Consider the following 72,089-nt stretch of genomic DNA (forward strand, 5'->3'; position numbering starts at 1 on the left):
TCTGGCTTGCAGTCATTGTCATGTATCCCCTTTTCTTATTTCTGTCTGCTTCAAACACAATTGGGAATGACATCTGAATGAATTGTGCGCCCCCTCCTACACTGCGCCCTGAGGCTGGAGCCTCTCCAGCCTCTGCCTCGGCCCGGCCCTGATTGCTACCATGTGAGATTTCACTGTGTGGCGTTCTCGTACTTTGGCCTAAAGCCCGTGGCGGACCCAAAATCCGTAAAACACCAGCTTGAGTGTGAGCAGCTTGACAGCAGAGTATGAATTGTTGTAGTGTCTAGCCAGTAACGTCCCAAACGACTGCTAGTGGTGGCTAAGTCTTGCAGAGTGTTGTTGAGGGGCAACGGCTTTGTGTTAGTTGGAAAAAGGTTGCTTCACCTCTCAATTTTGTTCACAACCCCCGGTTAGGAGCCATCTCTGCAGGCTTGCCATGGGGCCGGTTCCTGACACATAACATATCAGCCACCTTAAAAAGGAACTTTACTGAATATACCTCAATTGATAAAATTGCTTATTTTTTACAATATTACTTTAACCACTTGACCACTACAGGGTGTGCTCCTTTTATGGACCAGAGCACTTTTCACATTTCTGCGCGATTCCCATTCATTCTCCAATAACTGTATCACTACTTATCACACCTAAATGATTGTTTTGCTTGGTTGGTTTTTTGTCATTACCACCTCTCTTTGGTTGGTGCTTTTTACCAAGAATTATTGTATTTTATATGCATTTAAAGGGAATAAGAAGAAAAAAATGAAAAAATAATAATTTCGGTTTTCAGCCATTATAGTTTTAAAATAATACATGCTACTATAATTAAAACCCACACATTTTATTTGCCCATTTGTTCCAGTTATTACGTTTAAATTGTGTCCCTAGTGCAAAGTATGGTGATAATATTTTATTTGGCAATAAATGTGTATTTTTTTCCATTTTGTGTTTTTTTGGTTTTCTTATTGTACTCTACAATTACAAGCCTAATCTGCAAAAATAACAATAATATACCCTTATTGCATACCTATATAAAAAGCTGAGTCCCTAAAATATTTTATGTATTCCCTTTAAAATTCTGTCACTTTTTTGTTTATAAGTTTATTTTCTTTTATTTTGGTAACTATGGGGGTTAGGGTGGTATACAATGGGTTAGGTGGCTTTTAACGTTTAGGTGTATGACTTTTTTTATACTGCTTAGGAAGCTGAATCAAATGGTTTTCAACCAAGTATTATGAACATTTAATTTCCAGTTATTTGATCAATGAGATGCAAATATTTGTATTTTCATGCAACTAAAGCATTTTCTTAACACAACCCCTTCATTTCACGGGCTCTAAAGTAGGGATCCTACTTTGTACAGCGCCATGGAATATGTTGGCGTTTTATAAATCAATAAAAAGAATAATAATGATCAATGACAGCAACTATTTCCACGCTCATGCAGTATTATTTAAATGTTATATGCAAACATATGCAGCTTGAAAGTGGACCAAGCTGCATACATTTCCATACAAATGTCAGTAAGAACAGAGAAAAGTAAAGTTCCGGCACTCAGCTGAGGTTGCAACAGGAGGCCAGGCTGGGCTATGCAAGATAATACACTGTAAGGATGTGGGTCCCTCTGAACTGCGTGCTCCAGCAGGAATGAAGTGGCAGGTACGTGTATATGGAGAGAGGAGGCAAGGCCAGCACTGCAGTTAGGGTTCTTTATTTGTGAAAGAAAAGGCACTTACAGTTAGGTTGCAGCCAGGTGTCAAGGCAGGTTAAGTGGGCGCCAGGTCTGTGTCCCCCTGCGGACGTCCGTTTCGCGCTAACAGCGCTTGTTCACCGCAATGGGGAAAGTTGGGGGCGGGCTGCATCGGCGTGGGTTACATACCCACGTCACGGCGGCACTTCCGCCTACATTAGCTAGTCGCGCCTCCAGTTTCTATGTCAACCCATGGCGCCCACTCGCCCTGCAGGAAGGACGGAGAGCGTCCGTGTAGCCTGGCAACAGAAGGATACACCCACCGGCACGCCCCGCCACGCAGTCCGATGCCCAGCCTCCCAGCAGAGGGATACACAGCGAGGGCTGTTATTAGTAAACAGCAGCACGCGTATATATAAAAGGACACTTACTATATTAGAGGTCAAATGGTAAAGATAACCCAATGCAAGGGGGGATGCCGGCAGCGGAGTCCGAGGCAGGCGCGTACGTGGGTGCAGCTCAGGGTGCCAGATCGATTGAGCATAAAAGCAAATACCGAAAGGTATATACATTAAAAACTTGCGGAGGGAGGAGAGAGGGAGGCGGAAAACAAGTAGCAATTGGTAAATAGGACGAATGCAGCCAGACCCAGAAAGGAAGGAAGAACGTTCAGTATAGTGAGGTTATGCATGCACGCGCGGCGCCAGCCAATGCATATCGCCGCACGGGCATGCGGATAGGGTGGAAGATTCTAAGGGGGATGGGGAGAGGTCAGAGTCTGCCCCAAGAAGTGGAGTTCCACAGGTGTGGCAAGGCCAGGAGGTTTAAGAGGGATCAATCATATTAGAATATTATCTTAAGTTCATTTTTCTAAGAAGCAGGCTCGTTCATTTTTATCGTTCAGTCCGAGCGGACCAAGTGCTGCTGTTTACTAATAACAGCCCTCGCTGTGTATCCCTATGCTGGGAGGCTGGGCATCGGACTGCGTGGTGGGGCGTGCCGGTGGGTGTATCCTTCTGTTGCCAGGCTACATGGACGCTCTCCGTCCTTCCTGCAGGGCGAGTGGGCGCCATGGGTTGACATAGCAACTGGAGGCGCGGCTAGCTAATGTAGGCGGAAGTGCCGCCGTGACGTGGGTATGTAACCCACGCCGATGCAGCCCGCCCCCAACTTTCCCCATTGCGGTGAACAAGCGCTGTTAGCGCGAAACAGACGTCCGCAGGGGGATACAGACCTGGCGCCCACTTAACCTGCCTTGACACCTGGCTGCAACCTAACTGTAAGTGCCTTTTCTTTCACAAATAAAGAACCCTAACTGCAGTGCTGGCCTTGCCTCCTCTCTTCATATACACATTTCCATACAAAACTTACATAACCTTTAGCTTTAGTTGCCTCAGATTTGTATACAAATTTTGTTCACTCCACTGAATTAAAGCTGAGAGTCTACGCTTTAACTGAGTTGTTGTTTCATTTAAAATTAATTGTAGTAATGCACAGAATCAAAATTAGAAAAAAGATGTCTGCCAAAATATTTAACCACTTGAGGACCACAGTCTTTCTACCCCTTAAGGATCAGACACTTTTTTTCCATTCAGAACACTGCAGCTTTAACGGTTTATTGCTCGGTCATACAACCTACCACCTTAATGAATTTTATCTCCTTTTCTTGTCACTAATACAGTTTTCTTTTGGTGCTATTTGATTGCTGCTGCGATTTTTAGTTTTTATTATAATCATCAAAAAAGACATGAATTTTGTCCAAAAAAAATGATTTTTTTAACTTTCTGTGCTGACATTTTTCAAATAAAGTAAAATTTCTGTATACATTTTTGTCCAAATTTATTATGCTACATGTCTTTGATAAAAAACAACAACATTCAGTGTATATTTATTGGTTTGGGTAAAAGTTATAGCGTTTACAACCTATGGTGCAAAAAGTGAATTTTCCCATTTTGAAGCATCTCTGACTTTTCTGAGCACCTGTCATGTTTCATGAGGTGCTAAAATTCCAGGATAGTGAAAATACCCCCCAAATGACCCCATTTTGGAAAGAAGACATCCCAAAGTATTCACTAAGAGGCATGGTGAGTTCATAGAAGATTTTATTTTTTGTCACAAGTTAGCGGAAAATTACACTTTGTGACAAAAAAATAAATAAAAAAAGTATCCATTTCTGCTAACTTGTGACAAAAAAAATGAAATCTTACACAAACTCACCATGCCCCTCTCTGAATACTTTGGGGTGTCTATTATCCAAAATGGGGTCATTTGTGGGGTGTGTTTACTGTCCTGGCATTTTTTTGGGGGGGGCTAAATTGTAAGAACCCCTGTAAAGCCTAAAGGTGCTCGTAGGACTTTGGGCCCCTTAGCGCACCTAGGCTGCAAAAAAGTGTTACACATGTGATATCGCCGTGCTCAGGAGAAATAGTATAATGTGTTTTGGGGTGTATTTTTACACATACCCATGCTGGGTGGGAGAAATATCTCTGTAAAAGTATTCCATTAGAAGTATGGTGAGTTCGTAGAAGAAGTTAGCGGAAATTGAATTTATTGTGTTTTTTTTTCACAAAGTGTCATTTTCCACTAACTTGTGACAAAAAAAAAATCTTCTGTGAACTCACCATACACCTAACGGAATACCTTGGAGTGTCTTCTTTCTAAAATAGGGTCACTTGTGGGGTTCCTATACTGCCCTGGCATTTTAGGGGCCCTAAACCGTGAGGAGTAGTCTAAAAACCAAATGCCTCAAAATGACCTGTGAAATCCTAAAGGTGCTCATAGGATTTTGGGCCCCTTAGCGCACCTAGGCTGCAAAAAAAGTGTCACACATGTGGTATCGCCGTACTCAGGAGAAATAGTATAATGTGTTTTGGGGTGTATTTTTGCACATACCCATGCTGGGTGGGAGAAATATCTCTGTAAATGAGATTTTTTTGTTTTTTTCACACACAATTGTCCATTTACAGAGATATTTCTACTTCTACTTCTCCTGAGTACTGCGATACCACATGCGTGACACTTTTTTGCAGCCTAGGTGTGCTAAGGGGTCAACGTCCTATGAGTATCTTTAGGATTTCACAGGCCATTTTGAGGCATTTAGTTTCTAGACTACTCCTCATGGTTTAGGGCCCCTAAAATGCCAGGGCAGTATAGGAACCCCACAAGTGACCCCATTTTAGAAAGAAGACACCCCAAGGTATTAAGTTAGGAGTATGGTGAGTTCATAGAAGATTTTATTTTTTGTCACAAGTTAGCGGAAATTGATTTTTATTGTTTTTTTTTCACAAAGTGTCATTTTCCACTAACTTGTAACAAAAAACAAAATCTTCTATGAACTCATCATACACCTAATGGGATACCTTGGGGTGTCTTCTTTCTAAAATGGGGTCACTTGTGGGGTTTCTATACTGCCCTGGCATTTTAGGAGCCCAAAACCGTGAGGAGTAGTCTGGAAACCAAATGCCTCAAAATGACTGTTCAGGGGTACAAGCAGGGTGGCCTCTTAAATGACAGGTTGTATTGGCACTGAAATGCAGGAAGTGCAGGATGTTCTCTAATCGTGACCTGGACATGGCAGCAGAGAACATGGGCATGTGATATATTGGGTGCGTAGACCAATAAGACCGCAATACTATCTTTTTGACTAGACCCATGTTAAGGAGAAGGCCCCAAAAAATGGTAAGTTCGGAAACTTGGAGTGGTTTCCTCATAAAAGGCTGGGCATGGTAGCTTTTTGGATTGGCGGTTGCGTATTGTGTGGCATAACGGTTGGTCTCAGCCACAATTCAGTTGTAGAGACCAGCAGTGACCAGAAAAAAAAAAGTTCTTTCACTGCGGTGGGGCAGGTGAGGGTTTGTTCTGGTGATCAGAAGCCAGCAGGGGGCAGATTAGGGCCTGATCTGATGAATAGGAGTGCTAGAGGGTGACAGGTGGTGACAGGAAGTGATTGATGGGTGTCTCAGTGGGTGATTAGAGTGGAGAATAGATGCCATCAATGCACTGGGGAGGTGATCAGAAGGGGGTTTGAGGGGGATCTGAGGGTTTGGTCGAGTGATCAGGAGCCCACACGGGGCAGATTAGGGCCTGATCTGATGGGTAGGTGTGCTAGGGGGTGACAGGAGGTGATTGATGGGTGTCTCAGGGTGTGATTAGAGGGGGGAATAGATGCAAGCAATGCACTGGGGAGGTGATCAGGGGGGGTCTGAGGGCTATCTGAGGGTGTGGGCGGGTGATTGGGTGCTCACAAGGGGCAGATGAGGGTCTGATCTGATGGGTAGCAGTGACAGGGGGTGATTGATGGGTGATCGACAGGTGATCAGTGGGTGATTACAGGGGAGGATAGATGTAAACAGTACACAGGGGGGTGGGGTCTGGGGAGGATCTGAGGTTGTGGGAGGGGGGGTGATGAGGAGCCCCCATGGGACAGTTTAGGACCTAATCGATAAAATAGCGTTGACAGATAGTGACGGGGTGATTGATGGGTGATTAAAGGGGAGAACAGATGTAAACAATGCACTTGGGAGTGGCAGTGACAGGTGGTGACATGGGGTGATTGATGGGTGATTGACAGGTGATTGACAGGTGATCTGTGGGTGATTACAGAATAGATGTATACAGTACACGGGGTGGAGGTCTGGGGGGGGGGGTCTGGGGAGGATATGACGGGTGGGGGGTGATCAGGAGCCCCCATGGGGCAGTTTAGGACCTAATCGAAAAAATAGCGTTGACAGATGGTGACGGGGTGATTGATGGGTGATTAGAGGGGAGAACAGATGTAAACAATGCACTTGGGAGGTGATCTGAGGGCGAGTTTGCGGGCGATCTGAGGGTGCGGGCGGGTGATCAGGTGCCTGCAAGGGGCAGATGAGGGTCTGATCTGATGGGTATTCCTATGGGTGCCAATGTGATCTTTCACTATGATTCAAAAATTTCTCAAGAAAACCTTTAATTGATCAGCCACATTTGGGCACCTGATTAAAAGAAATATATTGTAGTGCCACCAAATGATCACAAAACCACTTAAAATGATCATGTGCAGTGAATTTGTGAAAACACTGTACAAGTTGCCAGGGCTGGATTTGTACTCTTTACCGCCCAAGGCCATTGTCACCAGCCATCCCCCTTCAGTATAAGCATCAAAATGACCCAACCTCCAGTATAATTAGCCAGATGACCCCCCCCCCCCCCCCCTCCAGTATAGGTAGTCAGATGCCCCCCCCCCACAGTATAAGTAGCCAGATGACTCCCTTTATCTCTCCCTTTTTCACTCCCCCCTTTCAGTATAGGTAGCCAGCTCACCTCCACACCGCACCAGCCATCAGTGTCACCCACATCTCCATGCATCTCCAGCACAGAAGCTTCCTCTTCCCCTCCATTTCCATCAGCCGCTCCATCTGTCCCTCCAATCGGCGTCTCTCACATTTGACTCATCGGCATGTTACAAGCGAGTCAGAAGGGAAGCACTGGCGTAACAATAGGGGCCCGCTCGGGGTCGTTTTGTGGGAGCTAGAGGGGTGGCAGCATGAGAGGAAAGCCGTGGCCACAGTCGGAGGGGAGAAGGGAATTCCCCCCCCCCCTCCATCAGCTCGGGGCTCTCCCCTCTGCGCTCCCCTCCAGCTTAAATGTGTGTCCGTGGGCAGCGGCGAGCAGCGGTGGGTAGCAGATACATAGCTTCCGTGCGCTCCAGCCTGCGTTCCTCTCGCTAGCCTCTGATGCGACTTCCACAGACACACATTTAAGCTGGTGGGGAGAGCTCCGAGGTGAGGGAGGGGGGGGGGAATTCCCTTCTCCCCGTCGACTGTGGCCACGGCTTTCCCCTCATGCTGCCACCCCTCCAGCCCCCACAAAAGTGCCCCGAGCGGGGGGCCCGCTCTGAAGTTCTGCAGGGGGGCCCAGTGGGGCCTAGTAACGCCCCTGAAGGGAAGACGAAGCTTCTGCGTTGGACACGAGCGGAAATGTGAGTGACTGGCAGCTGCTATTCCACTTCCTCCACTTGCTACTTTGCAATGTTGCCCAAGTCTGTAGCTGCCTGCCACAATGCCAACATGCACAGATAGCAGAGCGGCCACTGCACAGGGGGCTGGCAGCAGAGTACCGCGGTCTTGCCTGATCTCCCTGCACTGCAGCATTTGCAAGCTAGCAAATGCTGCACCAGTTTAGCCTGCTGCTTTGGTGCCCTTTCTCCTGTGGTGCCCTAGGCCATGGCCAAGGCAGCCTTGGCCTAAGTCTGGCCCTGCAAGTTGCCATCTTATGATTGCTGCGAGACTAACTTCAATGTAACATTTCTTTACTCTGAAACTGCTTTTTTTTTTCTTAATTGTATCAAGTGAGACTTGGGTCCCAAACCTGCCTCATTGCTTTCATCAGAAACCAGTCACCACCTCAGTGAGGTAATATTCGTCAAAGGATTAGCAGGCAACTGTCTTCAGTCAATCCATTGCAGCCTTTTTTCCTTTTTTGAGTTGTATTTGTTAAAGCGGCAAAAGCAAGAGGGCATGGTGGAGGAGGCACCTCACTTGTAAAGAAGCTAGGGTTTTATTTTACTTTTTTTATATCCATATGCTCAGGCGTCTTTAAAGGATAACTGAAGCAAGAGGGATATGGAGGCTGCCATATTTATTTCCTTTTAAGCAATGACAGTTGCCTGGCAGCCCTGCTGATCCTCTGCCCTTTAATGCTTTTGGCCACAGACCTTGAAAAAGCATACAGCAGATCAGGTGTTTTTGCCATTATTGTCAGATCTGAAAAGATTAGCTGTATGCTTGTTTCTGGTGTGATTCAGTTACTATTGCAGCCAAAGAGATGAGCAGGGCTGCCAGGCAACTTGTATTGTTTAAAAGGAAATAAATATGGCAGCCTCCATATACCTCTCACTTCAGTTGCCCTTTAAAGTTTGAAACCAGTACACCAAGCACGTTCCATTCAAAATAGAGTCTATCAAATAAGTAAATGCTTGTTAAACAACAGCAATTTCATCTTTAAAGTGGATTTAAGCAATGCTTACTTTCACGCTCCAATACATCAGTCAGCTATATATGGAAATGGAGAGATGGCAATAAAGAGAAAACGTATACATACCTAGTGCTTCCTCCAGCCCCCTCGCCGCCATCTGCCGCCTCCTGTATCTTCAGCAATTGGCTTTGGTAAGTCCGCCAGTCTTGAGCCAACTGTGTATTTACTGCCTGGCTGTGCGCGCACCCCCATTGTTGGGAGCGTTCTGTGCGCCTGGCCAGTACTTTTGTGCAGGTGAAGAGCTCTCCTGGTGATGGAAGCGCAAAGGGAGAGCATGCCCTGACAGCTCAGTTCGCTGACGCCGGCCTGGGGTCCCTGCACGGTGCAGAGGACATCCTGGAGGTCGTCTTTACTGCGCCTGCATTAAGCGCCACTGTCAATCAAGCCCACGTTGTCCGTGGCGTACTGCTGGGCTATACTCTTCTATCTATATTGCAAGCAAGCCAGCACACTGTCTATCATTAGAGATGGGCCGAACGGTTCGCCGGCGAACGGTTCCAGGCGAACATCGGGTGGTTCGCCTTCGCCGGTGAACTTTCCCGGAAGTTTGATTCGCCCCATAATGCTCTATGAGGGTCAACTTTGACCCTCTGCATCACAGTCAGCAGGCGCATTGTAGCCAATCCGGCTATACTAAGCCCTGGAGCCCCACCCCCCCTTATATAAGGCAGGCTCCGGCGGCCATTAGCCTCACTCGTGTGCCTGCTAGAGACAGAATAGGGACAGCTGCTGCAGACTTGTTCTCCTAGGGACAGATTAGTTAGGCTCTTGCCTTCTTAGCTTGCTTAGCTGAATCTTATTGCTATAATAGCGCCCCAGAAAAGCTCTTTTCAGAGCTCATCCTGCTGGTTTGATCATTTTTTTTTCTGTGTTTGAAACTGACACTTGTGTTTTTTAGACAGCATTGCTAATTCATTCTGTATATCCCACTGCCAGCAGCAGCACATTCAGTGACTACCTGTGTGTGTGAGACACTTGTGTTTTTAGACAGCATTGCTAATTCATACTGTGTGTCCCACTGCCAGCAGTAGCAGCACATTCAGTGACTACTACCTGTGTGTGTGAGACACTTGTGTTGCTTAGACAGCATTGCTAATTCATAATGTGTGTGTCCCACTGCCAGCAGCCCACCAGCATTCAGCAGCACATTCAGTGACACCTGTGTGTGTGACAGGGAGCTGCACATTGTACTACCTACCCAGTACTGCATTTACCTACTACTAGTACCTGTTGTGTTTTGTTAACCCACCTCATCACTGCATACACCTACGTTTGTGTTGAGTGAACCCACCTCGCTGCACATAACTACCTTTTGTGTTGAGTGAACTTGCGTCACTGCATATAACTATCTTTTAAGTTGAGTGAACTCACCTCACTGCATATCTACCTTTTCTGTAGAGTGAACTCACCTCACTGCATATAACTACCTTTGTGTTGAGTGAACTCAGCTGACTGCATCTAACTACCTGTTGTGTTCAGTGAACTCACCTCACTGCATATAGCTACCTTTTGCATTCAGTGAACTCACCTCACTGCATATCTACCTTTTCTGTTGAGTGAACTCACCTCACTGCATATAACTACGTTTGTGTTGAGTGAACTCAGCTGACTGCATCTAACTACCTGTTGTGTTCAGTGAACTCACCTCACTGCATATATAACTACCTTTGAGTTGAGTGAACTCACCTCACTGCACATAGCTACCTGTTGTGTTCAGTGAACTTACCTCACTGCATATATAACTACCTTTGGGTTGAGTGAACTCACCTCACTGCACATAGCTACCTGTTGTGTTCAGTGAACTCACCTCACTGCATATATAACTACCTTTGGACATTCGGACATTCAGCGGAAAAACAACTTGCCGGTGAGACGCTTGATATGCAATAGCCTGACTCGCTGGAATTCCACCCTGCTCATGTTCTCTCGCCTGCTAGACCAGGAGAAAGCCGTCACCCAGTACCTGTACAACTACAGTAGAAGGACACAATCTGGGAAGATGGGGATGTTGTGGCCCAACAGCTGGACACTGATGTGAAATGCATTCAGGACCATGCGGCCGTTTGAGGAGGTGACCAACCTGGTGAGTCGCGCTGAAGGCACCATCAGCGACTTGATCCCCTGCGCTTACTTCCTGGAGCGTGCCGTGCGTAGAGTGGTGGATGAAGCTGTGGAGGAGCGGGAACAGGAACAGCTACGGCAGGAGGAGTCGTGGGACCAATTTTCAGCCGAACCACAGGTTTCCTCAACACCTGCGGCACCACAGAGGGGGGAGGAGGAGGAAGAAGAGGAGTCGTATGGGGAAGGATAGGAGTCAGACTCGGATGATTATGAGGAAGGTGTTTCTGTGGAGGAGGAAGAGGCGGCAGCGGCAGAAGAACAACTGCAGCAGCCGTCACAGGGGGCTTCTGCTGCTCCACGTTCCCGTGGTATTGTTCGTGGCTGGGGGGAGGAAGAGGGGTTGTGTGACGTCACTGTGGAAGAGCAAGAGGAGATGGAGAGTACGTCTGGATCCGACTTTGTGCAGATGGCCTCTTTCATGTTGTCCAGCCTGTTGAGGGACCCCCGTATCAAAAAACTCAAGGCGAATGACCTGTACCGGGTGGCCACGCTACTAGACCCTCGGTACAGGCACAAAGTGGCAGACCTGTTAGCAACTCAACACAAGGCGGAAAGGATGCAGCACTTGCAGAACAAGCTTTACAATGCATTTAAGGGTGATGTGACAGTACAACGCAATAAAGGTACCACTGGCAGTATTCCTCCTCCTCCTCACCAGTCCACGCAGGCAAGGACAGGACGCTCCAGCGATCTCGGGGTGATGTCGGACATGCGGACGTTCTTTAGTCCAACGCCTCGCAGTAGCCCTTCGGGATCCACCCTCCACCAACGCCTGGACCGGCAGGTAGCCGACTACTTGGTCTTAAGTGTGGATGTACACACTGCGACTGCGAGCAGCGACGATGAACCCTTGCTCTACTAGTTGCGCATGCTTGACCTGTGGCCAGAGCTGTCCCAATTTTCCATACAACTTCTCTCTTGTCCTGCCGCAAGCGTCCTGTCAGAAAGGACCTTCAGTGCAGCTGGAGGCATTGTCACTGAGAAGAGAAGTCGCCTAAGTCATGACAGTGTTCAGTACCTGACCTTTATCAAAATGAACGAGGCATGGATCCCTGAGGGCTATTGCACGACCGAAGACTAAGTCAGTCCCCACACACAGCATCTCTGCCTGCAGGCCGCTTGACTGCCTTCTCCGCCACCACCACCAGGGTCCAGGACTCTAGGCGGATTCCAGAATTTTTAAGGCCGCTGCTAGCAGCGGCCGCTATACTAATTTTTCTGGGGCGTGCACATGCCTGCCTAATTTTTCTGGCTCAACTGCAGGCGGCTGCAACAAAAAAACAAAAGGCATGTACATGTGCCCATCCCCCTTCATGATCATTACCTTGCCGCGGTGAAGGGGCTTGCGTATCACAATGAAGCAATGACCGCCAGCTATATGAGTGTCTCGGGTGGGGGTGGCACACCAAAGATAATAAGGTTGTTGTTTCATTGTGGTGAGACCAAATTTGATCAGCTGGACAGTCACTGTTCTGTCATTTAGCTACATCAGTCGGGCGACCATATGGGCTGAAAAGCCACCATCACCTGCACTCTCGTCATGGTGCGCACCAGTCCAGCACGCCCGTCACTACACAAACGGCTGTTTGCAGTCACTGCATACCTTTCACTGCATCTGTGACTGCACATGATACCTGGCAGTCAGTGCATAACTTGCACTTGAATGGATACAGTCTTAAACAATTGAAAAATACAACCATCTACATTTTTAAACAATTTAAAAATACAACCATCTACATTTTCAAACAATTTAAAAATACAACCATCTACATTTTAAAACAATTTAAAAATACAACCATCTACAGTTTCAAACAATTGAAAAAAAAGGCAAAAAACTTGCCCTCCGTAAAACATTCTTGGCAAATGCTTTCGACTTGGTTTGTCTTCCGCTGGGTCAAGGGTCCATCTGATCACAGATGCCTGGTCTGCAAAGCATGGTCAGGGCAGCTACAGCATGGGTCTCAGCAGGCTCCCACTTCGGGCCGGAATCCAACCTTCATTCCCCGCCCATTACCCGTGGTGACAATGTCAGACTTGCCCGCCTCCATATGATTCTCGTGAAAGGAATGTGGTGTCATCTTTGCCCGCCATAACTGGTTCTCGTTAAAGGATTTAAAGTACATTCATTTCAAATACAGCAAGCCCCCGATAGTCCTCCTGTATCGTTATTTTTGGTCACTACCTCGGGGCGGGCGTGCATGCCTGCCTGCTGCCTCCTTGCCTGTGTAGTGGTAGCCGTTGCTCAGACTCCACACCGGATTTTATCCCTCATTCCCCGGGGTCACAAATGGCAGACTTGCCCGCCTCCATATGATTCTCGTGAAAGGAATGTGGTTTCATCTTTGCCCGCCATAACTGGTTCTCGTTAAAGGATTTAAAGTACATTCATTTCAAATACAGCAAGCCCTCGATAGTCCTCTTGTATTGTTATTTTTGGTCACTACCTCGGGGCAGGCGTGCATGCCTGACTGCTGCCCTCCTTGGATGTGTAGTGGTAGCCGTTGCTCAGGCTCCACACCGGATTCCATCCCTCATTCCCCAGCCATTACCCGGGGTCACAATGCCAGACTTGCCCGCCTCCATAGGATTCTCATTGTAGCGGTACTGAACAAGTACCGCTACAAGTAGAAAATGTAATTTAAAAACAAAACGTAAGCTTTTTAACAATGCCATGGAAAGTTGAGAAGGCAGTCACACATTACCTGACATCACTGAGTGAGGAAGAGCAATCTCACCATGTTGCGCAGTAGTCCAGCATGGCCGTCACTACACAAACAGTTGGTAACTTGCGGTGCGTTACACAGTTAGTTTGGTGCGTCAGTGTGAAGCAGTACTCTAATTACACTACCTGATTGATGTATACACATGCAAGATGTTTCAAAGCACGTTAGGCCTGCAATTTAGCATTCAATGTGATTTCTGCCCTTAAAACGCTGTTTTGCTTCACATCCAGATTTTTCCCCGGGACTTTTGGCGTGTATCCCACTCCGCCATGCCCCCCTCCAGGTGTTAGACCCCTTGAAACATCTTTTCCATCACTTTTGGGGCCAGCATAATTTTTTCTATTTTTCAAAGTTCGCCTCCCCATTGAAGTCTATTGCGGCTCGCGAACTTTTCCGCGAACCGAACCTTCCGCGGAAGTTCGCGACGCTAAAATCGGAGGTTCGGCCCATCACTATCTATCATAAGCCGTGCTTAGCTTGCTACTGTATCTGTTATTGATATGTTTGTCTGGGTTACACACACTGCATATAGTCCACAGTCAGTTGCTGGGTTTTGTAGTTCTACTATACTCTTCTAACTATTGCAAGCAAGCCAGCACACTGTCCATCATAAGCTGTGCTTAGCTTCCAACTGTATCTGTTATTGATATCTGTGTGGGTTACACTTACACTGCATACAGGACACAGTCAGTTGCTGGACCTTGTAGTTCTACTGTACTCTTCTAACTATTGCAAGCAAGCCAGAACACTGTCTATCATCAGCTGTGCTTAGTTTGCAACTGTATCTGTTATTGATATCTGTCTGTGTGGGTTACACTTACAATGCATACAGTCCACAGTCAGTTGCTGGGCTTTGTAGTTCTCCTATACTCTTCTATCTTTTGCAAGCAAGCCAGCACACTGTCTATCATAAGCTGTGCTTTGCTTCCAATTGTATCTGTTATTGATATCTGTGTGGGTTACACTTACACTGCATACATGCCACAGTCAGATGCTGGGCTTTGTAGTTCTACTATACTCTTCTATCTATATTGCAAGCAAGCCAGCACACTGTCTATCATAAGCTGTGCTTAGCTCGCAACTGTATCTGTTATTAATATCTGTCTGTGTTACACACTGCATACGGGCCAGGATACAGTCGCTGCTGGGCCTTGAAGTTCTACCATCCTCTTCTATCTATTACAAGCCAGCACACTGTGTATCATAAGCAGTGCTTAACTTGCAACTGTATTTGTGATTGAACGTACTATAGCATATCTCTCTGTGTGTGTTAAAGTACACAGCCCTGTGATACACACACACAGTGCTGCTGTGTGTTTGACACTGATTGTAGGAAGAGAAGAAGCGGGCACTGCTGCGTAAAATCCCTTTATTGTGGCCGGGTTACAGAATGGTTGCAGTGGGGGGAGAGGGTTGCCTGACAGCTGTTTCGCAGGTATGCAACCTGCTTCTCCTCTTCCTTCAAGACGTTTCTGTAATCGGTGCACGTTGCAGGTAAACCCATCTGAGGCCGTTCCATCCCTGCCGCATACTGGTGCCAGTTTTTTCTGTTTTCTTTCCTTAAGTTTGACACTGATTGTGTGCCTCTTTGTGATTACACACATGGTCTACCACTATTGAATATTGTTAGTACTACTGCTCATACCCCCATATAGAAAAAATGACAGGCAGAGGCAGGCCACCCCGCAGGTCTTTCCGAGGTCATTCTGGCGTGATTTTGTGTGGCCCTCGACCAATGCACAGTGTTCAGAGGGCATATACCCTGAACCTCAAAAATTCTGAGGACGTAGTTGACTGGTTAACACAGAACACCTCATCTTTCTCATGACATATCTTCCTCCTCCTGTTCTGATTCGGGCACCCCACTACTACTTACCGCTCCACTTCAGATGTCGCAGGAGTTATTCACACGTTTGTGGTGAATTTACTGATCCACAACCATTATTGTTACAAGATGAAGGCACTAAAGATGTTACACCACCTCATATGTCTCAGTTAGGCGTCACTACACACATGGACGTGTGTACATTTTTTTGGTAAATGACAATGGGCTTGATTCACAAAGCCGTGCAAACTGTTTAGCACGGGTGTGCTAAACAGTTAGCACGTGAAGTGCCGTTCGCGGACTTTTTCATGTGCAAAGTGGCGCGATTTGCGCGATCGCAGACTTTTGCGCGTGCAATTTGCCACGATTCGCGCAAATCGTGCGCGCAAAACTCCACGATCGCGCAAATCGGGGCACTTTGCGCGCGCAAAAGTCCACAAACGGCACTTCACGTGCTAGCTGTTTAGCACACCCGTGCTAAACAGTTTGCACGGCTTTGTGAATCAAGCCCATTGTCATTTAAAAAAGCAACACATACTTTTTTTTAATAAATAACAACGCACAAGCTGGTCTGCACATGCACGGTTAAGGGCCTTACAGACCTGTTACCGTCTAATCTCGCGTGGCTGCATGGTCACATAACTAGTTAGCATAGTACAGCTCCAGGGCCTCTGTTATCAATGTATTGTGTTTGCACTATTTCATAGCTCTGTGTCTGTTTGATACTCCACAGACAGAACACTGCCACTGAGGGGCTGGGGGGAAGAGGAGACCTTTTGTAACCTCAGTCAGAAAGAGAAGCTGGCTATCTCGGCATCCATCTTTGTTCAAATGGTGTCTTTCATGCTGTCCTGCCTGTTGAGGGCAGGACCCCCGTATAAAAATGTTTAAAGGAGAACGACCTGTACTGGGTGGCAACGCTACTGGACCCTCGCTGTAAGCACAAAGTGCTGGTCCTTTTAGCGGAGGTCTCACCACTTTTAAACCCTTAGCTCCTCTTGATGTTGGTATGCCCCTCTTAGCAAGCATATTGTGACGCCCAAGCCCAGTCGAGTGGGATACTCCCACTCAACACATTAACTGTTGTTTGGTTTATTTTGTATTGTTATACCACCACCCTCTCCCCCCCCCCCCCCCTAAAAAAAAATAGGTTCTAAAATAAAGTTTATTTCAATGGAAGAGATCTAGGGCATGATCCCTGGGCAGAACAATAAAAACACAAGGGAAGGCAATTCAAAGCAAGGTAATTGTGTGGGCAATGGGCAAAAAATGATGCCGTTTTTTTCCCAACACTTAAAGAAGGATGATCTTATCACACAGCTGAATGGAAGGCTCATGGTGAAGGAACAGCCTGGACAGGCAAGCCAACTTGTAGGCATATTTGTAGGGTGCTGAACCTCGGATGGTCCCAGGCCAGCTCCAGTACATGTGGCACAATTTGAAAGTCAACCTTTGTAAATGGTCAGGGCTGAGGTTTGCAGTATTTATCATTACATACAGTATATAGTGAGTGGGAATGGCACATCCTTGCCTGACATGGTGGGAGAGCAGGAAGAAATTCACCCAGTCGCGTTACCAGGAGTAGGGGTGACAAATGCTCCGGCTGCGGAGCAGTACAGTTTGGTGCTGATCCTTTTTGCACTATGATGACAATTATGCGAGGGGAATAATTTTCAAAAGTACCAAAGCAGGTCTGTAACTGCAGGATCTCATAATTCTGCACTGTGCTGAGATGTCCATCTGGGTACACCACAATTTTCTCTGGCAGTGCATGATTTATCTTGTAGTATTTCTGGAGAGCGGCCACAAGGTACAGCTTCTAGTTATCAATAATAACCTGATGTGGTCGCTGAAAGATTACACAGAAGTATGAGCGGGTCAGGAAAGAAATTATGCTGGCCACACGACAAAGCCTGTCACTGAACGGGAACGCTGGCCGGCATCACGGTAGATCCATTCTGATCACCATCAGATTTTTCAGGGGAATGTCCACTCCCCACAGCTCTCCTTCAAGCCTGCAATTTAACTTTAGCTACATTTTCTGTGCAATACTTCTCAGTTTTGTAGGATTATTAGAGATTGCGTTCACATTCACAATTTGAGAAGGCACAGGTGTTTGTACACAGCAGAAGTTCGTTATGGCAACGTAGAGGTCAGCGCTCGTTGGCATATTAGCTCTGGAATTACCCCAAAGTAACATATCAGGGGAAAAAAAAAACGTAGAATTTTATAAATACCTTTTCAATTTTCAATAAAAAAAAAATGTATTTTTCAATTTTCATCATCATCACCTGCACTCTCGCCAACGTGCGCACAAACACAGCCATCACTACAGAAACATTGCCGCCAAGAGGACTGACATTTTATGTCCTGAGCGTGTCAACTAATGACAACCCTTTGCGGCATTGCGTTAAGCAGTGAGTTTGGTCGGTTAGTGTGAAGCAGTACACTACTTACACTACCTGATCGATGTACACACACACACAAGATGTTTTAAAGCACTTTATGCCTCCAATTTAGCAATGCAATGTGATTTCTGCCCTTTAGGGATTGTAACCCTACTCTGAATGAAATACGTAATTTTCCAAGGGACTTTTGGCATGTAGCCCACTCCAACATGCTCCCCTGCAGGTGTTAGATCCTACCCTTGAAACAACTTTTCCATCACTTTTGTGGCCAAAAATAGTCCCTGTATGTTTTAAAATTTGTCTGCTCATTGAAGTCTATGGCAGTTCGAGCGAATACAAACTTGACCAAAATCTGAAGTTCAATCCATCTCTAGTCCTGGGTCATCTGGTCAGTCTACCACTCGCTCTACTCAACCTTTTACATCTGTTCTATTCTTTATTATCTACTTTTTACCATGTTCTTTTCCACTCAATTCTTCTCCTCAGTCTCTATATTCTCTATCTCAAAACCATGGTAAAACACAAAAATGTTTTAACTATAATTTAGTATTGCAGAAGTTTGGCGGAGCCAAGCGGCAGACCCAGTGGCATAACTAAATACTGTGTTTCCCCGAAAATAAGAGTGTCTTATATTAATGTTTGCACCAAAAGATGTGCTGGGGCTTATTTTCAGGGGATGTCTTATACTTCTATGAACACACAAGTTCCTGTGATGTGTGTTCTCCTGCCTACCCCACTGTGCCGCCCCTTCCTCTGCTGGATCCTCCTCTTTTGTGCCCCAGTGTCCAACTTGTAACTTTAGTGTCTTCCTGGTGCCCCCTCTGTACCTGTGTCCTCCTCTATCCCACTATGTCCTCCTGCATCCTTCTCATACCCCCAGCACCATGCCGCACTGTCCCCCGTGTCCTATGATGTTCCCCTGTATCCTCTTCTTCCCCCAGCTCCATGTCGCTGTTTACCCAAGCTTCAGCCTATGAGGAAGAAGTACAGCAACTTGTGTTTCTACTGGAGCCAATGGTCTTGCAAACGAGGCAATTGCTCTGTTATTGGGGCCAATCACTGCACTCACTGATTAGCAGCGAGTGCAGGGATTGGCCCAATGATGGAGCCATGGTCCTGTCTGCAAGACCATCGGCTCCAGTAGAAACACAAGTTGACATGCGATTTCCCCTTACTGCCACTACGGCTTACTTTCGGGTTAGGGCTGATATTTCGAGCATGCTCAAAATTCCTGATAGGGCTTACTTTCAGGGGATGTCTTAATTTCAGGGAAAGAGTAGCTATGGGCCCCGGTGTGAGTTTTGCATTCGGCGCCCCAAACACTCCATACATAACAATTGATATGGCGCACTAAAACCTGCCAAGGTCAAACACAGTGTCAAGTGCAAGAAGGGGGTGGGGAACAGCTTGTTAGCAATTAATATTCAAAACATCTATATAAGTGATCAATTTCAAGCACAGGACCAATAAATAGCTAATACTGTGATTGAGGGAGAGCCCTACAGAGCTCCTCTGGCCCAAGGGCCCGATGCGATTGAGACCTCTGCAACCCCTACTGTATGCCTCTGGGCAGCCCCACAGCCAAGCATTCACAATTGTTGGTTAACAATTTGCAATTTTTCGGTATAGACTGTCAGAAGACTACTTACGAAAGACAGAGTAGGATATAAAATGTCTCCTTCAACCAGAATGCAACCCATTTGCATTTAGATATTGGGGGAGGTTACTTTAAATAGGTCTGTTAGACAAGTTTAAACAGGAACTGTAGTGAAAATAATGAATAAAATTGCTTATTTTTTTACAATATTCATTTATAGATTATTTATTCAGTGCTTGTCCATTGTAAAATCTTTTCTATCTTGATTTACATTCTGAAATTTATCACTGGTGGTGACTTCTCTAGTTCTGCCAGGTGATCTGTACGGAACTGAGAGTTCTATGCACAGAGGCAGATACTGCTTGCTTGGAAGATGGAAAAAGACGTTATTAACCACAATGCAATGAAGTTCAGACAGCGAACTGTCTGGACATCATGTTGTGGGAGGGGTTTCACCAAGTCAGCCATACAAACCCCCTGGTTTTCTATTGAGTAAAAGGTAAAGATTTCTCGAGTGAAAGGGATATCAGCTAGGGATTCGAATGAAGTTGAATCCTTGGTTTAACCACTTGCCGACCGCCTTAAGCCGATGGGCGGCGGCAAGGGCTGGGCCCAAACGACCGCAATACGCCCATCGGCGGTGGCGGGCGTGGTTATGCGGCGATCGCGTCATTCGTGACGTGATCAGCCGCCGGCGACTGGCTCCGCCCCCCCGCGCTGTAACCCGCCGGCCATTCGGAAGCGCCGGCGGGTTACTAGCACCCGGATCGCTGCATGTACTTTGTATAATAGGCTTTGTAATGTATACAAAGCCTATTATACTGGCTGCCTCCTGCCCTGGTGGTCCCAATGTCCGAGGGACCACAAGGGCAGGCTGCAGCCACCCTAGTCTGCACCAAGCACACTGATCCTGCCCCCCCCTTCCCTCTGATCGCCCACAGCACCCCTCAGACCCCCCCCAGACCCCTGTTTGCACCCAATCACCCCCCTAATCACCCATCAATCACTCCCTGTCAATATCTAAAAACGCTATTTTTTTTTAACCCTAAACTGCCCCCTGCTCCCTCCTGATCACCCCCCCACCCCTCAGATTCTCCCCAGACCCCCCCCCCCCTGTGTACTGTATGCATCTATCCCCCCTGATCACCTGCCAATCACCCATCAATCACCCCCTGTCACTGCCACCCATCAATCAGCCCCTAACCTGCCCCTTGCGGGCAATCTGATCACCCACCCACACCAATAGATCGCCCGCAGATCCGACATCAGATCACCTCCCAAGTGCAGTGTTTACATCTGTTCTCTCCTCTAAACACCCACTAATTACCCATCAATCACCCCCTATCACCACCTGTCACTGTTACCCATCAGATCAGACCCTAATCTGCCCCTTGCGGGCACCCAATCACCCGCCTACACGCTCAGATTGCCCTCAGACCCCCCCCCCCCCCTTATCAATTCGCCAGTGCAATATTTACATCTCTTCTTCCCTGTAATAACCCACTGATCACCTGTCAATCACCTATCATTCACCCCCTGTCACTGCCACCCATCAATCACCCCCTGTCACTGCCACCCATCAATCAGCCCCTAACCTGCCCCTTGCGGGCAATCTGATCACACACCCACACCAATAGATCGCCCGCAGATCCGATGTCAGATCACCTCCCAAGTGCAGTGTTTACATCTGTTCTCTACCCTAAACACCCACTAATTAACCATCAATCACCCCCTGTCACTGATACCCATCAGATTAGACCCTAATCTGCCCCTAGGGCACCCAATCACCCGCCCACACCCTCAGAACGCCCTTAGACCCCAGCCCTGATCACCTCGCCAGGGCATTGCTTGCATCTATTTCCCCCCTCTAATCACACCTTGAGACACCCATCAATCACCTCCTGTCAACCCCTAGCACACCTACCCATCAGATCAGGCCCTAATTTGCCCCATGTGGGCTCTTGATCACTCGGCCAAACCCTCAGACCCCCTTCCGATCACCTCCCCAGTGCATTGATTGTATCTATTTTCCCCTCTAACCACCCCGAGACACCCATCAATCACCTCCTGTCACCCCCCTAGCACTCCTATCCATCACATCAGGCCCAATACAACCTGTCATCTAAGAGGCCACCCTGCTTATGACCGGTTCCGCAAAATTTGGCCCCTCATAGACCACCTGTCATCAAAATTTGCAGATGCTTATACCCCTGAACAGTCATTTTGAGAAATTTGGTTTCCCGACTACTCACGGTTTTGGGCCCGTAAAATGCCAGGGCAGTATAGGAACCCCACAAGTGACCCCATTTTAGAAAAAAGACACCCCAAGGTATTCTGTTAGGTGTATGACGAGTTCATAGAAGATTTTATTTTTTGTCAACAGTTAGCGGAAATTGATTTTTATTGTTTTTCTCACAAAGTGTCATTTTTCACTAACTTGTGACAAAAAATAAAATCTTCTATGAACTCACCATACACCTAACGGATTACCTTGGGGTGTCTTCTTTCTAAAATGGGGTCACTTGTGGGGTTCCTATACTGCCCTGGCATTTTAGGGACCCTAAACCGTGAGGAGTAGTCTAGAAAACAAATGCCTCAAAATGACCTGTGAATAGGACGTTGGGCCCTTTAGCGCACCTAGGCTGCAAAAAAGTGTCACACATGTGGTATCGCCGTACTCAGGAGAAGTAGTATAATGTGTTTTGTGGTGTATTTTTACACATACCCATGCTGGGTGGGAGAAATCTCTCCGTAAATAGACAATTGTGTTTAAAGAGAAACTCCGACCAAGAATTGAACTTTATCCCAATCAGTAGCTGATACCCACTTTTACATGAGAAAAATAATGATTTTCACAAACAGACCATCAGGGGGCGCTGTATGACTGATTTTGTGCTGAAACCCCTCCCACAAGAGGCTCTGGTACCGTAGGGTACTCTGGGCAAACTGCCACAATGTAACAATGTTCAGACAGGAAATAGCTGCTTACAGCTGTCTGTTAAAGCCAGACCAACTAGAGACAGCTACATAATCTGCCCACAGTAACAATGTCACCATGTAATACATGTCAGAATGTGAATCTGGGAGAGGAAAGATTTTACAATGAGCAAACACTGACTAAATCATTGATACATAATTATTGTAAAAATGAAGCACTTTTTTTATTACATTATTTTCACTGGAGTTCCTCTTTAAAAAAAATCAAAAATGTGTCATTTACAGAGATATAACCATGCTGGGTGGGAGAAATATCTCTGTAAATGACACATTTTTGATTTTTTTTAAACACAATTGTCTATTTACGGAGAGATTTCTCCCACCCAGCATGGGTATGTGTAAAAATACACCACAAAACACATTATACTACTTCTCCTGAGTACGGCGATACCACATGTGTGACACTTTTTTGCAGCCTAGGTGCGCTAAAGGGCCCAACGTCCTATTCACAGGTCATTTTGAGGCATTTGTTTTCTAGACTACTCCTCACGGTTTAGGGCCCCTAAAATGCCAGGGCAGTATAGGAACCCCACAAGTGACCCCATTTTAGAAAGAAGACACCCCAAGGTATTCTGTTAGGTGTATGATGAGTTCATAGAAGATTTTATTTTTTGTCACAAGTTAGCGGAAATTGATTTGTATTTTTTTTTTTCCACAAAGTGTCATTTTCCGCTAACTTGTGACAAAAAAAAAAAAATTCTTCTATGAACTCACCATACTCCTAACAAAATACCTTGGGGTGTCTTCTTTCTAAAATGGGGTCACTTGTAGGGTTCCTATACTGCCCTGGCATTTTAGGGGCCCTAAACCGTGAGGAGTAGTCTAGAATCCAAATGCCTCAAAATGACCTGTGAATAGGACGTTAGGCCCCTTAGCGCACCTAGGTTGCAAAAAAGTGTCACACATGTGGTATCGCCGTACTCAGAAGAAGTAGTATAATGTGTTTTGGGGTGTATTTTTATATATACCCATGCTGGGTGGGAGAAATCTCTCTGTAAATGGACAATTGTGTGTAAAAAAGAAAAAAAATCAAACAATTGTCATTTACAGAGCTATTTCTCCCACTCAGCATGGGTATGTGTAAAAATACACCACAAAACACATTATACTACTTCTCCTGAGTACGGCGGTACCACGTGTGGCATTTTTTTGCACCCTAAGTGCGCTAAGGGGCCCAAAGTCCAATGAGTACCTTTAGGATTTCACAGGTCATTTTGCGACATTTGGTTTCAAGACTACTCCTCACGGTTTAGGGCTCCTAAAATGCCAGGGCAGTATAGGAACCCCACAAATGACTCCATTTTAGAAGGAAGACACCCCAAGGTATTCCGTTAGGAGTATGGTGAGTTCATAGAAGATTTTATTTTTTGTCACAAGTTAGCGGAAAATGACACTTTGTGAAAAAACACAATTAAAATCAATTTCCGCTAACTTGTGACAAAAAATAAAATCTTCTATGAACTCACCATACTCCTAACCGAATACCTTGGGGTCTCTTCTTTCTAAAATGGGGTCACTTGTGGGGTTCCTATACTGCCCTGGCATTTTAGGGGCCCTAAACCGTGAGGAGTAGTCTTGAAACCAAATGTCGCAAAATGGCCTGTGAAATCCTAAAGGTACTCATTGGACTTTGAGCCCCTTAGCGCAGTTAGGGTGCAAAAAAGTGTCACACATGTGGGATCGCCGTACTCAGGAGAAGTAGTATAATGTGTTTTGGGGTGTATTTTTACACATACCCATGCTGAGTGGGAGAAATATCTCTGTAAATAGACAATTGTGTGTAAAAAAAAATAAAAAAATTGTCATTTACGGAGAGATTTCTCCCACCCAGCATGGGTATGTGTAAAAATACACCCCAAAACACATTATACTACTTCTCCTGAGTACGGCAATACCACATGTGGCACTTTTTTGCAGCCTACCTGCGCTAAGGGGCCCAAAGTCCAATGAGCATCTTTAGGCTTTACAGGGGTGCTTACAATTAGGCACCCCCCAAAATGCCAGGACAGTGAACACACCCCACAAATGACCCCATTTTGGAAAGTAGACACTTCAAGGTATTCAGAGAGGAGCATAGTGAGTCCGTGGCAGATTTCATTTTTTTTTGTCGCAAGTTAGAAGAAATGGAAACTTTTTTTTTTTGGTCACAAAGTGTCATTTTCCGCTAACTTGTGACAAAAAATAAAATCTTTTATGAACTCACCATGCCTCTCACTGAATACTTTGGGATGTCTTCTTTCCAAAATGGGGTCATTTGGGGGGTATTTATACTATCCTGGAATTTTAGCCCCTCATGAAACATGACAGGGGGTCAGAATAGTCAGAGATGCTTGAAAATAGGAAAATTCACTTTTGGCACCATAGTTTGTAAACGCTATAACTTTTACCCAATCCAATAACTATACATTGAATGTTTTTTTTTTTTATCAAAGACATGTAGCAGAATAACTTTCACGCTCAAATGTATAGGAAATTTTACTTTATTTGAAAAATGTCAGCACAGAAAGTTAAAAAAGTCATTTTTTTGACAAAATTCATGTCTTTTTTGATGAATATAATAAAAACTAAAACTCGCAGCAGCAATCAAATAGCACTAAAAGAAAGCTGTATTAGTGACAAGAAAAGGAGGTAAAATTCATTTAGGTGGTAGGTTGTATGACCGAGCAATAAACCGTGAAAGCTGCAGTGGTCTGAATGGAAAAAAAAAGGCTCTGGTCCTTAAGGGGCGAAAAGACTGTGGTCCTCAAGTGGTTAAGTTCCTCTTCAAAGATGGGGACTTGTATGCAAAATACACATACCTGGGGCTTCCTCCATCCTCCTCCTCGTTTGTCCGCAATTGGCGGTCCAGGGCTGGCTGCACTCCCATCGCTGGGTCGCCACCGACAGGGGCGGCGGCATGTAAGGGATATAGCTGTAGCAAGCTGGGGAAGCCCCAGGTATGTATATTTTATATATAAGTCCTCATCTTTAAAGAGGAACTTAAACTAAGGATTGGACTTCAAAACCAATCACTAGCTGATAGCACCTTTCCTACAAGAAATCTTTACCTTCACTGGAATAGAAAATCAGCGGATCTGTATGGCTGACATTCTGGTAAAACCACTCCCACAATGTGATGTCATGACCATTGAAGTCCCCATTTCAGGCACACTTTAAGGATGATATAATACGTAGGCTGTTACCTCATTAAACTGTATGCACAAATGCTCTTTTAACTGCAGATTGCACCATGTTATGCTACAAAATACTGCTGATCTGTTTTTGATGCTCATTACTTGTATTTTGTTTGAACTGCAATTTTGGATTTTAAATGTAATAACAAACCTGTATCACAAGAATGAGCACCTGTTCAGTTGAGTGTTTTAATGTTTATTATTGATCTCCTCTAATGAAAAACGTTTGAAAATTAAATAAATATTTTTCATGTTCATTTTTAATACTCATTTAGGGTTGAGAGTTTATTTATTCATAAATAAAAGAATACATTTTAGCCTAACAGCACACCAAGCATTAATTATCAGTGGACTTTAAAACAGTCATGACATTTTCTAGAATGTGGCAAAATTGGTTGGATTCTCAATACACACTGTAAGGAATTTTGATTGATATCCACAGGTTCTTGGATATTTTTTATTCTTGAGCTCTTTGCTCGGGTCTTCTGTTCATACACATGCAGAGACCATTTTGATATATATTGGTCAGTTATCAACTTAATCTGTTAACACTGCATTAGTGGCTGCATGGTCTTACAGTATATTGTAAGATCCGCTCTTTAGATAATTGACATTTCTGGAAAACATAATTGTAGCAATCACTATGTACTGTAGGATATCAGCTTTTTGTATGATCTGTATTGATGATTGCTCTGTGTATCTGACAATGCAGTCGCTGTTACGGTTTGTTTTATTTTCATTAAACAAATTAAAAAGTCACACATAAAAACACTCAAAATGACACAGATGCCACTTACACATTTATTTAAAAAAAGTCCCAAATAAACATTCAAAATAAATAGGAACCAGTATTCAAGCATTGTACAATGGGGGTCAATCTGAATTGAGGGCAAAAGGTAAAGGCACGCACAATAATTAATGATGTCACCAGCATGGAATTAACCCTATGCACACTTACACCTTGTCCGAGCATTTAGATCCAAAAGCCAGGGCCCAAATTTTTACATTATACAGGTTTTTTTGCTCATCATTTTCAGAAGCAAAGCTGCTTTTAACCCATGTTCTTGCGGTTTCCATAGCCCCTGGGGTGTGTGTCTTTCCAGTCATCCCAATTCCGAGCCCTATGAAGGGTCTCAGGATCATCTGTCTCCACTTTCCTCTCCCGTTCTGCTGCTTCTTGTTCCTCATCTGCAAATGAAGACAAAAGAAAAGATGCTTCACAACTAAAAAACTAAAATAGAGGATCAAAAAAGAAATCTTGCTATAATGCTCACCTTGCAGCAAATCTAAATAGATCCACTGATTTTAAAGGGAACCTTAAAGGGAACCTAAACTGAGAGGGATATGGATGTTTCCTTTTAAACAATACCAGTTGCCTGGTAGTCCTGCCGATTTATTTGCTGCAACAGTGGCTGAATCACACACCTGAAACAAGCATGCAGCTAATCCAGTCTGACTTCAGTCAGAGCACCTGATCTGCATGCTTGTTCAGGGGCGGTGGCTGAAAGTATTAGAGACACAGGATCAGCAGGAGAGCCAGGCAACTAGTATTATTTTAAAAGGAAAAATCCATATCCTCCTCAGTTTAGGTTCCCTTTAAAAATGGTTAGGAAGGAAAGTCTTGGCAAATTGCAAATACCCGTATATACTCGAAAACAAGTCGACCTCATGTATAAGTCGACTACAATATTCAACCCTCTTAAGCTGGAATTTTTTATTGACTCAAGTATAAATCTACCCAGCAAAGTTAATGGCTGCATTTCAGGCCCAGGAGGGGTTAATGACTGCACTGCATACAGTATTGCAGCCATTAACCCCTCCTGGCCCCCCAAGTGCTGCAATTATTCATTCCCCTACTGCAGCCCAGTATTTCCTTGTTAGGCCTCGTTCACATCATTTAGCGCAGATGGCTGTGCGATTGGAACGCAACGCGTCCGATCGCACGCCATCTGCGCTCCTATGCGCTGCGCTGCAGATCCCATTCATTACAATGAATGGGATCTGCGCTGCGATTCCCAAAAATGCGTGCAGCACGCGATAGCGCAATTGCGCTGCCACGCAGCGCATATGATGGGAACGGTAGAAGGGCTGTCTATGCCCTTCTACCGTTCTTGCGTGTCGCACACTATACGCGCTGCCAAAATGCGGACGGCAGCGCGTATAGTCTGAACGAGGCCTTAATTGTTGTGGCCAAGACTTACTTGTTTATTCTTGGCATTTTCTTTCTTCAAAGTATCACTTACACTAGGTAAATTGCTGAAAATGGTAATGTCTCTATTAGTACACAATTACTCAGTGTGCTCAGTGTTGTCCGTGACTCATGTACAAGTCGACCCCTACACTTTTATCAAGTGAATTAGACCTACATTTCTAGACTTATACTTGAGTATATACGGTAAATCCATTCCTTTCCTACACTGTTGACATAGTATTTATAGGTGCTCCTTCCTACACTGTTGACATAGTATTTATAGGTGCTGTGTCAACATGAACACACTTCTTTAGGAAGAGGACTGTAAAAAGACTATGGCCTCGATTCATAAAGCACTACCGCATGCGGTAATGCTGAAAGCAGCTGACTTTAGCACTTAGGAAAGTGTCAATTCATAAAAGCTGTTACCGCATGAAAAGCTCAAATTACCGAGTAGTGAGATAAATTACCAACTTCAGTGGTGAACTCCTCCAGCACATGTCAGGAAATGTCAATTCATAAAAGATTAGAGCAGGCGGTATTGACATGGAGAATACCGCCTGCTGTTAGGTGATAACACTGACAACAGTGTGATAAGAGAGCGGAACTGTGTAAAAAGCCAGCAGCAGAGCGATCTGAACAAACAAGGCTTAACTGAATATCCCAGGCTGTGTTTTTAACCTCTTGGGTATCGGTTTCAGATGTTATTTCACATCAGAAAGCATGGCATGTGTAAAGTTTCTTGAAGTTCTTCTAAGCTGTGGCAATTAAACAGATTGTTTAGAAAGACTAAAGCCGGATCTACACAAGGCGATCAGGCGGCTCGATTAGCCGCCGGATCGCCTCTTCCGCATCCCCGCGCGTACTCGAGATTTGATCCGCCCACGTCCCCGCGCAGCTTATCTTCTGCTCAATTCCCTGCCATTGTCCCCTCGTGGGGAACGAGCAGGGAATCGGCGGCAGCAAAATCGGACCTGACGGATCTTATCAATCAAGCCGCATCAGCGGCTCGATTGATAAGGAACATCGCTCCGTGTAGACGGAGCTTAATATACAGATTCAAAGCAAGGAGAGGCAGTTTAACCATACATGCACATCTAAAGGGAAGCTGGGGATGCCCCTTTTATTGTAATGCTGTCTCTGCACGCAGAACAGCCAAATGTAACAAGTCAGCCAGCTCATTAATGTAACAACTCCGACAGCTCAGTTTGGAAAATCCCCGCATTTCTACCACACCTGTTTATGAATTATACAGAAGTCTAAAATACCGAATGCAGTATTTCCCCTCCCAGATTTTTTTTTTACTGCAAAGCCTTTTATGAATCGAGGCCTATGATGCAATCTTGCAGTACAAAACTTTGTTCAATTTTATTGGCAAGTACAAAAACAGACCATAAAAACTTTTCAATCCGTGAGATCAATCTTCATGAGCATCAATCAAGTGCATCCAGAAAGGAGACTTTTCATGAGACTGACAAATATATGTCAGTCTCATGAAAATCCTCCTTTCTAGAGTAAAGTTGAACGAAGTTTTGTACTGCAAGACTGCATCAGACTTTTTACAGTCCTCTTCCTAAAGAAAAAGTGTAGTCAATTGGGTGTGGTTTGTCACCTCTTAAGAGGATTCTGTGCTTTTGCCCTTCCCTTAGAAAGGGTTATACCCGATTATACACTCATCTAAAGGATTATTAGGAACACCTGTTCAATTTCTCATTAATGCAATTATCTAATCAACCAATCACATGGCAGTTGCTTTAATGCATTTAGGGATGTGGTCCTGGCCAAGAGAAACTCCTGAACTCCAAACTGAATGTCAGCATGGGAAAGAAAAGTGATTTAAGCAATTTTGAGCGTGGCATGGTTGTTGGTGCCAGACGGTCCGTCCTGAGTATTTCACAATCTGCTCAGTTACTGCGATTTTCACACACAATCATTTCTAGGGTTTACAAAGAATGGTGTGAAAAGGGAAAAACATCCAGTATGCTGCAGTCCTGTGGGCAAAAATGCCTTGTTGATGGTAGAGGCCAGAGAAAAATGGGCCGACTGATTCAAGCTGATAGAAGAGCAACGTTGACTGAAATAACCACTCGATACAACCGAGGTATGCAGCAACGCATTTGTGAAGCCAAAACAAGCACAATCTTGAGGCGGATGGGCTACAACAGCAGAAGATCCCACCAGGTACCACTCATCTCCACTACAGATAGGAAAAAGAGGCTACAATTTGCACAAGCACACCAAAATTGGACAGTTGAAGACTGGAAAAATGTTGCCTGGTCTGGTGAGTCTCGATAGAGTCAGAATTTGGCATAAACAGAATGAGAACATGGATCCATCATGCCTTGTTACCACTGTGCAGGCTGGTGGTGGTGGTGTAATGGTGTGGGGGATGTTTTCTTGGCACACTTTAGGCCCCTTAGTGCCAATTGGGCATCGTTTAAGCCACGGGCTTCCTGAGCATTGTTTTGGACCATGTCCATCCCTTCATGACCACCATGTACCCATCCTCTGATGGCTACTTCCAGCAGGATAATGCACCATGTCACAAAGCTTAAATCATTTCAAATTGGGTTCTTGAACATGACAATGAGTTCACTGTACTAAAATGGCTCCCCACAGTCACCAGATCTCAACCCAATAGAGCATCTTTGGGATGTGATGGAACGAGAGCTTTGTGCCCTGGATGTGCATACCTCAAATCTCCATCAACTGCAAGATGCTATCCTATTAATATGGGCCAACAATTCTAAAGAATGCTTTCAGCACCTTGTTGAATCAATGCCACATAGAATTAAGGCAGTTCTGAAGGCGAAAGGGGGTCAAACACCGTATTAGTAACAATCCTTTAGGTGAGTGTATACTAACTGAACATGAACACAGACCGCAGGAAAGGAAGCTTTTCAGTACCTCTCCAGCACCCTCTGCTGTACAAGTGGTGCACGGGTGAGAGGGGGAAATTTCTATGGCTTAAGTAGTGGGAGCGGCAGCAAATGCTCTACATGAAACTACACAGAGAGGGGCAACTGATGGGATCAGTCTCTGCATGTCAACACACAGGGAGAGGGTGATTAGCAGGGATCGTTCTCTACATGTTAGCACACAGGGAGGGGGTAATTAGCAGGGATCACTCTCTGCATCACAGCACAAAGGGAGGGGGTGAATAGCAGAGATTGCTCTCTACATGTTGGCACACAGGGAGAGGGTGATTAGCAGGGATCTCTCTGTACCTCAGCACACAGGGAGAGGTGATTAGCAGGGATTTCTCTCTCCACGTCTGCACACGGGGAGAGGTGATTAGCAGGGATCGCTCTCTCCACTTCTGCACACAGGGAGAGGCGATTAGTGGAGACCGCTCTCTGCATCTCAGCACACAGAAAGAGTGTGATTAGCAGGGATCACTCTACATATCAGCACCCAGGGAGGGGGTGATTAGCAGGGATTGCTCTCTGCACCTCAGCACCCAGGGATTGGTGATTAACAGGGATCGCTCTCTGCACCTCAGCACACAGGGAGGGGGTGATTAGCGGGGATCGCTCTCTGCACCTTAGCACACGGAGTAGGCCGAGAGGGTATGCGATTAGCGGGGATCGCTCTCTGCACACAGGGTGAGGCGACTGGTGTGGATTGCTCTCTGCATCTGAGCACACGGGGGGATGACTCTGTACACCTGGGGTTTGGGACTGGGGGTGATTAGCGGGGGATCGCTCTCTGTACCCTCAGCACACAGGGAAGGGGTGATTAGCGGGGATCGCTCTCTGTACCCTCAGCACACAGGGAGGGGGTGATTATAAAAGGATATTCTTTTTTTAATATCTTTCTTTAGCTCTCAAAGATAAACAAGGGTTTTTTAAAGGTGCAGATACACTGTACATGTCAAATAAATCCAACCAATGCGATTTTAACCACTTGCCGACCGCACGCTTATACCGTGCGTCGGCAAAGTGGCAGCTGCAGGACCAGCGACGCAGTACTGCGTCGCCAGCTGCAGGCTGATTAATCAGCGCGAGCGGCTGCTTCCTGTCAAATCACGGCGGGGGGCTCTGTGAATAGCCTGCGGGCCGCCGATGGCGGCTCGCAGGCTAAATGTAAACACAAGCGGAAATAATCCGCTTTGTTTACATTGTACGGCGCTGCTGCGCAGCAGCGCCGTAAGGCAGATCGGCGATCCCCGGCCAATCAGCGGCCGGGGATCGCCGCCATGTGACAGGGGACGTCCTGTCACTGGCTGCACAGGACGGATAGCGTCCTGTGCAGCCCGGATCACCGGGGAGGGGACAGGTAGGAGAGGGAGGGGGGAATTTCGCCGCGGAGGGGGGCTTTGAGGTGCCCCCCCCCGCAACACCCAGCAGGCAGGAGCGATCAGACCCCCCCAGCACATCATCCCCCTAATGGGGAAAAAAGGGGGGTGATCTGATCGCTCTGCCTGCTACCTGATCTGTGCTGGGGGCTGCAGAGCCCACCCAGCACAGATCACAACAAACAGCGCTGGTCCTTAAGGGGGGGTAAAGGGTGGGTCCTCAAGTGGTTAAAAGAAAGTTACTTGGAAATTTTTTTTTTTTTTTTTTTAATTCAAATCCCCTAAACATGTTTTGACAAGTACAATACATCTCGTGCACAATGCATACTGTGTTGGATGGTAACATTTTGTGTAAATTGAGATTGCATACCGGTTGGTTTATTGTATATGCCCTGGTCAGGCAGGACTCCTTTACTCCGATGATTCTCATACCAGTCATCTACAGTCATGGTGGGGAGACTTGGATAGCCAGCTCCAAAAACCCTGCGAGTACAAACAATAGCATAATTAGTGGAAAACAGAACTACAAATTGTGTTTTTAACGGACCACTAGCGAGAAAAATGTTAAATACATGAAAACACACAAAAAAGTACATTTCTCATCTTTCTAATAATCCTTTCCAGGGAGTGCTTTTGTAAAGAATAAATTAAATACTGAGAATTCCCCATTTAGGCCTAGTGCACACCAGAGTGGTTCTGCTGCGGTTTGCGATCCGCTTGCGGGTGCGGATCCGCTAGGGTAATGTATTTCAATGGGCTGGTGCACACCAGAGCGGGAGGCGTTTTGCAGAAACGCATACTCCCGGGCTGCTGCAGATTTTGGATTGCGGATGCGTTTCTGCCTCAATGTTAAGTATAGGCAAAACGGCACTTCAGAGCGGTTTGCCAGGCGTTTTTTGTTACAGTAGCTGTTCAGTAACAGCTTTACTGTAACAATACAAGAAATCTACTACACCAAAAACGCTTCACAAAACCGCAAAATGCTAGCTGAAACGCTACAGAAAAAGCGTTTCAAAATCTGCTAGCATTTTGCGGATCTGCTAGCGTTTTTTGGTGTGCACCAGGCCAAAGAGATGGACTATTCAAAAACCAGTTAAAGTGGATCCGAGATGAACTTTTACTCATTGCATAATTGTGTTCCTTTCCTATTGTTTATAGGGAATTCTTCAAGCCAAATCCTTTTTTGTTTTAATACTCTAATTCCCTAAAAACTGAACAAGCCTTGCCCACAGGTTTTCAGAGAACCTTGGCAGTAGCAAGGGCTCATGGGAGCTCAGTCTGGGCAGGAGGAGGGGGAGGTATTACTAGCCAGAGATTTCAGAGGCAGAGGGGATCATTCTATTGAAGCCGTTTTCAGCTAGATTTGCTGTGTAAACTATCTAAACTATCTAAACTTTAGATAAGATGTATAAACAAGTTACTTGTTATAGTTAGTTTTTCATCTCGGATCCGCTTTAAGTTAGATTTAAACTAACTACTGTAAGTGACCGCAACATTGGAGGATGGTTATTTATAGCTCATTGTACTCTGACAAAAAACAAAAACATACTTCATAGTTGATGTGTTTACATGTATTTTAAATTTTAAAATTTTTCGCAATAGTGGTTCTTTAAAAAGCAAAGTTCCTAAGGTAACAATATATATTTTTTCTCTTATATTCTGTCACTTGGTTTTCATTTTACAAGTCTTTTATTTTGGTACAGAATATGTAAAAATTGAATTGCTTTTGATTCAGTACGTGACAAAAGAAAAGAAAAATAAAAAATACACAAGACATGGGCCTCAACCCTAAAACTCGCTAAACTCCATTTTACTACTTATGGTTAAAATGTTACCACATATGTCTCGTTGTTTTGCCAACACTTTCCCAAGTTTGATCATAATTTTGAGAAAATTACTTTTATGTTGGATTGAGTTTGTCCCTACCTATTTTTTACATGACGTGGGTCCAAGTTTTAAGACGCACCAAAATGTATTCTACAACTTGTCACGGGTAAAATGATACCACACGTGACTCATTTAGTAATCTGGTGGTGCATTCTCCACAACTACACTGGACACACACACACACACACACACACACACACACACACACACACACACACATCCTGTTATCATTAAGTGGTTAAGCTACTTACACACCAAAATATGGAACCCTTGTAAAACGAATGATGAAGGATCGGTCATTCCACGATCCATAAAGTTCAATTTGCACCGATTTGACTTGGATGTTAGATAACTGCACCCGCAATGCCAAAAGACGGTTTGATTGTAACGATGCAGAACGCATAATAGTTTATAGCTCTGTAAACACTGCTGACTAGGAATGATTATCTGCCGCTGTGATCCATCATAACCGTTGTGTAACAGCCCTCGAGCATTGTAGTGGATCGTTCATTTAAAAGGAACCTAAACTGAGAGGGATATGGATATTTCATTTTTAACAATACCAGTTGCCTGGCAGCCCTGCTGATCTTTGGCTGCAGTAGTGTCTGAATCACACACCTGAAACAAGCATGCAGCTAATTGAGTCTGACTTCAGTCAGAGCACCTGTTCTGCATGCTTGTTCCGGGGCTGTGGCTAAAATTAGAGACACAGGATCAGCAGGACAGCCAGGCAACTGGTATTATTTTAAAAGGAAAAAAAATCTGATGATGCCATTTCTTCTAAATTTCAGCTAGAAAGAGGCACCAGGCAAGGATGCCCCCTGTCACCCCTGCTATTTGCAATAGCCATAGAACCATTAGCGGAATTAATAAGAAGCAATGATCGTATACATGGATTTAGATATGGTGACTTGGAGGAAAAGATTGCCCTATTTGCGGATGATACCTTACTATTTCTGCAAGACACAACTGATTTCCTAAGGTGTACTATGGACGCTTTGTCGACCTTTGGGAGATATTCTGGCCTGACGGTCAATTGGGATAAATCTTGTCTTCTCCCAATTGATCGCCAAACGATGTCCCTGCCTGAGGGCTGTACGGAGATTCAACTTGTTACCTCATTTAAATATCTAGGTATACATCTCTCTCCAGATTTAAACTCTTTTGAAACCCTCAATGTTACACCGCTCCTAAATAAAATACGTCAGAAGTTGAAAACCTGGTCTAAATAACCTCTTTCACCTGTAGCTAGAGTAAATCTGCTGAAAATGGTGATAATGCCACAACTCTTATGCTTGGTACACACCATACAATTTTCTGTTAGATTCTTCTGTTAGATTTACCTACAACATGGGAAAAAGCTATCTGGCAGGTAAATCTAAGAGAAAATCTAACAAAAAATTGTATGGTGTGTACCTAGCATTATACATACTACATAATGCCCCAATCTGGCTTCATCTCAAGCTGTTCAAGACTATTGAAAAAATGTTTAGGGATTTTATTTGGGGGCAGGGCAGGGCAGGGTAAAGATCAAGCTGCAATATCTGCAGTACCCAAAGGACGAAGGTGGGTTGGCAGTCCCCAATGCGTGGGTATATTATTTGGCCTCTCAACTCAACATATAGTGGGATGGGGAACAGAAGATATGGTAGATACGACCAGATCTTTATTAAATCAATTTCTGGGATATAGCTCTGTTTACGCTGCATTGGAGGCAGGGATACCAAAAATGTTATGCTTACAAGTACCTACACTAGCACTGATGCAGAAAATGGGGGATAGAATTAGAATCATGCAGGGAGTGAATAGGATTACAGCTTACTCCCCTCTTGAAGGGAACTCTTGTCTTCCTGAACTTCTGGGGCTTAACTTTTTTAAATCGTGGGCTAAAAATGGTATGACTCTGCTGACACAGGTTCTTGAGGGGTCCTCTCTCCGGTCCTCACAGGACATAGCATCTCAGATGGGGGTGAGCTGTTCTCCTTTATTTAATTTCCAATATATGCAACTCAAACATGCATTAATAAAGCAACAGCAATCTCAGTTTTTACACATTAGTCCGGTTCCAATCTTTAATTTAATTAGTCAATCCAAAAGTAGAAGTGGCTTTATCTCTTCATGCTATGCTTTAATCCTTAAATTATTCTTTTGGAAAAATTCCTTTTTAAATGCTTTGAAAGCTGGGTGAAAGGTCTTGAAGATTTAACAACTGAGCAATGGTCAGATATTTTACAAAATATACCCCTTATGTCAACAAATGCCTCTCAAAAAATGTCGCAACTAAAACATTTTTTATACAGAACCCTGTTAACCCCTATAAGACTACAGAAAATGCGTTTTCAGAGAAACCCCTACTTGTACAAGATGTCGAAGAGACCATGGTAGTTTACTGCACATGTTGTGGCATTGCCCTAAATTGCATAGATATTGGAACGCTGTACTGGATACAGTGGATACTGTTGCCGGACAGAGGGTCCCTCACACGATTCAAGTCTGTATCCTGGGTTTACTATCAGATACAAATTTAGCTGAGCATGTGCAGATCTTACTACAACGCCTCTTATTTCAGGCAAGGAAGCTTATACTAATGTTGTGGATTAGCCCAACTATTCCTACGGTAGAGATGTGGATATCCCAGGTTAACTTATATCTAAAATTGGAAAAATTGATTTATATGCATAGAGGAGCGCCGCTTAAATTTCAAAAGAAATGGTCTGCTTGGCTGGATACCCCAGGTTTGCCAGATTTAGAACTTGTACGATCCCGATTATTTGTACAGCCAATGTGATCTTGGTCCTGTCATAATAAGATGTATTTTCATTCCCTCTCTATCAATATTATTGGTAATATTTTGATCTATCTTCTCCTCTAATCTCGTATGGACTATGGATGGACTATGTTTATATCTGGTGGTCACATTACACTACTCATACTACTATGCTTTAAGGTTTAGTGCTGCTATACTGAAAACTCTGAATAGTTTTGTTAAACTGTTGATTGTTCTTTTTTCTTCGTTTCTGTTTTAATAAAGGCTGTTTAAAAAAAAAAAAAAAAAAAAAAGGAAAAAAATCATATCCTCAGTTTAGGTTCACTTTAAGCAGTCATACGTTTCATAATTTTTCAGAAGTCGTTTTGAACTATTTCTGATCCGAATATGCCTTACTTGGCCTGCGCAGCATCACGAGTCAGTATAAAGGGTTTCATTGGTGGTCGCGTAGGACGCGGTTGATGGGGAAGCTCTCCTCCCTAAAAAAAAAAGGGATTAGTACATTACTTCAATGCCAGTGATACTATGAGCGTAAACACAAGTTCATTCAAAGACCAAAAGAAATAGCACTCAACCACACCTACCTTTTTCATCATTTCCCTTGCTTTTACCATTGGTAGCTCTTGGTCAATGCTCTCTACCTCCTCTAGAGCAGTACACACCCAATGCCGCAGCTGAAGAATGTAAAACTCCCTGACTTGCTCTTCATCTGCAGTACCATTTTTTACAGCCACTTTCACAGCAGACAGTTTGTTCTCCAGATCCTTCTTTTGCTTGTATCTTTATAGACACAAAACATGCAAAAACAAATTACATGCATGCCCAGATGGCCAGAAACTTCTTCTACAGTATAATATAACGGTAATAAAAATGTGAAAAGTTTCCTGCTACACCAATTTTTCCGGAGCGCTGAGCCCAACGGAAACAGAAGCTGTATTGGTAACAATGAGAAAACGGAAAGTTTCTTTACACTAGTGAAGAAACGGACCATTCTAAGTGGCAAAATCCACTTTGAGTGTCGGGGGTGTGGGGGTGAAGATGTGGGGAAATGGAACGGAAACAGCAGATCGGAAACGGAGTGCCATCTGAGTGAAAACGGATCCGATCCCCCGGTGATCAGATCCATTTGCCACTTCAACGCAAATGTGAACTCGGCCATATGGGCCTGATCCAATTCACATTTTCACGTCTTAAAGAGGAACTCAGACCAAGAATTGAACTTTACCCCAATCAGTAGCTGATAACCCTTTTTACATAAGAAATCGATTCCTTTTCACAAACAGACCATCAGGGGTCGCTGTATGGCTGATATTGTGGTGAAACCCCTCCCACAAAGAAATTCTGAGTACGTACTCTTGGCAGTTTCCTGTCTGTGAACCCTGTTGCATTGTGGGAAATAGCTGTTTACAGCGGTTTCCCAGGCACCACTGCTGAATATATGCAAATTAACCATTGTACCCTTAGAAGCTAAACACACCTCCAGAATCGCTGGAATGCAATGATGTGTCAGCTTGTTAATGTGTACAGAGCCATAATAATCCAACATGCATACAGGCTGTTTCGGATTGTTTGATCCTCATCAGTGCATGGCATGGATTAATTTGGCTCTATGGAGTAGGGCTTGTAAATCCGAGAGGCACAGACTAACCAGCAAGCTCATGGTGACCCAGAACTCATTGGGGTGTGTAAGGGACTACAATTAATCCATGCCATGCACTGATGAGGATCAAACAATCCGAAACAGCCTGTATGCATGTTGGATTATTATGGCTCTGTACACATTAACAAGCTGACACATCATTGCATTCCAGCGGTTCTGGAGGTGTGTTTAGCTTCTAAGGGTACAATGGTTAATTTGCATATATTCAGCAGTGGTGCCTGGGAGACATCTCGAGCTCACTCTAACCTGAATTATCGCAAATTCTTTCTGTTTTAGGAAAGCAAACTTTTGTTTTTCTTAACATCTTAGTAAGGGGGCTTTTAGGACCATTGTAGTCCCTTACACACCCCAATGAGTTCTGGGTCACCATGAGCTTGCTGGTTAGTCTGTGCCTACAGCGGTTTCCAACTGCCAAAACAGCATACAGCAGCTACATCACTTGCCAGCAGTAAAAATGTCACCATGTGATAAATGTCAGAATATAAATCAGGGATTTAAAATATTTTACAATGGGCAAACACTGACTAAATCATTTATACATAATTATTGTAAAAATGAAGCACTTTTTTATTACATTATTTTCACTGGAGTTCCTCTTTAACAATAAAATTCTTAGCCTACAGCAAGCAAGAAAATACTCTTTGGTACCTTTTCAGTTGCAGAAAAATTAATTTTAAGCAGAAGATGAAAAATTATCTCCTAGAAGAAAACTTAAGAGAAAGTGAATTGAATAGGGGTGTAGGGTACTGGGAAAAGAAGCACAGAGACAACGAGAGCCCAAATTGTGCAGTATGTCAGATAGATGGATATATAAATGTGTTTGAGATGAAAATATTCACAAAGGTGGGTTGCACTACGGGCAACCAACCACTTAAGGCAGTTGGAGTGTCTTATACCTGACTCCACTCAGGTATGCCAGCAATCTTGGGGGCGGTCACTCGTTAAAAAATCACGTGCACTCTAGACCCGTAAGGTGGGGGGAATCCACCCCAGGTTAGGTGTACGGAACTCCCCTTTACTGGACCATAGAGGGGAGCATAGGCACAGAAGAAGGTAAAGAGGCGCCCACGAAGTATAAAAATCTAAAATCACTAAAATCAAAAGATTGAGTAAAACTATTTAATAAGCACAGGCAATGCGTTTCGTGGGATCTAGCCCACTTCCTCAGGCCAAATAAAGTGCCGCTGTGGTCTAAAGTTTGCATTCGGGGCACCACTTTATTTGGCCTGAGGAAGTGGGCTAAATCCCACGAAACACCTGAAGTGAGAGGAAAAGTGAGGCTAACATTTATTTCCTTTTAAACAATGCATATTGTCTGGCAGTCCTGCTGATCCTTTGCCTCTAATATTTTTAGCCTTCTGCTAGGTACACATGATGCAATTTTCTGGCGGGGGAGGGAGGGACTTTAAAAAATAAATAAATAAATAAATAAATAAAAGTGAATATCCCCCCCCCCCCCCCCCCCCCAAAAAAAAGTAATAATAAACATCCTGGGAGCGATCATAGCCAACAAACAGAAATCTCTGTTGGTGGGCAGAAATGGAGGGGGGGGGGGGGGGGGGGGGCCTGGGGAGAATCACTTGTGGGGAGAATCACTTGTGTGCTGAGTTGTGTCCCTGCAGCAAGCCCTTAAAGCTGCAGTGGCCTCAAAAATAGCCTGTTCACTGGGGGGGGGGGGGGGGGGGGGGGGGGGGAGTTGTTTAAGACCGTGGTCCTTAAGGCGGTATAAAACTGACATAATATTCAATAAAAACCATGTTTACCTACTTTTATATCACATACAGTTATCATATTTGCTTTTATGCATAAGTAGTATTATTCATTTAGAAATTACAAGTTCCCAAAGTACAACTGTTTTTGCTCTGAGAGCTGCAATTGCATTTTATTCATAACTGGTATATTTCTATTGTAATGTCCCAAGAATGATTTCTGAGTACCTCTCTGTGTTTTGGGGTGTCTGCACAATCAGAGAAGTGTTTACAATCCTCACTTGATATAATTAAGTAACCACAAGATAATGTTAAACACACGATAATCACTAGTTCGGATGCGTCCAGATTTCCCTGCAGGGAGATTGTAAGTCCTGTGTTTAACTAGTTGAATGTTGTTCTAGAAAAAAAAAATTGTGGTACCGGTAGTATATAATATGCTGTAAATCTTTTAGCGCGAAGAAATGCTGGGTTTCACTTCGCTTTAAGTGGTTAAAGCACACCTGAACTGAGAGTGATATAAAGGCTGACCTATTTATTTCCTTTTAAAAATGTAAATTGCCTGGTTGTCCTGCTGATCTTCTGCCTCTAATGCTAGGAAGTGGAACACACGTTACTTTTTTTTCATTACATAGATGCGTTAGATTGATAAATTCCGTTATGTCCCATATTCCTCTCGATCATTTTACCGCTCGATTCCTCATAGAAGTGAATGGAAAAACATAAGAAAAACGAGCGGAAGATAAGAGAATCGAGTGGTGAATCGAGCGGAAAAAAGGATCGAGCAGGAAAAACGCATTGCGTGTTCCCAGCATGATACTTTTAGCCAAAGACATTGAACAAGCATGCAGATCAGATGATCTGACTGAAGTCTGACTGGATTAGATGCATGCTTGTTGGAGGTATGGGATTCAGACACTACTGCTGCCCAAGAGGTCAGCAGGACACTAGGCAACTGGTATTGTTTAAAGCTAATTTTATTACAAATGATGATATGGCAGCCTCCATATCCCTCTCAGTTCAGGTGTGCTTTAAAGCACACCTGAAGTGAGAATAATATGGCGGCTGACATTATTTCCTTTTAAACAATGCAAATTGCTTGCTTGTCCTGCTGATCCTCTGCTTCTAATATTTTAGCCATAGACCCTGAACAAGCATGCAGGCCATGTACTCTTACTAAGTCTAAATAGATTAACTGTATACTTGTCTCAAGAGTGTGATTCAGACTTTACCAAAACCCATGAGAAATCAACAGGAAATAAATATGGCAGCTACCATATGCCTCTCAATTTAGGTTCTCTAAGATTTCCTTCCACAATTTCCCTTGTAGAGTACATGGTATGCAATAAATCATACAAAATATCCACAGTGGGGTGTGAAAGGAGGGAGGAAAGCAGTTTAGAAGGATTGGCTACCAGATATATTTTTATCCTACACAAGGGAAACTTGACTTCTGACTTCATCCCCCACAAAATGCTATAGCCTTATGAGCCATTTGAGAAATGTTACCATCACTGGGGTAAGCTGCCTTACCTCTCAATTTTGGCCTGCCTGTGTACTGCCATGGCTGTCAGGCTGGGTCCTGCCGCAGCCCGTACATTGTGTGGTTCAAGTTCATCGTGTGCTTCTCCTTCCTGTTCTGCAGGAAATCTAAAACTAGAAACTTTGTAGTTATGGCATCTTTTCAGGAAGTCCAAAAAGTATGACCGGGCGCTTTCCAGGTGCTGCAATCTTTTACTTAAATTGACCTGCTTCAGAGTCAGTGCTCCGAGAAACGCCGGAAGGAGAAGATACCGAATATCTGTAGAAGAAATCTCATCCAAATCTTCATTTGAGCTACAAATGGAAAGAAAAGCATGCTTGGATCAATTGTTCCTTTATCACATACATGCAGATAGCCAGACATTACTAGACGTTGACACATGATTGAGAAGAACATCTTTCCATATAAAACAAGAACAAACATTGTTCTACTGTGGCATCATTGTTCATCTTGGCTTTGTAAGGAAACGTTTCCATCCACCTGTTCACTAGCAACACTGACCTCACAACACAAACTGGGAAAAAGGTTGGGTTTAGAGACCAATCATAAGAGAAAGGCTAAGGTTAGATACCAGGCAAAGCAAAGGTGTTAAAGTAAACCTGAGGTGACTATAAAAGTAATAAAGTCAAGTTAGCCCAATGCAGAAGTACTTTAAATTTTTTTGCGTTGAACCAGTAACGCGTAAAAACGTATGTGTTAATGTTCCTGCACCAGCGGGAATGCGTAAAAATGTATGCAATGCGGCCCGCCGACCCCTAGGTGGGGGGACTGGAGCAGCAGTGAGTGACTATGAGGGCACAGGATGGCTGCATGGGGCTGGTAGAAGCCCCAGGTAAGTGAAACTTTTTTTTTTCTTTCTCCTAATAATTCCTTTAAGGTGTTAATGTGTACCTGAACTGACTTGTGACATAAAATAAGGGAACAAATAGTATAAAACCAAGTTGGAACTTGCCTGTGTTCATTTTTGTTTTCAAATGCAAGGGTTAAAAACCTCAGTGCTCCGTGTATGCACATAGGCCAGGTTCACATTAGGACGCATCCGCCTGTACGCTTGCGTTCTGCGGAACGCAAGGTCCCGACATGTCGGGATCGTCCGCTCCGATGAGCGGAACGCATGGAACGGAACGTAGCAATGTGAACTTTCCCATAGGGAAAGCATTGCTGCGGCTGCTGCGTTCCGCTCAGCGGAGCGGAACGTAGGCTGAAAACGGCATAATGTGAACAGAGCCATAAGGCTGTCAAAAGCAGCCAGTAACTCTTCAGAAAATTGAACAGAAGCAAACACTCTGTGTAAACAATTCTAACAACAAGATGGTGCTGATAATCCGAAATTTAAGCCATACTGATAGGGCTGCAGTTAACTATTCAGAGTCCAAATTTAGCCTCTTAAAAGAAAATAAAAAATATGAGACACTGGGAAAGTTCTAAACACCATTGCTACTACATGTACAGTTGCTCATCTTCTGAGTTTCATTTCAATTCAGGTTTGCTTTAGTTTTTCAGGCACCAAGAGAATCTGTTAAGGTTAGGCATCAGAGATAAGGTGTTAAAGGGGGTTAGACCTACCAATTGAAAACTATTATCTATTGCTAATCACTGCTGTCACATGGTTTCCCCCAGCATTTACAAAAATACATTTATACAATACTTGGAGTCCACGTCCAGCTCCTGTATACCGGAAGGTGCCGCTCGGAAGTAAATTCTCTTATGGTTTACTCCTTGTCTCCTCATAGAGACTGATGGGTCATTCAATTATGGACCCAAACTGCATAGCTTTCCACTGGCCTGATATCACTGTCAGCCACGGTGATGTCAACAGTAATGGGCGAGTGGAAAGCCGTAAGGTTCAGGTCCATTTCCGAATTCCGAATGACGTGTCAGCCATTGCCACCACAACGCGTTTCTATGAGGGAGGAGGGTGGAGGAAGGGAGGAGCAAGCCATAAAGAAAATAGTCCTTACTTTTTTTCATATAATTTATTATGGAAAAATTAACATTACAATCTTATATTCCAAGCTTCGGTATACATTTCACCTAATTTTCAAATTTACAAAAACAGAACTCCCAATCCCCTCCTCCTCCCTTATCCACAAACAATCATCATATCAAAAAAATAAATAAAAATAAAAAAAATTCCATAATGTTCATGCATCACCTTAAATTCCATACCCTCCTATAATATCTCCTTTCCTACATCTCCATCATATCCCCATATTCCCTCGTATCCTGAAACTCATTCAATTTTTCCCATTTTACATTAAACCCCTCTAGTTTATCTTGTAATGCAATTTGATTCTCCAACCCCTTCACCTTATTAACGCTTTCAACCCATTCCTTAAAAGGTAATTAAATATCTGTCACAATTGGCGCTATGTAGTCCACCTAATAAGCTGCACGTTATATGAGGGAATCCCTCCAACCCTCAAAATTATATATAGCAAATCAAAAAATAGATAATAACATGCGCTAATTAAAAGCAAAATTGTTTTGCTGTTTATTCAAAATTGTTAAAAAGTCTTAAAACACAGTACACCAAAATTGCAGTTATCTATGCGGATATATCACGCTTCCACACACTCACCATAGAAGGGCCCTTCTATCTAGTCCTCTCTCCCCAGTAATATAAGCTTCTTACGGAATGTTCCTTCCCAAAGAGTTAATACTCCATATGATTCCTCCGTTATAATGTATGATATAATCGATTCCTGAAAGTTCCTTTCAATATGGGCACCGTAGTTTAAACTTAAAATTCCAACCAGTTCAGTCTATATTAGACAATATTCATGTAGACTCACATGTCCGATAATGTAAATGGTCAGCGGCAACCTCTCACAGGAGTGTAATCATCTATGTGAATTCTTCCGCTCTGACCTTCCTTGCTCATGCGGGATAGATACCTCTGCCTGCTGCCTCTCAGCGTCTTCCTGCGGCATACATCGGTTCCATCTCACAGGCTCAGACCCCCGCACTTCCGCTCAGCTGATTCAGCTAGCATAGCAGGTTGGGGGACGTCACCAATAAGCCTCTGGACCTTTGTTCACAAGCGGCTGCTGCGCGCTTACACAGCCTGCTCAATCCCGGGCTCCTTAGCAGATACTATTTGCATTAAAGCGACCGCTACGCGTTTCAGCCAATAGCGTTGGCCCTCATCAGGAGGATTTGGTAATGCAAGAGTGGTCGGTCAGTTCACCTCTATTTATAGTTCAGTGTCGCCATTTTGCTCCACCCGTATGCAAATTCTCAGTTGGATCCTTAGTTCTTAAAGTCATATGATCCAATTATACATTACTTTTAGTACCAGTGGAGATAGTGAACATTCCTCTTACTGTCATCCTAAAATACCCCATCAAAACTTTTCCATACACCATCCACCTATGCATTCATACTAATACTCATAAGGATATATAAAAATCATAAAAATTACTTAAAGGCAAAAAAATCCATTTCGCTATTCAGACCTTTCGGGGCTAATGTGTCCAACTGATAAATCCATTTTGACTCATTTCTTGACATCTTACCTATATAGTCACCGCCCCTTTTACCAGGTTGAATAATCTCTAAGCCATAAAAGATAGTTCCCCTTAAGAGACCACCATGTTTCTCTTTATAATGTTTGGACAGTGGGTGTCCCTCATTTTTCTTTACTATATTGAAGTGTTCGCCAACCCTCCTCTGCAGGGACCTCTTAGTCCTCCCCACATACCTTTTTTGGCAAGGGCATTGAATACAGTAGATCACACCATTTGTTGTACAAGTAATGGAGTCTTTGATCTTAGAGGTTGTCAAATCTGGTCCTTCCACCTCCAATATCCTTCCTGGATTCCCTGTTCTACAATTTAGACAGAAGCCACACCTAACAAACCCACCCTTTCTATGTTCTTGTGGTCTGTTCAGCCCATATTTATATTCATTAGCTGCCGTGGCTATTCGGTGCCCTCTTAAAGATTAGTTCTGGTTTCTCAGGGATCAGTTCCCCCAAGATTTTGTCCTTTAGTACATCCCAGTGTTTACGGATTATCCCTGCTATTCTATTGGACTGTGTGGTATGTTGAAGTACAATACTAAAGTTATTTGCGTCCCACTCCTTTTTATGTTTGTTATTAGTGGACAGCAAATCCTCTCGAGGCTTCAATCCGACAACTCTCCTTGATTCCTCCACCTGCTCTAATGGGTACCCCTTCTCCAGGAAGCAGTCCACGAGCCCATCCGCCTCCAACTCGTACTCCCCAATCTCAGTACAGTTCCGGCGTAGTCTCGTGAACTGCCCCCTGGGGATATTATCCAACCACTGTGGGAGAGGACAACTGGTGTATAGAATGTAACTATTGACATCCACTGTCTTCTGGAAAGTCTGGACCTCCACATATAGTTCCAAATCCAAAAAGTTCACACTACTGGTGCTGATGTTCACAGTAAATCTAATTCCCCAGTCATTTTTACCAAGGTACTCAATATACTTTTCCAGAGATGTCACATCTATTTTTTCATTCCTTAAAAGGGATGGAGGACTGTGGCATCTTCACTTAGCCGGAATCAAACTCTTAGCTGCAATCAATAATTGAGGTAACAAAGATCTCTTATATCTACCAATAGATGCACATGTTCATTCAGCAACACTTTCACAACATCCAAATCACCCTCTCCTTCACCCAATCCAATACATTCCAACACACCTTTCCAAAACCCCGAAATAACCAGACACTCCCACACCAAATGCAACAGTGTACCCTTTTCCCCACATCCTCTCTAGCATCTATCACTAATTCCCTGAAACATTACAGCTAAATGTATCCGGTGTCCTATACCAGGGTTTCTCAACATTTTATTGGTTTGTACCCCTTTTAAAACCCTGTACTCACCAAGTACCCCCCTAGCATAGTAAACATATCACAAGTACCCCTTGGCAAATATATAATTAATCATAGTACATGATAATTGGTTCTAAACAATTTCTCAGCATTTACTATTGTTTTTAATTAGCTAAAATACTAATTTGGTGTTAAAATAAGATTTATAATTTTCTAAAAGTCTAAATTAGTTATTCGTGGTTAAGTATATCAAGCCTGAGTACCCCCTGGAACCATTAGAAGTACCCCCTGGGGTACGCGTACCACACGTTGAGAACCTAGGTCCTATACCACCTAGATAACTTAAAATTATTTTATTCTATAGCTTACAGACGTAGCATGAGCTAAAATACAGATCTTCCTCTTCTGACTATTATCCAAAGAGATGCCAATGTCCTCCTCTCACCTATTTAACCACTTGCCGACCGCCCCCAGCCGATGGGCGGCGGCAAAGACTGGGCCCAAACGACCGCAATAGGCCCATCGGCGGGGGCGGCTGCGGGAGTGGCTATGCGGCGATTGCGTCATTCGTGACGCGATCAGCCGCCGGGGACTGGCTCCGCCCACCGCTCGTAGTAACCCGCCGGCCGTTCGGAAGCGCCGGCGGGTTACTAGCACCCGGATCGCCGCATGTACATAGTATAATAGGCTTTGTAATGTATACAAAGCCTATTATACTGGCTGCCTCCTGCCCTGGTGGTCCCAGTGTCCGAGGGACCACCAGGGCAGGCTGCAGCCACCCTAGTCTGCACCAAAGCACACTGATTTCCCCCCCCTGCCCCCTGATCGCCCACAGCACCCCTCAGACCCCCCCCCTGCCCACCCCCCAGACCACTGTTTGCACCCAGTCACCCCCCTAATCACCCATCAATCACTCCCTGTCACTATCTGTCAACGCTATATTTTTTTTTTTTATCCCCCCCCCCTGCCCACTGCCCCCTCCTGATCACCCCCCACCCCTCAGATTCTCCCCAGACCCCCCCCCCCCCGTGTACTGTATACATCTATCCCCCCTGATCACCTGTCAATCACCCGTCAATCACCCGTCAATCGCCCGTCAATCACCCCCTGTCACTGCTACCCATCAATCAGCCCCTAACCTGCCCCTTGCGGGCAATCTGATCACCCACCCACACCAATAGATCGCCCGCAGATCCGACATCAGATCACCTCCCAAGTGCAGTGTTTACATCTCTTCTCTCCTCTAAACACCCACTAATTACCCATCAATCACCCATCAATCACCCCCTATCACCACCTGTCACTGTTACCCATCAGATTAGACCCTAATCTACCCCTTGCGGGCACCCAATCACCCGCCCACACGCTCAGATTGCCCTCAGACCCCCCTTTATCAATTCGCCAGTGCAATATTTACATCTGTTATTCCCTGTAATAACCCACTGATCACCTGTCAATCACCTATCAATCACCCCCTGTCACTGCCACCCATCAATCACCCCCTGTCACTGCCACCCATCAATCAGCCCCTAACCTGCCCCTTGCGGGCGATCTGATCACCCACCCACACCAATAGATCGCCCGCAGATCCGACATCAGATCACCTCCCAAATCCATCGTTTACATCTATTCTCTCCTCTAAACACCCACTAATTACCCATCAATCACCCCCTATCACCACCTGTCACTGTTACCCATCAGATTAGACCCTAATCTGCCCCTTGCGGGCACCCAATCACCCGCCCACACGCTCAGATTGCCCTCAGACCCCCCTTTATCAATTCGCCAGTGCAATATTTACATTTGTTATTCCCTGTAATAACCCACTGATCACCTGTCAATCACCTATCAATCACCCCCTGTCACTGCCACCCATCAATCACCCCCTGTCACTGCCACCCATCAATCAGCCCCTAACCTGCCCCTTGCGGGCAATCTGATCACCCACCCACACCAATAAATCGCCCGCAGATCCGACATCAGATCACCTCCCAAGTGCTGTGTTTACATCTCTTCTCTCCTCTAAACACCCACTAATTACCCATCAATCACCCCCTATCACCACCTGTCACGGTTACCCATCAGATTAGACCCTAATCTGCCCCTTGCGGGCACCCAATCACCCGCCCACACCTCAGAACGTCCTCAGACCACAGCCCTGATCACCTCGCTAGTGCATTGCTTGCATCTATTTTCCCCCTCTAATCACACCTTGAGACACCCATCAATCACCTCCTGTCACCCCCTAGCACACCTACCCATCAGATCAGGCCCTAATTTGCCCCGTGTGGGCTCCTGATCACTCGGCCAAACCCTCAGATCCCCCTCAGACCCCCTTCCGATCACCTCCCCAGTGCATTGATTGCATCTATTTTCCCCTCTAACCGCCCCCTGAGACACCCATCAATCACCTCCTGTCACCCCCCTAGCACTCCTATCCATCAGATCAGGCCCAAAACATCCTGTCATCTAAGAGGCCACCCTGCTTATGACCGGTTCCACAAAATTTGCCCCCTCATAGACCACCTGTCATCAAAATTTGCAGATGCTTATACCCCTGATCAGTCATTTTGAGAAATTTGGTTTCCAGACTACTCACAGTTTTGGGCCCGTAAAATGCCAGGGCAGTATAGGAACCCCACAAGTGACCCCATTTTAGAAAGAAGACACCCCAAGGTATTCTGTTAGGTGTATGATGAGTTCATAGAAGATTTTATTTTTTGTCACAAGTTAGCGGAAATTGATATGTATTGTTTTTTTTTTTCACAAAGTGTCATTTTCCGCTAACTTGTGACAAAAAAAAAATCTTCTATGAACTCACCATACTCCTAACAGAATACCTTGGGGTGTCTTCTTTCTAAAATGGGGTCACTTGTGGGGTTCCTATACTGCCCTGGCATTTTAGGGGGCCTAAACCGTGAGCAGTAGTCTAGAATCCAAATGCCTCAAAATGACCTGTGAATAGGACGTTAGGCCCCTTAGCGCACCTAGGTTGCAAAAAAGTGTCACACATGTGGTATCGCCGTACTCAGAAGAAGTAGTATATTGTGTTTTGGGGTGTATTTTTACACATACCCATGCTGGGTGGGAGAAATATCTCTGTAAAAGGACAATTGTGTGTAAAAAAAAATCAAACAATTGTCATTTACAGAGATATTTCTCCCACCCAGCATGGTTATATGTAAAAATGCACCCCAAAACACATTATACTACTTCTCCTGAGTACGGCGGTACCACATGTGTGGCACTTTTTTGCACCCTAAGTGCGCTAAGAGGCCCAAAGTCCAATGAGTACCTTTAGGATTTCACAGGTCATTTTGCGACATTTGGTTTCAAGACTACTCCTCACGGTTTAGGGCCCCTAAAATGCCAGGGCAGTATAGAAACCCCACAAATGACCCCATTTTAGAAAGAAGACACCCCAAGGTATTCCGTTAGGAGTATGGTGAGTTCATAGAAGATTTTATTTTTTGTCACAAGTTAGCGGAAAATGACACTTTGTGAAAAAAAACAATTAAAATCAATTTCCGCTAACTTGTGACAAAAAAAAAGAATCTTCTATGAACTCACCATCCTCCTAACGGAATACCTTGGGGTGTCTTCTTTCTAAAATGGGGTAATTTGTGGGGTTCCTATACTGTCCTGGCATTTTAGGGGCCCTAAAGCGTGAGGAGTAGTCTTGAAACGAAATTTCTCAAAATGACCTGTGAAATCCTAAAGGTACTCATTGAACTTTGGGCCCCTTAGCGCAGTTAGGGTGCAAAAAAGTGCCACACATGTGGTATCGCCGTACTCAGGAGAAGTAGTATAATGTGTTTTGGGGTGTATTTTTCCACATACCCATGCTGAGTGGGAGAAATATCTCTATAAATAGACAATTGTGTGTAAAAAAAATAAAACAATTGTCATTTACGGAGATATTTCTCCCACCCAGCATGGGTATGTGTAAAAATACACCCCAAAACACATTATACTACTTCTCCTGAGTACGGCAATACCACATGTGTGGCACTTTTTTGCAGCCTAACTGCGCTAAGGGGCCAAAAGTCCAATGAGCATCTTTAGGCTTTACAGGGGTGCTTACAATTAGGCACCCTCCAAAATGCCAGGACAGTGAACACACCCCACAAATGACCCCATTTTGGAAAGTAGACACTTCAAGGTATTTAGAGAGGAGCATAGTGAGTCCGTGGCAGATTTTATTTTTTTTTGTCGCAAGTTAGAAGAAATGGAAACTTTTTTTCTTTTTTTTGTCAGAAAGTGTCATTTTCCGCTAACTTGTGACAAAAAATAAAATCTTCTATGAACTCACCATGCCTCTCACTGAATACTTTGGGATGTCTTCTTTCCAAAATGGGGTCATTTGGGGGGTATTTGTACTATCCTGGAATTTTAGCCCCTCATGAAACCTGACAGGTGCGCAGAAAAGTCAGAGATGCTTGAAAATGGGAAAATTCACTTTTGGCACCATAGTTTGTAAACGCTATAACTTTTACCCAATCCAATAAATATACACTGCATGGTTTTTTTTTTATCAAAGACATGTAGCAGAATAACTTTCGCGCTCAAATGTATAGGAAATTTTACTTTATTTGAAAAATGTCAGCACAGCAAGTTAAAAAAGTCATTTTTTTGCCAAAATTCATGTCTTTTTTGATGAATATAATAAAAACTAAAACTCGCAGCAGCAATCAAATAGCAGCAAAAGAAAGCTGTATTAGTGACAAGAAAAGGAGGTAAAATTCATTTAGGTGGTAGGTTGTACGACCGAGCAATAAACCGTGAAAGCTGCAGTGGTCTGAATGGAGAAAAAGGCTCTGGTCCTTAAGGGGCGAAAAGACTGTGGTCCTCAAGTGGTTAAGTAACCCAAAAAATCCCCATCTCCCATTCGATTCATCTCTCTATACAGGAACGACACGATGTACAGGAGGAGCCTCCAAAACAAATAACTTTTTAAACTCAGACAACTCAACTCTATAGTAAGAGGTTCTCTCCGTCTCTGCTAAAAAATGCTTCAACTGTGCATATCTCCAAAAGTCAAATGGAAATTGTCCAAATTCCTCCAACATCTCATTAAGAGACTTGATTTTCCCATTTTTCAAAATATCCTTTAAGACCACCCCTCCTCTATACCCCCATAAACCAAAAAAAAACCTTTTCCTTACCTGGTGAAAAAAAAAGAGAAACCCTCCAATGGTGACAAAAGGGAAATCCCCCCCCCCCCAAACCAACCCCACTTTTTATTAACTCCATCCCAAACCTTAATTATATTCTTAATCCAAAAGGGAGTAAATCCTGGCAGCCCCCTAGACACTCCTGGAAGCCAAAAAAAACCTTTGCCAGATCTAATCCAACCAATTCTTTTTATTAATATTGACCCAACTTTTCACTCCACCCCCATATGTCCAATCAAATAGTATAACCAGGACACATGCAACATGATACGACTTCAGATCAGGAAGCCCCAGTCTAGGCCTGAACGATTTTAGGAAAAGATTGAATTGCACGATTTGTCAGAAATTGCGATTTCGATTCACGATTTTCAAATTCAACAGTGCCCCCAGGTCCCCCACTTCAGCTTTGCAGAATGCAGGATGATCACCACACAGTCAGCCACACCACATCATCATCATTATCACGCTGACACACAGTGCAGCGTGGCAGAGGCATACAAAACTTGACTGACAGGAGTGTGGGCGGAGTCTGCTGGCCATGTTACATAGATTGATTGACACACATGCAGGTGGAGTCTGCCGCCCGCCCAATGATGTTGAAGCACTGGGAGGAGGGAGTTGCCAAGTAAAAGCCTGCTGCTCATCATACCACTTAACAAAAAGTGACACAAATCCCCCAATACAAATAAGTGATTGTCAGCAGCAGACTCAGCCTGCCACCTGCCCAGCTTATGATTGATGTGGAGGTGCAGGGAATATTGAGCCGCCGGGATGGAGTGCGAGAGCCTGCGGGCCGGAGTCTGCCACTCGTAGCACTCGGTGATTGACAGCCATGTGGGCGGAGTCTGCCGCCCACCCAGCTAATGTTGGGAGGAGTGTGAGAGCCTGCGGGCGGAGCCTGCCGCCCGCTCGCTGATTGGCTGCACAGTGGGCGGAAGTTGTGGGAGAGAGTGTCCCGCCTCCACTCGGAGAAGTGTACTCAATGAGCCCCCGCAAACTGCCGCTGCAGAGAGCGACAGAGGGGGACCGAATATTGTTGCCATGGCGATCCCGGAATCGGCATTTCCGGGATCGCGATTTCGATCCAAAAACAATACATTGTTCAGGCCTACCCCAGTCCCCCTTTTTCCTTGGGATTAACCAAAATTCCATATGCTAATCTCGAAGACCTCCCCTGCCATACAAATCGTATAAAGATTGATTTAAAGGCCCTGAAAAAAGCTGCAGGCACACAGATCGGAATCATTGACATACAGAAAACCAACCTAGGTAATACGTTCATCTTAATAATATCTATGCACCCAAACCAAGAAAACCCTCTTCCCTCCCCACCCCTCCAAATCTTTTTTAATTGAATTAAGTAATTGGACATAATTAAGACAATACAATTTTTTCAAATCGCTAGGTAACATTGTACCCAAATATCTGATTGCATCCTTTCTGAATGGAAATGAAAAATTACTCTTAACTGTATTCAAAACAACTGGAGCCAATGATACATTAAGCGCCTTAGATTTAGAAACCTTAATCTTAAAATTTGAAAAAACCCCATACCTCTCAATTTCCTTTATCAAATTAGGCAGTGACACCAGTGGTTCAGAAACATAAAACAGAAGATCGTCTGCAAAGGACGACATTTTATGCATCTCTTCAACTACTACCCCATGGATATCCCCAGATTTCCTAACCATACACAAAAATACCTCTAACGTCAAAATAAAAATAATGCTAGACATAGGGCATCCTTGCCTCGTCCCATTGGACAAGAAGAAGGCATCCGTCAGGGCACCGTTCGCTCTCACCCTTGCAGTTGGATTAGAGTATAATGCAACCCATCCTAACATATCTCCAAACCCCACATATTTTGAAAAGTGGACATAAAATTCCAGTCTACCCTGTCGAATGTCTTCTCCGCATCCGTCGACAAAACCATCACCGGGACACCTCTCCCTAATGCCTCCCTAATTCACTGCCATTCTCTTACCCACGCCCAATCCCTCGCTGCCCCAGCCCCACAATCGTCACTAATTGAAATATATATATATATATATATATATATATATATATATTACAAGCTCGCCCTGACACACCAGCACAGAGGTGCCAAACTGTTATTGGACCCCTTGCTGGTAAGTGTCACTTTTTACAATAACTGCTTGTTATACTTTGTATTTACCTTACTACCCCGCACGCATACATTTTTCATTACTTTTCCCTCTTAACAGCTACTGTATGCCCAACTTCACTTTTCTGCTCACGCTCTTAGCCCCAACCCCAAGCTGCAATTCCACATTCTGCATCCCTCTTTCCCCCCTACCACTTTGCACTACCACACAGTGGTCATCTTATCCATACACATGTACAGATAAGGTTGTGGTATTTTCTTATTGATATACAAAACAGCCTCTGTTACTAGTTGCAAATATTGATGCTTTGGTTGCACAATTTCATATTGGTACCTTAACTGTCAATTTTCTCAGATATATCTTTGTATGTTATATTATCCTTCACTAAGCATCTCCACTTATAGCAGATCCCTCAATTCTTAACTCTTACCAGACAACCGCACACATATGATGCAATAACGACACATATGATGCAATAATGCCACACACAGCATTCTGATGATGCTTTCTATCTCTGTCAATTTCAGTGTGATACTCCTGTTTATTGCCTGATGAAGCGGGACTGTGCCCATGAAACGCGTTGCCAGTTGTTTCTAGGAGTACGTGAATAAATTGTTACTACCTCAATTGACAGCACCATGTCTGTTTTGGAGTGGCTGGTCCACCACCGCCTCCTGAACTTTTTAAACGATTTTCGCCTATTTTATCCTTGTGGCACCTCTGTACATCCTTACAAATCAAGATATCCACCCATGGTGGAAGGGTGGTACATCCTTTTCTTCTATCCACAGAGAGAGACATCTTAGTCCTGAGTGTGGACAGGCCTAACCTCCCCACCTGCCTTTACAGTGGTTGCCTTAGGGGGTAACCCCGGTTTGTAAGTATAATACTTACGATTCATTCATTTCTCCCTGTTCCAATACTTACTACGCTATATTGGGCTCTCGGTTTTCTGCTTTATAACCCTTAGCCTTTTTAACTGGAGAATTTGAAAAAAAAACATTTGTCGAACATAGACTGGCATTCTCGGCATCTTATCTCCCCAAAAATGCGTCTCCTGCAAAAAAAGTATCTGAGGCTTTATTCTATGCATCTCCATCCACAATTTGCCTCTCTTAACAGGAGACCCCAAACCTTTAACATTATAGGAAAGAATTCTTAAACTATCACCTTCTCGAGACATCTTCCCCACCCTCCACTATCTGCTTATAGGAAATCAGAAGGAGAAAAAAACAAAAGCAAAAAATAAACCAGGAATAACCCAAAAATACATAAAAAAACCCAAAACAGAACACCAATTGTCCCCTCAGGATGCCCCTTTCCAGAGAATCCAATTCTCCTAGTCTCCCAATTTCTAGAGACCCTCCCACAAGAGATCCGAGAAGACTCAGCAGCCACCCTCCCATCACCTCCCCCCCACCAGTTTTATCTCTATCTAACGCATACATATCAAATCAACGAATACTTATTCATATGCTTCATTACTGTAAAAAGGAAAAGCTTAAAATTTTTCTTCTGCCATTTATCCTGTTGGGAAAAAAACATTGAAATCAATACATCTCCAATCTTCAAACTCCACCAAAGGAATGTTTAAAGTCTCGCAAAACTTTTTTAGATCATCCTTTGACCTCAAAGTCACAGACTTCCCGTTCAAATCTACACTTAATCTAAACGGGAAACCCCACTTGTATTTAGCACTGATTTTTTTTTTAACTCCTCCAATAAAGGTTTCACTGTCCTTCTAATCGACAAAGTCCTCCACGAAAGATCCGGATACAAATCAATTACACTTTCAGCCACATTAACTGAGCCAATTTATCTAGCTTTAAACATGATCTCTTCCCTGTCAGAAAAGCACAAAAGCCTGCATATCACAACTCTTGGTTTCTTGCGATCATTTTTCTTGGGACCTAACGATCTATGCACTCTATCAATCTCAATTGGTCTGTCATTTTTCAAAATGATATTAAAGATCTTCAGAACAGTCTCCTTTAACTACTTAAAGAGCGCTCCACGCCAATGGGCGTGGTCACGGCGGCAGCCCCAGGACCGCCTATGGGCGTCAAGTCCTGGGGCTGCATTTTGCAGGAGATCGCGCGCATCTTCCGCTCGGGGGGGGGGGAGCTCCGCCCCACCTTTAGTCGCCGCTCGGAAGGCTGTTAGACGACGAAACCACGGTCTTTTCTGTTGCGATCAGCAGCAGCGCTGTACTGGGGACAGCCGTGTGAAACGGCTGTCCCCTTGGAGGACAAGAGAGTGATCGGCTCTAATAGACAGAAGCCTATGACAGCCGATCGCAGGATTGGCTGGCTGGGGGGGGAGGGAGGGGTTTACAAAACAAACAAAAAAAAGAGGGATATTAAAAAAAAAAACAACAAAAAAAAAACCCAACAACAAAAATATTTATTTAAAAAAAAAAAAAATAAACACGGGGGGGGGGGGGGATGGGGTTTTGGGGTGGCGGTCGATGAGACCCCACCAACAGAGAGCTCTGTTGGTGGGGAGAAAAGGGGTGGGGGATCACTTGTGTGCTGTGTTGTGCGTCCCTGCAGCTTGGCCTTAAAGCTACAGTGGCCAATTAACAATAAAAATGCCTGGTCCTTAGGGGGTTTAACACTACAGTCCTCAAGTGGTTAAATCAGCTGCAGCAACATTTTCAGAAAGCCCCTTTATTCTAATATTTTGTCTGCGACTCCGATTTTCATAGTCATCCAATTGGGACATTAACTCATCAAACTTCTTATTATGCTTTAACTTTAAAAGACAAATCAGTCACAGTCTGCTCTACCTTCTCCACCTTATTAATATCCATCATTTCTTTATGGAACGATGTTTCCAATCTCTCAGACTCTCCATAGACAGAGTTGGCAAAGATCTCACCCGTTCCTGCCAGTCCTCCTCCTCTTCCTCTGTCCCTGCTCACTTTTCCTTGCAGGGCCTTTTATCGATACACACTCGTCCCCAGATTATCCGACAGCACCAGCGGTCTCGGCAGGTGATTCCTCCATCTCCTCCAGCAGATTCTTTGGATCTCACCTCCACGAAGCCACGTATATCCGCAGTCTGTGAACTGCTATCACTCTTTCCTCTGTTTCTCCCACGAGACATCTCCAAGTTTCCTTTTTTGGCCAATCGCACCAGATAGTGATCTCCAATTTCCTCTCCACCTCTCTCCTTCCACCACCCGAACAGACTAGGACCTGCAGGTACTTTGGCCAGTCGCACCAAACCCTGCAGTAATCAGTGTCCTTCCCTCTCTTAGGTTGCCGATCTTCCTCCTCCTACCACCGTCTGAATCCTTCAATGAATCGGCTCCCCTCTCTCACGCTGATGACTCTCTGCTCCGGGTAGTAGTCGGCTCTAGAATCTAACATACCGCCGCCGCATCACACGCAGCGGTACTCCAAGACAAATGACAAGACAAATAACATTTATATTGCGCTTTTCTCCTTGCGGACTCAAAACTCCAGTCACTTCCTGGTGAGGGGGCGGGTCAGAGTTCACCTCTCAGCATGTCAGCACACCGCCTCTGCCCCGCTGGGTGTGGTCTGGTGAGTGGAACGCAGTTTTGGGTCCTGCCCGATCAACCAGACAAAGAGGATGACGATGGAGGCCGACGGAATACATTTTTGCCAATGAGAACGAACAGTGTCCATCCTCCCTAGGCTGCTCATCGCATAAGTTTTGCCTGTCGCCATCCATTCAGGTCCACCAACACTGCTCCTGCATCCATTCGGGTCTCTGCATGCATGCTAGAAATGCTTTTATACTAATCCCAGACTGAGCCACATCAGAAACATCATACTACAAATGGTTTGCAATATACCAATGGGAATGGTGGTCTCTCCCCAGGGACAATTCTCATTGGTTCACCGAGTATCATACCAATGAAAATCCTCCCTGGATCTCAGAGAGGATTTCTATTAGTCTTTTGCAAATCAATAGTAGCCCAATGCTTCTGATGAGGCTCTGGGATTGGTATACTTGTACCAGCGTTTCTAGCATTGGGTGACCTGAATTGACAGCAGCTGTTGTAGTGGAGGAACATGGCAAGAGGTACCAAGTGGCTCACTACCTGAATGAAGAGCCAATGGCCAAGGTAACAAACTGATCCATTTAAACAGAAAATAGATCAGTTTTTCATCCAGTACAGTAGGCAGGGGAGAAGAAAGGTTACTGAGGAAAATACTTCCTGTGTAAAATACAGAGCCTGTCATGTCAACCTGTTAATGCTGCCAGGTGGGAATCTCAGGGTTAACAGAGTTAACATGCCTGGTCACCCTTAATTCATTAAATATGTGATGCGCTCCCCTCATTGGAAAGACAGTTGTGCTTATTTTTCTAAAGTCTTCTGAGGTTCTGTGGCCACCCCAACCTGTGAGAGGGCAGCAGCCAAAAGCACCATGAGCAGTTTTTTCCCCTAAAGAGCACTTGTCTAATGAATTACAGGAGATCAGGTAAGTTATTAACCCCAAGACCCCCTCCTCAATCCAGGCAGCATTAAGATAGAGCCTTACAGGACATCTAGGGCTATATGGGCAACCGAGAAACAGATCTCTCTCTCTGATAGGAGAGAGATATGCTAGCAGGCCAATTCCCAATCGATTTTTCTCTCGGGAACTAGCTTCATGATGCCACCTTTCTACCCAAAGTTAAGGTTCCCCCTGGTGGCGCTCAGGCAAAGCAACGGACAAGACCAAGAGTCACTGCGGCTGCGATTTCCAATGCACGGCCACATTTAGGGGGACAGAGATCAGGGATCTGTTGCAATATTACAGACCCGATCGATCCCATCAGCCTGATATTTTCCAGCATGCTCAGTCAATAGATGTACATACCTCTTTAATCACCTCCCTCATACATTGGGTCTATGCTTGATTGATACATTCGCCCAATCGTCGATCAGGCATGTTTGCTGCTCCACTGATTTTCATGTGATTCAATAAAATTTTCAAATTGGATGGTCAATCAAGCTACAATATCACTAGCAGGGATGGGCTTTCAAGTTCTGAAGTACTCGAATTTGGAATTGTAATGAAGATTAATTACTGCAGCTGTGACCGCGGCATGGGGGGTTAACTTACCCAAAAGTCCACGGATCCTATGCATGTCACCGCTGTAATACGAGACCTATGGGACACATTCTATCACTCACTACCGGAGTTTGCACTTCCTCCTTATTCCAGGAGGAGGACATGGACGTGCGGTAGTGAGTGGCGGAACGCGTCCCATAGGTTGCGTACAACAGCGGTGACACGCACTGGATCTGCAGACTTCTGGGTAAGTTAACCCCCCCATCCCGCATCACAGCTGCAGTAATCATCATTAGAATTCCAAATTTTAGTACTTCAGTACACGAAAGTCCATCCCTGAATTTGCCAGATGTATGGCGAGCATTACACTGAAAATTCGGCAGAGGAGAGGGTAGGTTAGAGACAAAAGACAAGGAAACGCTAGTGTGACAGTAGGAGACTGCACTGGAAAGTCCGTATATGTATATTAGTACGACGATGTACGCCAATTAATTGCACAAGAAAATCAGTGTAATGCTCGACGATCTGACAAGACGCTTTTTTGCTCCAGTTTCCTACGCATGTGCTTTATTAAATCAGCCGCAGCTCCGTTTCCCTAGCCGATAGGGCTTCCCGTACCTAAACAGATCCAGCTGGGTGACCATGCGTGTGGCCTGCTCCAGCATGCCGAGTCCTTTCTTCACCTTATCCTGCACCTCTCGGGATGCGAGCGGCTCTTTGCATGCCTCCACCTCCGTCAGTATCTGCTCCCCTTTTTCCAACAGCTCCGACAACTTGGGAAGCTCTATCTCCGATTCAGCCGCCATGTTTATCGGACATGTCTGAACCTGCCGGCTTCCGTACCCAGGATGTTACGTTGTCGGATTGTGCTGCCTCCTATGGCATACATGCGCAGACATTACTTCCACATTCTGCGGGAGAATCAGCAGCACAATCAGACACAGCGCGGCTCAGACTATGCTTCTGTAGACTGTAGAGCTGCTGTTCTGTAGCTGGTTTCCGCTGGGCTACGCTTACCCTGGCTAGTGGCTATAGTGCGAAACTGCAGGGAAACTTTCTAGTTTATCCAATGGAATAAAAGGAAAGGAGTATGTGAACTGCATGTGAGGGGGGACTGAGGCATGAAATGCCACAGCCGCACAGATGTCCTTATCTTGCTAGTTCACATTAGAAATCGCCAACACAATCACAAGCGCTTTTGTCTGCGCTTTTCAGAGCGATTTTGTTTTGAAATTGTTTGGCGTTTTTTTTTTCTTGATGACAATCAGGAAGTGAACTCTATAACCTAGAACTTAATAAATACAATGGGGCTTGATTCACTAAGACAAATAGCATGCCTTATCCAAGTTAACACGCCTTATCAGAGTATCATAGCAAGCTCTACGAACTTATGCCTGCTAATTGGCAATGATGAGAGCTCCACTCGTCCTGCCCTGAACCCCTGCGGGTTTGTAGCACTCGCTCTGCTACTCTGATAAGGTATGTAATCTCTGATAAGACATGCTATTTGTCTTAATGAATCAATCCCAATGTATTCATTTTAAAAAGTGCTTGGCAAATCGCTTTTCTAAGCGTTTTTTCAAGCGCTTTGCGGTTTCTCTATACTTTGTATTGAATTGCAAACGCTCAGGAAATGGTGCAGGAGCCGCGTTTGCGATTGGAAAGAAAGCTCACCGCTCGTGTGAGAATACTCACAATGAGAAACATTGCTCAAACAACCCGATTTTAAAAATCGCCAGCGCTTTTCAAAAACGAAAAGCTCTCATAGTGTGAACAAGCCCTTAGAGAGGCCATCTAGAATAGGAGGAAAGATTTGTGCTGGCGATTAACTTTAGTGTGTGTGAGGGAGAAACAACACAGATCCGGGCTGCAGCCAGCTGCTTGGAAGAGCTTGTAGGACTGTTGAATTCCAGTGACAACATACATCCAAGGGTGGCAGAGAATGTATCTTACGCACAGTATCATTTATATCTTTGTGCAGGGCCTGCGCTGTAAGCACTATACGCAGAAGTGCTGCAGCGTGCGCACTACTACCGTGCATCTCAGGGGCAGCTTAAAATTACTACATCTGAGCATGTGTTAATCAGCCATGGAAGAAGCCGTGCGACATTGTGCAACTTTATGTGATTCTGCGCATGCAGATCAGACACATCAATGTATCTAAACCGCCATTTTGTGGGAGGCGGAAGTGCATTCATCACAACCAGTGCTAGCAATTTGCCATCTTGGAGGTGCAAAGTTCTGAGAAAGCATTGTTATACCAAATAGTCACAGGAGGGCGCCACGTCATGGAAACCAGCGGAGGAGAGGTGTATGCGTCGTGTGGAGTTGTATGCGCAGTCTACATGTAGGAAGGGTTCCTGGTTCAGTCCAGAATGCCGTGCAGCTTTGCATGTGAAGGTTAATTAAAGGACAACTGAAGAGAGAGGTATATGGAGGCTGCCATGTTTATTTCCTTTTGAAGCAATACCAGTTGCCTGGCAGCCCTGCTGGCCATCTGCCTCTAATACTTTCAGCCACAGACCCTGAACAAGCATGCAGCAGATCAGTTGTTTCTGACATTAATGTCAGATCTGACAGATTGGCTGCATGCTTGTTTCTGGTGTGATTCAGACACTTCTGCAGCCAAACAGCCCAGTAGGGCTGCCAGGCAACTGATATTATTTAAAATGAAATAAACATGGCAGCCTCCATAGTCTTCTCACTTCAGTTGTCCTTTAACTTTGCTAGTTCAAACAATTTGGAAGTAGTGGGTGGACACGACAATAAAAACATAATTCCCAACTGTCCCTCTTCTGGAGGGACAATCCTTCTTTGGGAACCCAATCCCTCTGTCCCTCTTTCTTCCCCATTGGTCCCTCTTTTAGGACTGTACAGATTTGTGTAAATATATGTATTTTATCTACTGAAAAATGTGTTTCATTGACTCTTAGGGCTCATTCACACTAGAGGCGTTTTGCGATTTCTTTAAGCGCTTGTGCAATGATTCTCTATGAGACAGTTCACATCTGAGCAGTTTGTTTTCGATCCGCTCAGGAAAGTGCTGCATGTACCATTTTTGAGTCAATTTTGCGTCAATGGAAGGTATAGGAAAAACAAAATCGCTTTGTGCAGCGATTGCATTCGGGTTTTTAAGAATAAATACATTGGCCTCAATTCACTAAGCTTTATCAAACACTTTATCAAACGTTTGATAATTTACCTCATTGGTAAAATCTAATTTTGAATTCACTAAGGTGTTATATATTTATCAAATGTTTTATCGATAAAACGTTCAATAAATCTATACCATTTTAGTTAATTCAAAAGATTTTACCCATGAGGTAACTTATCAAACGTTTGATAAAGTGTTTGATAAAGCTTAGTGAATTGAGGCCATTGTATTTATTTTTTTACGGGTCAAAGAGTTCACTTCCTGACTTGCGTCAGGGAGTGAATTTAAAAAACGCTCGGGGAAAGCGTTTAGAAAAGCACTTTTCATAAAAACGCAACGCCCACCCAAGCGCCGGGAATAAAAAAAAAATTGCTTAAAAAAAAGCCCAACGCTAACGTGAGCGGAACGCAATGTGAACAAGGCCTATACTTTCAATTAAACTGCCGCGCTCTCAATTCCTGTAATCATAAAAAAGACTCCGCATAGGGTAATATTGTTCAATCCTGTCGTTCACAATATTCCACCACCTACAGTTCACTCGTGCTTTGTGCTCCCCGGGTGGTGAATCACATCTGTCTCCCTCACCCCTTGTTAATATATGCTCACCAGATTCTCTCCACCTCAGTTATCAGGTGGGTCTCACACATCTCAGAAAAACTTGCTCCAGATCTCCCCACCTCAACTATCAGGTGGGTTTTACAGATATCAGAAAACCTTGTTCCTGCAAAGGAAAGATCTCTACATAGGGTAATATAGTTCAAGCAGCAATACAATTAAATCACTGAAACCCGTGTCTCTGTATCTACACCTGTGCCAAGTGCCAATCCACCACACTGCATGCCACACTGCTCACCAGATGTATCCCACCTCTTTATTAGGTGGAAACAGCGCTTTTTGTTATTCCAATCAACAACACGATCCTCAGTAGTATGCAAAAAGCCTCTTGTAGGGACTTTGATTTATTTTCTCCGTTAAAATTCACTCATAAAACATAAAAACAGAAGAAAGAAACGCATATAGCGTAATACTGTAAATTGTAGGTAGGTGTGATGCACTCCTCACGTTGCCAAGTTAGATGTGCCAAGGCTCCGTCCAGCAGCACTCCAGACAATTGTAGCTATGTATAGAAATCGGCCGGCACCATCACATGAAATTCATATGCTCTTTTATTGTAAATTCATCACAGCAAACATAACAGCGACGTTTCGAGAGTAACCTCTTTTTCAAGCTATTGCTGTGACATACACTTAAACACTACAATACACCTCTTTATATACTAGCTATGAAGTGCACCTCCGGAGCTAAGCGTCTGACGTCGTGAGGACAGCGCACGGACCGGCCGGTCAAGCAAGAGGCGCACGCAAGTGAATCCTGCGACTGGAGGAGGAGGCGGCGGCAACGGGAGAGCGTGAGTGTGGCAGACACACACCCGGGAGCCAGGCGGATGGGCATTGGCAGCTTACTGTATTTGATATGCGCAGACTGCTTCTGAACGCGTAAGTGAGATTCTGTATTGCGCACAGAGGCACTGTCAACAGTATTACGCTATATGCGTTTCTTTCTTCTGTTTTTATGGTTTATGAGTGAATTTTAACGGAGAAAATAAATCAAAGTCCCTACAAGAGGCTTTTTGCATACTACTGAGGATCGTGTTGTTGATTGGAATAACAAAAAGCGCTGTTTCCACCTAATAAAGAGGTGGGATACATCTGGTGAGCAGTGTGGCATGCAGTGTGGTGGATTGGCACTTGGCACAGGTGTAGATACAGAGACACGGGTTTCAGTGATTTAATTGTATTGCTGCTTGAACTATATTACCCTATGTAGAGATCTTTCCCTTGCAGGAACAAGGTTTTCTGATATCTGTAAAACCCACCTGATAGTTGAGGTGGGGAGATCTGGAGCAAGTTTTTCTGAGATGTGTGAGACCCACCTGATAACTGAGGTGGAGAGAATCTGGTGAGCATATATTAACAAGGGGTGAGGGAGACAGATGTGATTCACCACCCGGGGAGCACAAAGCACGAGTGAACTGTAGGTGGTGGAATATTGTGAACGACAGGATTGAACAATATTACCCTATGCGGAGTCTTTTTTATGATTACAGGAATGGAGAGCGCGGCAGTTTAATTGAATTTTGTTATCCAAGAACTGGACTTTCTGCAGCGAACCCATTTGACTGTGAACTGTACTAAGTGGTAACCAGTGTGTGAACTTTGGCGCAGTGTTTGTTTGAAGAAGGCCTATACTTTATTCCCATCCTTTAAAGAGAACCTGTAACAAAAAAAAGTTCCCCTGGGGGGTACTCACCTCGGGAGGGTGAAGCCTCAGGGTCCCAATGAGGCTACCCCCTCCCCTGTAGCTGCAGGCAGTCCAGCGCTGGCTCCCCCGAAGTGTCCAAGAATCCTCCCTCGACAAGCGCTGATTTATTTACCTTCCCTGGCTCCAGCGGGGGTGCTGTTGCGCCTCTCCGCACGGAGATAGGCGAAAATAGCCGATCTCTGTCAGGTCCGCTCTACTGCGCAGGTGCAGAAGACTTGCGCCTGCGCAGTAGAGGGGCCCGACAGCGATCGTTTTTTTCTTCCTATCTCCGAGTGGAGAGCCAATACTGCGCCTGCGCTGGAGCGGGGAAGGTAAATATTTACATCCCCGCTGTTCGAGGAGCTTTATCGCCGCCGCCGTGGGACCGAGGAGGACGGGGGAAGCCGCAATAGGACCCGGAGGCATCCCCCACACGAGGTGAGTAGCCCCCAGGGGAGGTTTTTTCCAGGGCTGTGGAGTCGGTCCAAAAATCCACCGACTCCGACTCCTCAGTTTAGGATTCCACCGACTCCGACTCCACGACTCCGACTCCTCTAATTTGCATATTACAATTTTGTTGATTAAAAGTATGTAACATGAAATTCGTCTCTTAACTGCAAACGCTTAGGAATTTTACAAGACAACTGAAGTGAGAAGGATATGTAGACTACTATATTTATTCCCTTTAGACTAAAACTAGTCCTTGGTAAGAGTACTTGTAAAAGGTACAAACCGGAACAAAGAACATCTATCAGGCCCTAGGCAATGTAAGTGTGGGTACATGTAAGAATGATGTGCAGGTACTCTGCAGGGGAATGAGGAGATTGTAAACAGACAACACCTCTGTGTTCAATGTGCACAGCATTCTCAGTGGATTCCCTGCAGCTCTGTGGGGAGTGCATATGTAGAGTATAGTACTACTGTGTAACAAAGTAAACCTGAGACAGATGAAATTAAAGTTTTATACATACCTGGGGCTTCCTCCAGCCGCCTTCAGGATAATCAGTCCCTCGTTGTCCTCCTCCGCCACCTGGATCTTCTGCTATGAGTCCAGGTACTTGAGCCAGTCAGGCGTAGTGCGCATGCACACACTCCGCCGCCAGAAGCATACTACACCTGTGCAGCACTATTGCGCAGGTGCAGAATGTTCCTGGCTGTGGGAGCGGCATGCGGCCGGACAGCGCTGACTGGCTGAATTACCAGGACTCATAGCAGAAGATCCGGGTGGTGAAGGACAGCGAGGGACTGATTAGCCTGAAGGGGGCTGGAGGAAGCCCCAGGTATGTATAAAACTTTACTTTTCATCCGTCTCAGGTACCCTTTAATTTGTAGTCACCAAACCAAATTTTAACAACATATCAAATTATTTGATTTCATCAGCAAAGGGAGTGCATACATTTGCATAAATCAGCATCAATGCAGAATTATTTCCATCTCGTTGACCATCTCTATTAGTGACACAGCTACACATCAGGCTTTGTTCTTACAGCATAGATGTTATTTAGTATATATAAGAGATTCCTGTGTACACATCATATATACAGTCACAATCAGATATGTATATCTGACCTTAAAAATACGGGGACTGCTTTATTGAAGCAGCACAAGTAACTAATTTTGATTGGTTTATTTCATTTTTGTGGACTAAGCACAGCTATTACTGTATATATACTGTATATATACATTATTTTTAATGACTATTATCTGAGAAATAGAACATTTTATCATATTTTCTATTTTAATTACAGTTACAAATTCATTAGGAGTCGGAGTCGGTGCATTTTTTCCCGACTCCGACTCCAGGCACCCAAAATTGCCCGACTCCACGACTCCGACTCCACGACTCCGACTCCGACTCCACAGCCCTGGTTTTTTCGTTACAGGTTTTCTTTAAATTGATATATTTCTTAAAGAGGAGCTGTCAGCCATACTATCTCAGAAAAAAAACAACACACATATAAGTAGATAAATACTTGCTCTGCTTACATAACATATGTGTCTCAGCATGAGAAAGATTGGCCAATCAGAGAGGAACAGAGGTGTGGGAGGGGAAAACAGGAGGTAAAGAGGCTTCAGCCAATCAGGTTGCATTAGTTAAGTCTGAGGGGAGATAGAGAAGCAAAATAGGACAACCCAGCAACTTCCTTTTTGTGTAAATTTTGTGTGTACCAAATAAGAGTCAGGTAAACGGGGAATTTATCAACAAGAAAATTAATAGCGATTTTAACTTTTGGATTGCCTGGTAAGCATCCTTATTATTTTCCAGATAAAAATAAAGAATTGATTTTTGATTTTATGCCCGTCAGTTACACTTTAATACCAAATGATAATATAAGGGAATATGAACCAGGATGGAAAGGGCCAGTGTGGATTGAATTATAAAACAACATATTTTTCTTCTGAAATCTTTATGGTATGCGTGACTAGTTGTGTGTTGGGGGCGTGATTAGGGGTGTGGTGGGGCATGGCTTAAGTGTACCTCTTTTTTAATCTCAAAAAGTTGGGAGGTATATAAAAGCATACTGCACTTTGCATGATGTTCCTCATTGCTTGACTGTCTGAGATCAAAGTCTGAGATCTAGATCCCTGCAGTGAATGTGTAAAGCTATGGAAAGCGTAAGGGTGCATACCTTTAGCACCCTTTTCCACTAGCGCGTTTGCGCTGGCTGAATCGGAAAGTCGCAAACCGCTAGCGATTTTACAATCGCTACGGTTTCTTTTTAACATAGGAATCGCGGTAGGTCATTTCCACTACCGCGATTCGTTTTTTACAGGAACGTGAACGCGCGGCGGAGCGATATTTGCCGCGATTTTGCTATGCAGTGCATAGCATAGCAAAATCGCGGCCGCAAACGTCGGGAAATCGCTGGTAATTTTTTAGCTTTGTGATTCAGCAATCGCTAGCGTTCAGGGTGAACGCTAGCGACTGCTAGTGGAAAAGGGCCCTTAGGGTATCAGATCCACCCAAGAGGAGGAAAAGACCAGTGTAATCCTGGGTCTAAATATATTTTTTGGGTATCTTGGCCAACAATGTTTTGTTAGACTGTTATACAGTACTCTTCTATACAGTTATACCATTATGATATTGTTCACTATGGTTTAATATTAGATTGTATTGAGAATGAATGTTACTCTAGATATTATCTTCTGTTTATTTGCTAAATATCAATAAAAAATACTGATAAAAAAATATTTTAATAGATACCTGTTACTTGAATGCATACATATGTAATGCAGCGTTGCATTGTGCTGCCCAACTTTTCTTTTTTTTTTCATCAATATTTATTAACATTTAAAATACACTCACCTAAAAGAATATAAGGAACACCTATTCAATTTCTCATGAATGCAATTATCTAATCATCCAATCACATGGCAGTTGCTTCAATGCCTTTAGGGATGTGGTCCTGGTCAAGACAATCTCCTGAACTCGAAACTAAATGTCAGAATGGGAAAGAAAGGTGATTTAATCAATTTTGAGCGTGGCATGGTTGTTGGTGCCAGACGGGCCGGTCTGAGTATTTCACAATCTGCTCAGTTACTGAGATTTTCACGCACAACCATTTCTAGGGTTCACAGAGAATTGTGTGAAAAGGGAAAAAACACCCAGTATCCGGCAGTCTTTTGGGCGAAAAATGCCTTGTTGATGCTAGAGGTTAGAGGAGAATTGGCCGACTGATTCAAGTTGATAGAAGAGCATCGTTGACTGAAATAACCACTAGTTACAACCGAGGTATTCAGCAAAGCATTTGTGAAGCCACAACACTCACAACCTTGAGGCAGATAGGCTACAACAGCAGAAGACACCACCGGGTACCACTCATCTCCCCTACAAATAGGAACAAGAGGCTACATAAAAAAAAAGAATGAGAACATGGATCCATCATGCCTTGTTACCACTGTGCAGGCTGGTGGTGGTGGTGTAATGGTGTGGGGAATGTTTTCTTGGCACACTTTAGGCCCCTTAGTGCCAATTGGGCATCGTTTAAATGCCACGGGCTACCTGAGCATTGTTTCTGACCATGTCCATCCCTTCATGACCACCATGTACCCATCATCTGATGGCTACTTCCAGCAGGATAATGCACCATGTCACAAAGCTCGAATCATTGCAAATTGGTTTCTTGAACATGACAATGAGTTAACTGTACTAAAATGGCCCCCACAGTCACCAGATCTCAACTCAATAGAGCATCTTTGGGATGTGATGGACCTGGAGCTTCGTGCCCTTGATGTGCATCCCACAAATCTCCATCAACTGCGAGGTGTTATACTATCAATATGGGCCAACATTTCTAAAGAATGCTTTCAGAACCTTGTTGAATCAATGCCATGTAGAATTACGTCTGGATTATGTGATATAAAGAGTTGACAGAGGAAAAATCCAGGAATCTGTAACATATGTTAGAAAACTAATCATCACTCATACACTGTTTAGTAAGGTGAAAGGTTCATTGTTGAGTCCTACAATTAACAGTTGAGAGAGAGTAAATATATGAATCACCTTCTAGACTATGCTAATAGGCTGTACGGAGAAAAGAGCCGACTCGCGGCTAGTAAACAAAGAGGATGAGTCGTTTGAGCCGATTCCTGGAGGAGTGAACGGCTCACTTGAAGGTATCAAGTCGGCACTATAGTAAGCGAGTCCTCATACGCCCCGACAAGTCTAGCTGACCTATGGGGAGATAGGGGGCATGCCAAAACGGGTGTTTGATGCGCCGGATTGGTCATCGTGTACCCAGTGACCGAAATCTGCCGGTAGCCAATCAGAAGCACTGAATCTCGCCGTGAACTGTAGGATACATTTGCTCCTTTTTTACGTGACAGGACGATTTATGGCAAAAAGCCTTGTACACTGCACATTATGAGGTACACTATATGTGTTTTGTAGCGCGATTAGACTAATTCTAAGGGGTCTATTTGAATACATAGGGCTCTATGATGCCCATCAGGATTGGTTGCAAATCGATTGATTGTTTTTCTAACCAATCAGGTGATCTCTTCGGGAGGGGAAAGGTGTGAATGTAATGCCCCCTACCCATGTGACCAGGGATCATTTTAAAAAGGCAACGTATGAGCCAGTGTGGTTTGGCTGCCGACACCCTCTCTAGATCTGTTATTTTAATGTACATTTGTATATTGCACCCTAGCACTACTGCACTTTAGGCACGTTATGCATTTCCCTTGAAAAAGCTTCCATAGAGAAGTGAAACGTCGTGTTTTTGTATGGGGGGGGAGGGGGGGGGGAGTTGTGTAATCTACTTATACTATTATGAGCCAAAGGGGTGTGACTTTGCTCACTATCTGAACGTATAATGTACACCTAGCTCATTTTTTGTTTTTACAGAGAATATATATGATATAGGGCAGCGACAGGTTGTTTATTATAAAATTATTAAAAGTTATGTTTCAAATCCCCTCAAAAGAGGGTAGTCGTTGTCATGATATAGCGGCTAGTTATGAGGCTGATGATAAGGATAACAGGAACATATTCTTTCATTTTTCTGTCTGTGTTTCATGTAGGTCTGCTAGAAGGGAGCTGTTGCCTTTGATTGCTTGGGGCAAGGAAGTGGGTATTGTCTTGACCATATGAAGTACTTTGAGTTTCTGTATGCAGTTCCTCTGAAAGTGGTTCCCTGCTAATGGGATTATCTGCCTGGCTTTTTGAACTCAGGAGACGGCCCATTGTCTCAATACACAAAGCAAGCCTAGTCAGGAAAAGTCTAACACATCTCAACTTTTGGTGAAGAAACACTATTTCACTGTGAGGAAATTAAATTATTGGTGGAGGTGCAAACTTTATCCTTATCTTTGATCAGATAGGAAATAGGGTCAACAATGGGGTGTCACCTGTAACATGGACTGAGGAAGTATTTTCATGTATGTGGGCTATAGTACATTTTTTGTGGATGTTAGATCTCTGGAAATCCAATTATGACTGAGGAGGATGTAATTAAATCTAGTCTCCCCCCGTCCACACAGGCTTACAGCCTCAAGGCGAATATTTCATTATAAAAACCAGGGGACAGCTACCTCAAATCAGTCCCCTCCTGACGGTAGCGGCAGCCGGTCTCCTGGCCCAAGCTAGTGGACTCCTAGTCTAACCAGAATTGTGTCCGTCCACAAAAGTCCAAGGTTCTTCTATCTGGATTCCTGTATTTTGGTAAGCAAATTGCTTGGTGTGTATCTTTGTAACCTCTTATTTTTGTAACTTTTTATTTTATTTGTTGTAATCTTTTGTATATAATCTGATCTGCATTGTTCCACGTTTTTTATGGAATATTAAATCGTTATTTAATAAGCTTGACTTCTGCTGTGCTAAACTAACACTCATAGCCTAGAAGAGATTGAAGTGCAACTGTGTATAGTCTATGCCTAATTGTATGCTTGAGCAACACTACCATATGAAATTGTAATTGCATTGTGTGTGGGGGCGCTTGTCATACGTTGGCCTAAAGCGCGCAGCTGACCCAACGTACGAAAAACGCCAGTGCGAGTAGCGGCAGCAGAGTGGCTAACAGTATCGTTCGGAACGACTGTTAGTGGGTTTTTGCTTCACTACAGTGTAAGATTGCAACTGTGTGTGTGTGTGTGTGTGTGGGTGCGTGGCGTTCCCGTATTCGGCCTAAGCGCAAAGCTGACCCGAATACGAAAACGTGGAGTGCGCGCTGAGGACTCGGCAGCAGAGTGGAGGTGTCTAGCGAACAGCTAGTGGTGGCAGTCAGAGGTGTTCTGAGGGGTCCCAGCCTTGTTTTAGCTCGAATAAGGCTGCTCCCCGCTTGATCTGGTCAAACCCGCAGTCGGGAACCGTATACGCAGGCGTGCCGCGGGCCGGTTCCTGACTGAGAATGCGAGGGGCGACGATGTCCTGGATGATCCACCGAACACGGAGATGCCATCTCTGGAAGCTGATCTACAGCTACTGAACTCGGCTGATCCTGAACTGCGCCTAAAGCTGATCCTACTGCACCAACAGGCAGAGGAGAGAAGAGCTGAACGGCGACACCAGGCCGAGAGGGAAAGTGCTGAACGGCGACACCAAGCCGAGCGGGAACAAGCTGCACAGCGACTCCAGGCCGAGAGGGAAAGAGCTGAACGGCAACACCAGCTGGAGCTGGCTAAACTTCAGCAGCAGAACTGGTCTGCTGGACCCGCAGAGTGCGAAGGTGAGCGAGTCCACAGAATCCCCCTGGATAAATTCCCCACTATGGACAAGGACTCTGACATAGACACTTTCCTACAGGGGTTTGAAAGGACTTGTCAGCAGTATGGGGTGCCCCGTGAGCAGTGGGCAAGATACCTCACACCAGGGCTGAGAGGCAAGGCCCTGGAGGCATTTGTGAGTCTCCCCCAGGAGGAAGAAACTGACTTTGAGGTGATTAAGAAAGCCATCATTGCGCGATATCACCTCACGCCAGAGGTGTATCGAAAGCGTTTCAGGACAGTGCAGCGAGGTCCTAATGACAGCTACCTGGATCATGCTTGCAACCTGCGCACTGCCTTACAGCAGTGGTTAAAAGGACTGTCAGTCAAAACCTTGGATGCCCTGCAGGAGCTGATGATAAAAGACCAGTTCCTCCACACCTGTCCTGTTGAGGTCCGGCTGTTTGTGCTGGACCGAGAACCAAAGACCGTCGATGAGGCTGCGGAAATGGCCGATTCCTACACGGCCCATAGAGCACCCGAGTCCCGGAGGACTACTACGCCCAGCTGGAGAGGAGAACAGATTGCTTAACCTGTTTCACCCAGCACCCAGAGGAGGCAAGCACCGCTGTCTCCTGGATTCAGGCAACCAACCACTGACACTCGGAAATGCTTTGTATGTGACAGGGTGGGTCATATCAGCACGACTTGCCCAGAGAGGAAGAGGGAGGCCCCAAAATCCAGTGAGGCC

The 72,089-nt window shown here is 44.6% G+C and overlaps 1 protein-coding gene across 1 annotated transcript; it reads right to left on the minus strand.

Moving 5' to 3' along the window:
* Positions 1 to 26,332: 26,332 nt before the first annotated feature.
* On the minus strand, positions 26,333 to 59,607 carry IGBP1 (immunoglobulin binding protein 1). The gene is made up of 6 exons (XM_068247648.1): positions 59,359 to 59,607; positions 41,590 to 41,892; positions 37,272 to 37,467; positions 37,084 to 37,166; positions 32,404 to 32,516; positions 26,333 to 26,733 (listed from the first exon to the last, which is right to left on the minus strand). Exons 1-6 carry the CDS (start codon positions 59,544 to 59,546, stop codon positions 26,597 to 26,599), a joined length of 1,020 nt encoding a protein of 339 aa, XP_068103749.1. The 5' UTR covers positions 59,547 to 59,607; the 3' UTR covers positions 26,333 to 26,596.
* Between the last annotated feature and the right edge of the window lie 12,482 nt (positions 59,608 to 72,089).

Source organism: Hyperolius riggenbachi, chromosome 8 (genome assembly GCF_040937935.1).
Source record: "Hyperolius riggenbachi isolate aHypRig1 chromosome 8, aHypRig1.pri, whole genome shotgun sequence".
NCBI classification, from domain to species: domain Eukaryota; kingdom Metazoa; phylum Chordata; class Amphibia; order Anura; family Hyperoliidae; genus Hyperolius; species Hyperolius riggenbachi.

What these genes read in the sequence shown, in the direction of transcription:
- IGBP1 (XM_068247648.1), bottom strand. Translation starts at nt 59,546, where the DNA reads ATGGCGGCTGAATCGGAGATAGAGCTTCCCAAGTTGTCGGAGCTGTTG. An exon ending in CAAGGGAAATGATGAAAAAG is followed by an intron (nt 37,167 to 37,271) that starts GTAGGTGTGGTT and finishes TTTTTTTTTTAG; the next exon opens with GGAGGAGAGCTTCCCCATCA. An exon ending in CATATACAATAAACCAACCG is followed by an intron (nt 26,734 to 32,403) that starts GTATGCAATCTC and finishes CTTCATTTGCAG; the next exon opens with ATGAGGAACAAGAAGCAGCA.